The sequence below is a fragment of the Hyaena hyaena genome, unplaced genomic scaffold (genome assembly GCF_003009895.1).
Source record: "Hyaena hyaena isolate Hyena2069 unplaced genomic scaffold, ASM300989v1 scaffold_358, whole genome shotgun sequence".
NCBI lineage: Eukaryota > Metazoa > Chordata > Mammalia > Carnivora > Hyaenidae > Hyaena > Hyaena hyaena.
Window position 1 is genome coordinate 320,947 of NW_024080992.1, and position 72,089 is coordinate 393,035.

Genomic DNA, 72,089 nt, shown 5'->3' on the forward strand with positions numbered 1-72,089 from the left:
ATGCATTTGTAACGAAGGCAAATTTTAGTGATTTTTTGATGGCTTATTCAACAATCCACCATTTAGAGATGTCCACTAGAATTGAATCGCAAGGGGCGGTGTTGTATGGGAAGCCGGATCCATGAATCTGAAACTCCAGGGAGAAGTCAAGTCTGGAGTCAGAAGTTTGGAACCATCTCCATACAAATGGCATTTAAATCATGGCTGCAGACGTGATTTCCTGGCCAGAGAATGCCGATAAAGAAGGAAGTTTCAGCCTGGGATGTGTCAACATTTAGATGCAGAATGGCGGTGAGCATGCCAGCAAAGGGGACCAAGAAGGAGCGTGCAAGGCATTGAAACAAAAGCCAGGAAACTGAGAAAAGGGTGTTTTAAGGAGAGCCATTAGTTCTGTTGAATGATGCTAAGAGGCTGGGAAAGTGAGACAAAGAGGTTGTCGGATTCGTTCTTCGATGTATTTGGTCATGTTGCTAAGAGCAATTTCAGAAGAGAGGAGAGGCTCCTGCCTGAATTGAGTGGCTTCAAGACAAAGTAAAGACCTATCTTGAGTACAGAGTAGCTCTGCTATGAAGGGAGTGGGAACAGGGACCAGTGACTGCGGGGTGTTTGGGTCAATTGAGGATCTGGGAGAAGTTGTTGGTTAGCAGACAAGTTCTGTCTGGCAGCAAGGTAAATGGAGTGAGGTGGCAGGGTGTGGTATTCATTGAGCTCCTACGACATAGTAGGCACCTTACAAATTCCAGTTTAATCCTCCAAAGAGCCCTCGAAGTTGCCATTTTTCACCCTCTTTAAGGACATTAAGGACATGAGGGAGGCTCTATAGCACCTTGATTAGCACTTCAGGTGTGAGTCCAACAGAATCTGAGCTCTGCTGTTTGTTGGCTGTGTGGCCTTAACCAGTTACTGAACTCTTTGTGCCTCAGTTTCCTCATCTGAAAAACGCAGATAAAAGCAGTACTTACCTCAAATGATTGGTGTGAGGAGGAAAACAGAATAATCCATGTAAACCAGGTCCACAAGCTTCACACATAGTAAGCGCTCAGTAAATATGAGTTCTTCTCAGAGATGAGAAAAGAGAGCCTCTGAGGTTAACTCCCTTCATTTACTGAGCACATATATTAAGCTTCTACTTTTTGCCAAGCACCATGTGAGGTCAGGGAGTAGAGCCATGGACGAGATATGAAGTGTCCCTGTCTTCACTGAGCTTAGAGTCAATGAGGATAATCATAATACTAATAAAACCAACAACAGGCAACATGAGCTTACCGCGTGCCAGGCCGCAGAGCCTTCGTAGTTGTGAGTAACAAAAGCAGAATCTTTCTCCAATTTGTAGTTCTATTATGTCATCCTTCCCAGGGGTATCATTTTACCAGGAGAATGAAACCCAACTCCAGTGACATAATCCTGTGGTGTGAGGACATGTTATTGAAAGGAAAACATTAGAGGTGATGACTGACCTTCCTTGCTTTCTCCACCATGTCCCCAAGATGCTACCAGTAAGAGGCTGTGAGCAGTGTTATTCTCTGCACCCTGCCACGTGTCCTCTTCCCTGGTCTCTTCCCAACTTGTTTAACCAACGACACAAATGCAACAGGCCCCACGTCGCCTTTGGAGGGGTCAAAGATAAATGTTATGGGCTGAATTGTGGCCCCTTCAAAATCCCAGGATCTCAGAAAGTGACTGCATTTAGAGGCAGGGCCTTTAAGCAGGTAATTAAGTTAAAATGAAGTCATTAGGATGGCCCGACTCCCATTTGTCTGGTGTCCTTATAAGACGAGGAGATTAGGGGCGCCAGGGTGGCTCAGTCGGTTAAGCATCTCGGGTCATGATCTCACAGTTTGTGACTTGAAGCCCCGTGTCGGGCTCTGTGCTGACAGCTAGGAGCCTGGAGACTGCTTCGGATTCTGTGTCTCCCTCTCTCTCTGCCCCTCCCCCACTTGTACTCCCTCTCTCAAAAATAAATAAACATTAAAAAAATACTTTAATGGCACAAAAACAGACACATAGACCAATGGAACAGAACTGAGAACTCAGAAGTGGACCCAAAAGTATGCAGCCAACTGATCTTTGACAAAGCAGGAAAGAATATCCAATGGAAAAAAGACAGTCTTTTTAACAGATTGTGTTGGGAGAATTGAACAGCAACATGCAGAAGAATGAAACTAGATCATTTTCTCACACCATGCACAAAAATAAACTCAAAATGGATAAAGGACCTGAACGTGAGGCAGGAAACTATCAACACCCTAGAGGAGAAAGCAGGAAACAACCTCCTAGACCTCCACCGCAGCAACTTCTTACTTGACACATCCCCAAAAGCAAGGGAATCAAGAGCAAAAATAAACTGCTGGGACCTCATCAAGATTAAAAGCTTCTGCACAGCCAAGGAAACAACCCAGAAAATTAATAGGCAACCAACGGAATGGGAAAAGATAGTTGCAAATGACATATCAGATAAAGGGTTAATATCCAGAATCTATAAGGAACTCACCAAACTACACGCCCGAAAAACAAACAACCCAGTGAAGAAATGGGCAGAAGACATGAACAGACACTTCTCCAAAGAGGACATCCAGATGGCCAACAGACACATGAAACGATGCTCAGCATCCCTCCTCATCAGGGAAATACAAATCAAAACCACACTGAGATACCACCTCACGCCAGTCAGAGTGGCTAAAATGAGCAAATCAGAGAACTCTAGATGCTGGCGAGGATGTGGAGAAACGGGCACCCTCCTACACTGTTGGTGGGAATGTAAACTGGTACAGCCCCTCTGGAAAACAGTGTGGAGGTTCCTCAGGAAACTAACAATAGAACTCCCCTATGACCCAGCAATAGCACTGCTAGGAATTTACCCAAGGGATACAGAAATGCTGAGGCATAGGAGCACATGTACCCCAATGTTCATAGCAGCACTCTCCACAATAGCTAAAACATGGAAAGAGCCTAAGTGTCCATCAACAGATGAATGGATCAAGAAGATGTGGTTTATCTATACCATGGAATACTACATGGCAATGAGAAACAATGAAATCTGGCCATGTGTAGCAACATGGATGGACCTTGAGGGTGTTATGCTGAGCGAAATAAGTCAGGCAGAGAAGGACAAATATCATATGTTTGCACGTATAGGAGGATTAGGAGGAACTTGACGGAGGAACAAGGGGGAGAAGAAGGGCGGAAATGGTGGGGGAAAGGGAGAGAGGCAAACCATGAGAGACTCTTGAATGCTGACAAAAACTGAGGACTGATGGATGTGGGGGGGAGGGGGGGGATGGGCATGGAGGAGGGCACTTTGGGGATGAGCACTGAGTGTTATGTGGAAACTAATTTGACAATAAACTATTTGAAAAAAAAAAGTAAAAAATATACTTTAAAAAAATAAGAAGAGATTAGGACACAGACAGGTACAGAGAGAAGACCACGTGAAGACACAGCGAGAAGGTGGCCGTCTGCAAGCCAAGGAGAGAGGCCTCGGGAAAAACGAGCCCTACTAGCAGCTTGCTCTCAGGCTTCTGGCCTCCAGAACTGTGAGAAAATGAATTTCTGTTGTCTGAGCCGCCCGGTCTGTGGTATTTGTTACAGCAGCCCGAGCACACTAATACGGTAAGTAAAACACATCGCTGGGAGAGAGAGCAGGCAGGTCGGTGGGGGAACAGTGTGGGCCGGTGGGAGACAAAGTTAAAGACCAAGGAACTGAGTACTTAGGGGAGAAACCGAAGGGACTGAGTAAGAATGCAGGCTAGAGAAGTGCGGAGAGGAAGGAAGGAAGTGATGGCATAATAAAAGGGGTTTCTAGGACTAAAAGATATCCCATTTCAATGGATGTTAATTCCTCACTAGATATTTCTCTTGTACTGTTTCACACAGGTATTTAAAAACCGAGACTTGTAGGCAAATGAAGCACAGGCAGGATTTCAATTTGTTGCGGTGCTTAGACAGGTCATGCTGAGAATACGCGGCAGGTGCCCATGGTACAGGTGTGCGGGGGGGGGGCGGGCACTGTTTCCCCAGACATCAGCACTCATATGGTCAAGACAGTCTTCGTGGAAGGCCATGTTTATCCCTGGGCTTATCACCTTCTCTCTGTACTTTCCCATCCTCGGTGGTACCGTGTCATCATGCTTTCTATGCAGGTTTGATTTTGGTGAGTTTCACGTTTTTAGAAATAATCAAAAATCTATTAAGCATTGTTTGGATGCCGAGGTCGTTGACCAAACTTTACATTGTAGTTTTGGTGAAAACCAAAAGACAATAGAAAAATGAGACCAAGTTGCTGTAGAATACTCACCAACGACTTGAGGACAAACACTGGAGAAGTTCTGACACTGTCCTGAGCAGGACAATGTCAACAGGAGTATGTTCTCCCAGGGTGACTATAGGGAAAGACAACAATCCTTTAAATAAATTAACTGGTGCCTTTGTTTAAAATCTCGGCTCCTGGGGCGCCTGGGTGGCTTAGTCAGTTAAGCGTCCGACTTTCGCTTGGGTCATGATCTCGTGGTTTGTGGGTTCGGGCCCCGCGTTGGGCTCTGTGCTGACTGCCAGCTCAGAGCCTGGAGCCTGTTTCAGAGTCTGTGTCTCCCTCTCTCTCTGACCCTCCCCTGCTCACGCTCTCTCTCTCTCTCTCTCCTAGAAATAAATAAAAATATTAAAAAAATAAAATAAAATCTCGGCTCCTTTCTTCAAAGGGGCACCTGACATGTCGCACTGACAGCATCACTGGAGAACCCCATGCCCACAGCTTACAAACACAATGTGCAAATGCACTGCCAGTAACCCACAAGTGAGAAGATGTACCAGATGGCAACAATGAATGAAAACATGATCTCAATTTAACAAATATTCTTCACAGAAAAATGCATCTGACCCAGAAAAAAAAAAATCTTTAAAATTCCACCTCTAATATTGGGTTAGAGAAGAAATAAAATGTTCTTTCTTATATTCAACTCACTTTCATTCAAGATACTGTTTTTACTAATGCTCAAAGTATAGGGGAGAGGATAATAAATGCTGGTAAGGGATAAGTCTTAGGTAAATTTACAAAAAAAAAAAAAAAAGTATCTCTCCTCTCAAAAGAAGCTCCTTCTTATCACAGTATGATGAGAGGCCTGGTCAAAAAGTCAGAAATTTTGACAAATCCAGAATTTTGGTCTCACCCAGTCACTAAGACACCGTATATTCCTAGGTGGGTCCCTTCTTGACCGTTTTCAACTCTCAAAACATGTAATATTTCCTTACCTATCTCTTTAAAAAATTTTTATTTTATAGTAATCCCTACAAGCCAATATGGGGCTTGAACTTAAACCCCGAGATCAGGTGAAAAGTCACATGCCCTCCCAACTTAGCTAGCCAGGTGCCTCTCCCTACCTTTCTTTTATGTGGGCTGTGAAATTCCCTTTTCTAAGGTGTAGGAAGAAATGAGCACCACCAGTCCCTAATCACATGAAAGTTTATCATTCTCTTTCTACAGAAAGAAATACCTTGGGGCGCCTGGGTGGCTCAGTCAGTTGAGCGTCCACCTTTGGCTCAGGTCATGATCTTGCAGTTTGTGAGTTCAAGCCCCATGTTGGGCTCTGTGCTGGCAGCTCAGAGCCTGAGCCAGCTTCGGAGTCTGTGTCTCCCTCTCTCTCTGCCCCTCCCTGCTCGCACTCGATCTCTCTAAAACCTAAGTAAACATTAAAAAAATTAAAAAAAAAGAAATGTCTTAAAAGTTGTATACCTTAGTTAACTTTCATACATTAAATTGTGAGAAATGATAACAAATTTGGTTCACTTTTATAAAATAAACTCCCTTCCTAGCCCTTTCGTCTGTTTGCTCTTTTCAAAATTTGAACAGTATAATCAGTTTATATTTTCGGTATTCATCTAAAATGAATACTTCATAACTATGAATCATGCTATTAACTATACGTATTGGGATGTTATCTAGTTACTACCATTTGCATGCTACACAGCAAATAAGCTGAACGACTAACAGAAATTTTGGAAAGTGCACTGCATGTTTCTGCCTGCAGAGTCTACACACTACAACCTGATCTTTACAAATATGTAACTTGATCTTGAACATATGTAGGAGAGACTGTCTACTTTCTAACCATTCCCACCCTAGTCAGCCTACAAACTCAAGGAGAAACTCATAAATAAGCCCATGCAATAGGAAGAAGATTACGAATTTGTTTCGTTTCAGACAGAATGATATTTCTAAAACATTTTTAAAGATAGAAGTCTTTTTTTCACATTAACTGGACTAAATTTTTTTCTGTTAAAATGAGGGGAAATGATGGTAAGTTTTCCTTTAAATATGCAAAAGCAAAAACATCATGGAACAAAAATTATAACTTCTGTTTATATAGTATTTGAGACAATAAATGATGGGAATCCTTGTGAATCAAAGCAATCAAAAACTATATTATGTTGCAAAGTAGTTTTGGTCAGTGTTTTGAATACACGGAGTCTAAGAAGGGTTGGCTAGACGGTTGCCATCCACTACATGAGACCCTGTCACAGCAACCGTCTGATGGACCTGGCAGGGCCAAAGTTGTTAAGAAATATGCTTGTAGGGGCGCCTGGGTGGCTCAGTCACCCAACTCTTGGTTTCAGCTCAGGTCATGATCTCATGCTTCGCAAGATCAAGCCTCGCGTCAGCACAGAGCCTATGTGGAATTTTCTCTCTCCCTCTCTCTCTGCCCTTCCCTGTTTGCATGTGCATGTGCTCTCTCAAAATAAATAAGTAAACTTTAAAATTTTTTTAATGTTTTATTTATTTCTAGGAGAGAGAGAGAGAGAGAGAGACAGCGTGAGCAGGGGAGGGTCAGAGAGAGAGGGAGACACAGACTCTGAAACAGGCTCCAGGCTCTGAGCTGGCAGTCAGCACAGAGCCCGACGCGGGGCTCGAACCCACGAACCGCGAGATCATGACCTAAGCGAAAGTCGGACGCTTAACCGACTAAGCCACCCAGGCGCCCCAGTAAACTTAAAAAAAAAAAGAAATATGCTTGTAGAAGGTTATCAACAGAAACTGTCTCCTTAAATGATGTCCTGCTTTAACCATACCAGTTTCTCCCAGAGGCATAAAAGTCTTATTGTCTTCTTTCACAGTAATTTATTCTAAACCAAGAAGCCATTTGAGAATAGAAAAAATACCCCAAGAATGTTTATTGTTCTACTCAGACGGAGAATCCGCAGTGAGGAAAACAAAGAGAGTTAACTCATTTTTAATACTTCTGGGGTAGACTTCCCTGGCCAGTCTGACTTCCCAGTATCTCCCCAGGTAAATGCTGGTGGGTCCACAGCAGTAGTTCTCAAAGTGCGATTTCTTGGACGAGGAACAGGACCAGGAACATCTGCATCATCACTAGGGAACTTACTAGAAACGTACCTTGCCACAGCGCCCACCAGCCGTACTAAATCAGAAATGCTGGTGAGGCGCCCAAGGACATGTATTTTGACAAGTCCTCTGGACGCTTCTGATGCTCCCTGAAGTCCGAGACCCACTTGTCTCTAGCACGTGGCCAGCCTGGTGTTCACTCCAATCATTTTTCCTTCCTGCTAATGCCTTAAATCCCAGTCCTCCTCAAATCCGGCCTAGTTATTTCATCAAACTTTGACAACTTCCTTACTTGAAATTGCATCTCACATTTACATACAACATTTAAGTAATCACTGTATCTGAAGTGATTTGAGCCTGTGATCTCTTAGACTGTCCTCTACACTTTTTCTTACCTATGTCTGTTTTATCGTTTTGACCAAACTGAACGCCTCTTGAAGGCAGGAACTATGTCTTATTTTACTTATTTTATTTATTATCCTTTCCATAGCATCTGTCCGTGCTCATGGTCTTTTCTTCTTCCCACCAACTTCCATGTGTCCAAATTCTACCTATTTTTCAAGGTTCAGCTCAAATGACACTTCAGGTGACCAGTCTTCTTCTCTGCATGTTAAGTTTTTCCTTCCTTGGAAAACCATAACGTTGTATCTTTTTTTGTTTGCTGCTTCATATTACAGTCTATTCGTGTGTGTCTTATCTCTCTCATTATTGCAGATGGAGATAATTATTCTAAGTCACTCTTTTTTGTAAACCACTTTTTTTTAAACCACTCTTAAAAAAAAAAGAAAGAAAGAAAATAATCTAGCATGCCTCAGGGTAGGCACGTATAATTAGTTTATTTTCCCCCAATATTTATGACTCTGATTTTGGGTAATCCGACTATTTACATGGGAAGTAATTCTCACATTTCAGAGAGATACAGATACTGTATTTCTCCTAGGCACACTGTGGGTCTGGAAGGGGGTCTGTGCGCTGGAGACAATTGTTACAATTTGTGTGGTCTAATAAGCGGTCTCAGAAGATTAGACATGAAGTAATGGGAAGCTGCAGGAAATCGAGTCATAAGGAAATCAGGGCGACTTGAAGCCACTTCGGTAAGGAAGAAAAGCGCCTCACCCCAGGGTAAGGACCAGTAGCAGAAAGCTTAATTGTTACCATGTCGTGGTGTGAACCCACTGTGTCTCCGCCTGAGCTAATGGGAACCTGATGCAGCCAGCTTCCTGAAACCTGCCAGTCTTGACTTCAAACACAGGCAGCCCAGCCTGCAGGATCAGGCAGGCTGGAGTCACAGGTTTATTTCCTCTCCAACAAAAGAGTGTCTCCCCGCCCCCACCCCCACTCCCCCATCAGCCACAATGGGCTATAGCCGCCACCCTGGCTGGGCTTTGGGACCACCCCTCCTGTTTCCCCCATTTCACACTTAATTCTAACCGCTCCCCCTCCCTCCATGAGCCTTCCAGACTCCTCTGAGTGGCCTCTGACTCTGCAGACCCAGGAGAGAGGGAAAGTTCACAGGTCATTTGCCAACAATCCCACTTGGCCAACTGGGAGTGCGTACCAGGGCTGCATATGCTCGCGCAGTGAGATCAGGTATTGAGAACTGATCCTTGATGGGGATGGGCAGTGCCAGCGAAGAGAATCGGTGCGTTAGCTGAAAACTTCGAGGTCTGGCTCGCAGGTTCCTGCCTGTGTTTTTCACTTGTTTTGCCACAGGTCTCTTAACTGCCGAAGTAGCAGGCACAGAATCCTTCGGTTTATGTGACTGGAAAAGTGTTTACAGTCCCCGGTGTTTGGGGTCAGCCCAAGCCCCAAGGCGGGCAGCATTATACCAGGGGCCATTCTGGAACTTAAAGCTTCCTGGGCTCTTTTCTCTGACTCCAATTCCCACAGGCAGCCTTGGTGTTTTTCCTTTGCCGAGATTTCTACAGTTCCCTTTTTCACATCCCTTATCGACATGTAAACTCCACACGAGGGTGAAAAGGTAGGTGTTTAAGATAGATGGCAACAGCTGGGATTAACTGCCTCTTAAAAGGCTGTCTTAATGAAATGCATCTCTTTATATTTGGGGCATTTGTAAGCAGAATGGGAATGAAACCTGAGAAGATTATGTGATAACCAGGCTATATCCTGTCAAGAGGGAGAGTGTTTCTCCAATAACACAAAGATGAGCTTCTAGATAGCCTCCCAGATAGCCTCCTTCCGCCCAGCGTCTCCCATCGTAAATCTACATTCTTACTCCGGTTTTTTTTTTTTTTTTTTTTTTTTGGTAGATTTTCGAAGATAGAGCTCATTTCCCTGGAGAGACAGGCCTAAGGAAAGATCTGGAATTCCTCCAGTTAAAAAAGAGCCACCATTCTGCTTAATCAACATTTGCTCCATCGGAATCAATACCCTGCAGAGGGTGGTTTTCATTGTTCTCCAGTCTGTTTGCAGGTGGCAGCGCAAAGATTCTGTACGTGATAAAGATTTGCTGAAAAGGAAAAGAAAATATTCCTCAGATAGCAAACACGCCTCCCAAACTCTCCTTTTACCAATGAGCTTCCGTGTGCGAGATGCTCTGTCTGGCTTTGCACATTCAGGAAACTTCAGTAACCTGACAACACCTCTCTTCCCAGAGTTAGCGATTGTTTCTCACTGAAAGGGCTCAGCCCTTTCTCATGCGTCTAAAAAGTTATGGGTTCTTGCTAAACCTTACTTTTTGTATCTCTGATCATAGTTCCCTACTCTGTTACTTGTAAATGAAAAATAGTGTGTATGAAACTACTAGCCCATGCTGGACACTCTGTAATAAGCCCCTCTACTCTACTTAATTTATCCACAGAATTGAGAGGAGGCAGATAGGTTTTCAAATCAGAACTGGGTTCAAATTCTGCCTACTTTACTTTTCATCAGGTGTCCCTTGACGAATCCCTTAATCTGGAATCTTCCCTGAATTTCGGTCTCCTCATCTGTAAAAAGAGGATAACAGTATCTCTCCTCATTTCAGAAAGAACTGATGAGGACAAAAGGAACAAATCTAAATCTTGTAATCTGTACATTTATAAACTGTAAAGCACATAAATCTTATGAATGATAATCATCAATATCTTCACAACTGAATAAAATACCTTGACTACTACTGACGCCACAAATATACTTATGAAATCAAAGAAAAATATCGAGAAATTTTGAAAGGAATTATCTTGTTATCTTGTTCTCATTTTGACTGATTTTATTGAAATGTTTACTCCTTTTGAGGCAGGCTTTTCCAGAGAAGTTGCGCCAACTGAAATCACCAGAACTCGTGCCCTTGAGCTACGAGGAAGGAATCCAGAAAATAAAGGTCTCTTGAAGTTCAAAATGTATGAACACTCGAATAACTTATGAAACTCCAGTTGATAGAAGAGTACTTGTGTTCATGGCTCTCATCATTCTCTGTTTGGGCTCCGTGGGCTTCACGAAAGAGATCATGGCGCTCCGGTGTCCAGAGTAGGTGGAACAGCTGGACACCCTCCCGGCCTCCTGGTGTCCCAGCTTATCAGTGTTGACGGACAGAACACATAAGGCCCTGCCTGCCTTGCTGACCAAACAGAAAACACACTTCTCTTTTTCTACCGGGCTCTTTGCTTCTTGCAAAGGAAAGAGCAACTTCATTTATGACACTGAGATAGGAAGCAATCAATGCCTTACTGTCACTGGGCAATTTCCATCCCTGGAGCTCCCTAATGTGATGCTATGACTTAACCCATTTCTTCGGAGCTGCAAAGTCAGACCCAGCCAACTTTTGATCATCTTCAAAAGAAACGGTGTCGACTTTATAAAAATTATAGGCACACAGGACCCTCCCTTTGATTCAACAGGAAGAGGAGTAGAAGTTTGAACAATCTGTGGATTGAAGGATACACATATTAGAGAAAACAAATACATTTGATATAAATGGCACACACACACACACACCCCACTCCATGATTCGTAATTATAAAAGAAAACAGCATGTGCAGGGGTGTCTGGGTGGCTTGATCTTAAGCCTCCGGCTTCAGCTCAGGTCATGATCTCACGGTTCATGAGTTTGAGCCTGGCGTTGGGCTCTGTGCTGACAGCTCAGAGCCTGGAGCCTGCTTTGGATTCTGTTTCTCTCTCTCTCTCTCTCTCTCTCTCTGTGCCCTCCCCACCCCCCCGCTCATGCTCTCTCTCTCAAAAATAAACATTAAAAAATATTTAAAACAAAAAACCCCAGCATGTGCAGCCTCACTGCCTTTGGTCTAAGGAAGGAGAGTCTGGTATAAGAAAACTATCTCCACACGTACGGTAACTTCCACCTTACACTAGAGCAAAAGGCAGGAAAGAGTCTACTTTGTCCCTTGTCAAGGTTAATCTGAGGCCGTCAGAGCTGCAGCCTGGCCTAACCATTAGGAGCACAGGCTCTGGAGTCAAACTGTCTGGGTTGAATATTGGCCTCTACTCTCCATGCTCTTTGGCAAGATACTTGATCTCCCTGTAAATCTGTAAAATAGGAGCCATATTAATACCCACCCCCTCGGGCTATTGTAATGATTAAGTCAAAACATATAAAGCAGTTAGAACAGTGCCTGGAAAAGAGCAGGTGCTCAATAAATGCTGGCAATTGTGGTTCATGTCTGACCTCATCTCCCATCAGGGCTCCGCACACAGCTTGGGGGCCGGGCAGGATTACGGTCACTCTTGACCTCTGCCACAATTTCCCTGGCCTGCTCCCTCTCCACAGTCCCTCCATCCTTGTACAAGTGGGGTTCCTTCCATCAACCTGGAGAACCTTAGTGTGTCTTTTGTTCCCGGCAAACTTTTCATATGTCCTTCAGGACTCAGCTCCAGCCCACTTGCTCTGGGAAAACCTCCTTAACCTCCACCTGCCAGTGGTTGGGGCCTCTCTGCTCTGCTCAGCTAACAGCTGTGCATAATTCTAACTCTCTAACACACACTGGACTTGAAGTGCATACTTGGGTGTTCCATCCCACCCGATGGGGGCTGCTATGAAGCCATAGGAGAGACTCCATCAATCTTTGTTAAATGAACAAATAAATTAGTGAATAAACTGATGGAGAGAAGAAGGAAGGAAGGAAGGAAGGAAGGAAGGAAGGAAGGAAGGAAGGAACGAACGAACGAAGGAGGGAACGAAGGAAGGAACGAAGGAGGGAGGGAGGGAGGGAGGGAGGGAAAGGACCCTAGAACAACCGAACTGGGACACTTAATTGTAACTTGTAGAGCAGGCAGTGAGATAAGAGCTCTGAGCCTAATGAGCATTGCCTCCTCGGTGTCTACACTGCTCTGCTTATTGGCCTGAAGACATTAAGGACAGCCAGAGATTGAGCTAAAAGCAGGGAGCGGCTACCTTTTTATTTGACTTTACCCTCCATGAACTCTGACCACACGTCAGAGACCTGTAAGCAGTCTTAAGATAGCATCTGCACCAACCATCCGTTTTTAAGCACGTGAATCCCTGCACGTCTCGGGAGGGATGGTCAGCCAGAGCTCTTTTCAAGTCTGGAAAGTGCACAGCTCCCTTTGGTAGCACTGCCTTCGGGACACTTCTCAACAGAAATGACATTTCTAATGCTGCAATTCAAGCCCATGATTGCTGTCCTCAAAATTAGTTCACTTTTCATTCTCTGGTTCACAAACAGCATGCCATTTTGATTAACTATTTGTACTCCTAACCAAAAAAAGAAAAGAAAAGAAAGAAATAGCTTTCCAGTACCAAAGACCCCAGGCACATCAGCCCTTTCGAGACACTCACACGCCAAGAAGGGAGAGGGAAAATATTGTTGAATATCATATGGACTAGAGTGCCGTAATGAACCAAAAATCACTGAGGACTTGCTCGCTGAGATCTCTGAAAAGGGCAGGCATTGTGTTCATTGGCACAGAAATTTCAACTAGCAAGAGCTTTTAATTTCCCCAATCTGAATAGAAACAATTAAATGTTAGAGAAACAAAGTATAGTTTTTCAAGTTTCAAAACAGAGATCTCCAGATCCTCTTAATTTCTCTCTAAACTTTCTTAGTCTCCCTCGTGTGAACTCACTTTGGGCATATAATGAGCTATGTCCATATCTTGATGTCTGGTGCCCAAGGTGATCTGCTTCCATTTTAAGGAGTAAGACTTTCTGATCACTGTCCTTAAATAGGTTCATTCTGGTACTTGCTTATTCATTCAACAATTATTTATTGGTCTAGGGCAGACATTTTCCCAAGAAAAGATGATAAAATACTGAGCACAATCTGCCCTCTGCCCTGGGAAAGTTCTGACTCCTTTGTGATTTCCTGGTGGGAGACAATTTGCGTGTATGTACCTAACTTAAAAAAAAAATTGTTCTGAAGTTTTTCCAGAGGAATTGAACATTTTTTTTTAAGTAGGCTTCATACCCACTTCTGAATCCAATGCAAAGTTTTAACTCATGACCTGAGATCAAGGCCTGAGCTGAGAGCAGGAGTCAGATTTTCAACTGACTGAGTCACCCAGGAACTCCAAGAATTGAAATTTTTTTTTAATTTAATTTTTGACAATATGAGACCCTTACATCTTGTGGCATTGTATCTAGAATACAGTAGGTACTTGGTAACATCCTTCCCCCCCCCCCCCACCATTGAAAATCAAGTCACACTTAAGATGAATGTGGGGTCTTGACATTTCTGGCAAAGCATCAAATCTTACTGCACTGAGAAGCTGTCTAGTGGAGAATATAAAACCATGGTCTTTGGAGATGGCCACATCTGGCTTTCAAAGCTGGTTTCTCTGCCACTCGGTAAAGCAGTAGTAATGCTTTAAGCATTCTAAGCCTTAAGTTCTCATCTGAAAAATGGGAGAAATAGCACATATTTCCTTGAGATGTAAGTTTACTTGAGATAATGTATGTAAAGCTCTTCTTCATAAGAGTCTGGCATTAATAGGAGCTATCATTTAATGTAAATAATCAACATCCCCAGTATATCTGCTTGGGGGGAACAGCTTATTTATAAAAACCTGGGATTTTCCATGCCTATAATTCGCAACAAAAATCAAATCCAGAGTGGAGGACCATGGAATTCTGGCAACTTGGTCATTTTTCAAGATGTATTATGACAACCCCCCCCCCCCCCAGGAGCCCTCCCCTTCCCTATAGAAAGGAGTCCGCAGCACCGCAGGCCAGTACACTCTTCCCAAGTACTGGATCTAAATCTTGCTCTATTTTATCTGACTTCCTTATCCAAGAGGTTTATCAAGTCTGTACTAGACTGTATGTTCTTTAAGGTTCTCCCGTACGCGTTCTCTCTTAGGTAATATTTCCTCCTAGAGCACTGCCTTGGGAGTATAACTTCTGGAAGCGGGGTATCAACTGGCTGGACCCGCCCCAGGAAGAGCCATACTCCACTCCCAGGTAGCCAGGTGAAGTGCCACTGTGTGGGACACCCCACCTGCTTCTTCGTGTCTTCTCTCCAACACTATTCCATTCAGTTGCACGAATCAAACACCCAGCTTGCACTACAGCACAGTAGACAGAAGACAGTGCACTTGACTTTGCAGGCCTATGGGGTTGAGGGAAGCCAAGCACCTCCCCCAACCCCATCCCACCCATAAAATCACCTTTGGAAAATCTTTAAAACACTACTTCTTAAATCCTGGGGAGTCGTGGCCTCTTGAAAATCTGTTGAATATATAAGAGCTCCCTTCCTGGGGCTGTGGAAAACACATAACATTTTTACATATACATTTTTAATATAATTTCAGAGGATTCACAAAGTCCCCACAGTCCTTCCGTGTGCCCTTCTGGGTGTCCCACCTAATCTAGGAGAATCCAAAATAGCACCTGAGTTCTCAGGGTTCTAATTGTCTCTTTTTTGTGAATCCTGAGAAAGCCACCAAAGCGGTGAGCCCCTAAGCATTCAGACATTGAGTGGGAATCCTGCTCAGCAGACTGGCTCTGTTCTGGGTGTCTCTCTCTCTCTTTTACAGGGGGTGATAATTCATCCTACTGGGGACATCCTGGCTGGTTTCCTCAGACCCAGACATTGTGCAAACTCCAGAAGCTTCTGGGTCCAAGAAAAGGCGCATTATGCAGAAAGCACACGGCATCGGAATAAACACAGATCTTTAGTGAACAGTGGTTTGAGGTCATTTTCTCATCAGCCGCAGTAGGCTCAAAATTGATGTGCAAACCAGAAGATTAGGGAGCGCTGGGCAGCCTCGGGGGTTGTTTTCTGTCTGGTTCAAGGGAAGCGGCTGTAGGAATTTTTGCCTCCAGCCTCTTGTTGAGTGACAGGAAAAGAAAAAAGGATCATTTGAAGGCTCCTCGATTCAAATGGAGCCTACAGAATGCCAGGCCCTTGCTGCCCTGGAGAAAGCCACTCTGGTGCCAGCTTAGGAGCAAATGTGTTCCCACTGTCTCCTGGAAAGGCTTTCCCCACCCCTGCTGGGGTGGGGGGGTGGATTTCAAAGCAGCTGACTTCTTGCCCTTTTTAACAGGACTGCAAGTGTTCCCGTTTTAATTCTCAAACTCTCCTCCAATTTTCCACTCTTCCAATGCCCCCCTCCCCACCCCCAAGAAGAGCTGCTATTCTGGGTCACTGAAATGGCGTCAGGTTATTAGGCAGAGAAAGGAGATTAGAGCAACAGTCCCTCACAGCAAATGCAGTATTGAAAGCTCACGTTGCATGTTTATGAAATGCTATAAAACATCAAACCCTAAAGGTAACAGTGAAAGCCACTGGAATCCCTTCTGGAGTTTGCGTCTGCAGCTGTGAATCTAAAAGCCCCAAGCCTTTCCCATACTGTTACTCACAACCATGCTTTTCCTCCTTTAAAGACACACACAGACTCACTCCCAACCAGGGTGTGTTGTAACTGCTGACCGCCTCATCTCTCCCTGACCCCATGGAGCCTTTCAGTCTAAAACCCCAGAGTCTGCGCGGAGCCTGGCCCGCGCGCCGGGGAGAGGTATCCAGTAATTAAGTTGGCTGTTAGCCCCCGTGAGCTGACTTCGGTATGTCATCGCAGCTGCCTGCCTCCGTCTCCCCAGCCGCCCTCCCACATCTTCCGACGGGACCGGCTGTGTGTGTGAAGGAGGTGCTGTTTCCCACAGCTCTGATCTAATTCAGCTGAAATTCAATCTCCGTGTGACCGACCTCAGCCGGCGCTCTCCCACCCGCCGCTAGGCTCCCCTCTCCAGGCTGGGTGTGCTGCCCATTTACACCGTAGTCCCGCCACCTCCCCGCCACCGGCCCCTGGGTATAAACTTACGGTGTCAGTGGGCCAGCCTTGGGGACTTGCCTGCTGCCGGGACTCACCCCTCATCCCCTGTGCTCTGAGGGGAGACACCCTATACCTGCCACTCAGTGGCTTGAACGGGGGTTGTGAGTTCTCGCTGGAGAAAAGGCAGCTGAGCCAGATGAGGCTGAGAACCCAAAACAGATGTGAAAGACATCAGGCTGAGTGTTCCGTGGGTCTTCAATGCCCAGAAAGATTTAGGAGCCCTTTTAACCCTCTTTTAACATAGGCTGAACTGGGCTTCTTTTATAGCAAGGAAACAAGCTTGGCAGTCATCCAGAAAATCACCGAGAGCCGCAGGGCCGAGCCCTGGGGTCTGCAGACCCTTGGCTTCCTTTCTTTCTCCTCTCTCCCTTAAGCTTGATCCCTTAGCCTCTGCATCTCATGGGGACATTCCACCACAACTTCTTTATAACCTCCCATCCCCAGGCAGCCCAAAGCTATCAGTGGCTTTGACCCTAAATGGTGCTCAGTTTTCGTGTGTGTCTTTATACTGAACAAGGAAATTGTAAATATCTTTTAGAAAGGTGGAGAAGGGCCAGCACTGACCAGTGAAGCAGTGGCCCTGGCTTTTTTTTTTTTTTCTTCTCCCTTAATTGTCACGTAATCACATCATACTGCATCAGGCGCACTTTCTTTTGATGGAGAAAGCTTTGAACTTTGCTTTGCACTTCCTGCAAAGAGGATTTTTACCTCGGGGCAGGGAGGCACAGGAAGGCAGAAGTTTGCGGGGCACCTTTTACAAGCCTTATGAAGCTAAAGGGAAGGGGCTCAGAAAGGCATTGTAATTAGGAATGATGTGTCAAGGCAAGCGAGCACCTCCTGAACCTGACTCTGCTCGTCTCTCCATGGGCTGCCTCAGGAACATGGGAAATTCAGCGCGGCTTCAGCACTGGGCACCCAAGCCATTTATTTTCCAACGCAAAGAAGCCCAGTGACCTTTTTCAATCTTTCGTTCATTTTACTGCACACAGTGGGAAAGTGACGGGCAAAGTCACGCCTTTATTTTACTATTACTATTTTTTAAAGAGCAATACAATTTACAAGAAAAGATTTCTTTTGGGTGATAGCATACCAGCTCACTTATCTTGATCTATAGATAAGAGCAGGCAGGTGGGGCTGGAAAGTGTTTCCCTCACCTCCTCCAGACTCCCAAGGGCAGGGTCATGCTATCCTGGACCATCAAAACTTAATGTCCAACACGGGAAGAGAAACACTCTATTTGAATGCATTCTTTCAGAGTGAGTTTAGAGGTTCCTGTGTCTATTTCTCCCTGAGCCCTTTTTTTGGGAAAGTAGATAGAGATGACCAAAGTAAAGGAAATCTCGAGCACTAAAAACAATTTTTTTTTAAAACTTATTCTGCTCACAGGCTATATCCTGAAGGACAAAGATGGGATCAAGAAACATGGGATTTGGGAGAGGAAGTTCACCCCTGCCTGTGGAAGGGGAAGATTCCTACAGCCCAGCTCAGAATAATAGTCTCCCTGAGTCCTGAGAAAACTGCCCAAAATGTTAACACATCAATCTTAAGGAAACAAGCCTGGCTTTTACCGACTTAATTTCATATAATTATTTCAGAGTTTGAGTCTTTACAAGAAAGAGGGAGTGGAGCAAAAAGATCGGAAAATTGAAGGGGATGAGCAGAAGAGGAATGAGATTTTTTTTTGTTTTGAAGATTCCTGTTTCACCTCCCCCACCCCACCCCCACCCCATGCCCAGGGCTCGGCCTATGCTTTCATCTCTGGTAGCAAACGCACAGAACGCCCAACAGCATGTGGAGTAGCTTGGAAGGTACTGATTTCATGTCAGGTCTGTTTTTAAGGGGCACCTTGATAAAGCTTTCTCTTGTGTCTCAGGTCCAAGAAACCAAACGTGCAGTGAAATGAGGATAGAAGACCTTTCCGCCCCTCCTGATTCCTGGCCACCAAGTTACAGTGTAGTTTGTCCAAGTCATTAAGCCATAGCATCCCAACTGGACCTCTAGAATGGAGCTTATCATATAGGCACACCTCCAAGATACTGCAGGCTCGGTTCCAGACCACTTCAATATAGCAGGTAACATAATGAAGTGCGTCAAATGAATTTTTTGGTTTCCCAGTGCATGTAAAAGCTACGTTTACACTATACCACAGTCTATTAAGTGTGCAAGAGCACTCTATCTAATGTATGTATCTTAAAAATACTTATGACTATGAAAATGCTAACATCATCTGAGCTTTCAGTGAGTCATAATTACTGATCACAGAGCTCCATAACAAGTATAATAATAATGATGAAAGAGTTTGAAATATTGCAAGAATTACCAAAATGTGACACAGAGACATGAAGTGAACAAATGCTGTTGGGAAAATGGCACCGATAGGCTTGTCTGATGTAGGGCGGCCGCAAACCTTCAGTTTGCAAAAAACAAACAAACAACAACAAAAAAACCCCACAATATCTGTGAAACACAATAAAGTGGAGCATAATCAAATGAGGTATGCCTGCACCTCCCCTGCCTATGTCAGGGGGTTATATTTAGGAAAATACTTTGAAAGGCTAAAAATCCTACTATGAAAAGGAAAGTATTATTCTTACAATGATAAAGTTTAACTGTGATTAGTACTCCACAAGTATTTCACTAAGTTTAACTATTACTAGTATTCATGTAAGAGTCAGACCCATAGAATTTGGTAGGTAAACAAAAAACTCAGCCATCATCTAGCTGATTTAAAATGCAAACCTGGGGCACCTGGTTAAGCATCTGACTTCGGCTCAGGTCATGATCTCATGGTTTGTGGGTTCGAGCCCCCGCGTTGGGCTCTGTGCTGACAGCTCAGAGCCTGGAGCCTGTTTCAGATTCTGTGTCTCCCTCTCTCTCTGACCCTCCCCTGCTCACGCTGTCTCTCTCTTTCAGAAATAAATAAAAAATTAAAAAAATAAAATAAATAAAATGCAAATCACAAAGTCCCATCTTCCAGACACTTTGATTCAGCAGGTGTAATGTGCCCAGGAATCTGCATCTTAAATAAGCACCTTGCCAGAGAGGAAGGCAGATCAGCAACCCAACTTGGAGAAGCACTTCATTTTGCAAAATGGGGACATTTCTCATCCCCCTACTCTCTGACCATGCCCACGCTCCCACTTGACCTGGGTGTGAGAAGACAGCACGTGACTCTCACATCCCTTCATTAATAGTTCAGAACCTAGGCCATGAAGGACCGGAAGAAACAAAGCAGAATGGGGGATTATGTAGATGGGTTTGGTTTCCCTTTAATGACGAGAAAAATGCATGTCTGTTCTGAGCAGATGATAAATTGATCCAGAAAACGTTGCACAAGTGTTCTTTGCTAAGCTGCAGGGTCAAAGTCAACAATATAAAAGAAAATATACCTCTGTTTAGTTGAAAAGCACTTATGTTCAAGGCATTGCACAATGGGGCTGGTATGGGTTACTCTGTCAAATGGCCCAGTTCATTTACTCAGCTTCCCACAGTGCTTTGACAAAAGAGGAGACTGAGAGAGAGGGATTTCGCTCATGTGGTTGTAGTTTGTTTTTGCACCTGTGGTTTTTTGGGTTTTTGTTTTTTTAATGACAATAGTTTGAGAATATCATGATAACATTTTTAAAGGTAATGAAGTAGTTTGCATGTGGAGTTGGGATAATGAAATGAAAGACCTCTCAGAAAAAGAATCCCTTCTTAGTAACCGTTGCCTGCTCTAAAATGAAGTAAAAACAAAGAATGTAACCTAGAAAGAAGTTTCTAGAGATGTCTCCTAGAAATCTAACAGTAACTCTTCACCAAGGTCAAATTCATTTGTCCTGCAACTTTCCATTTCAAAAATCAGCCAAAAAAAATTAATAAAGATGGCCTCTGGGAGACGAACAAAAAAGAAATCACAGTCTACTCAATTTACTCAGAAAATTCTCAGGTCCATCTTCACCGTCCTTTATCCACACAGGAGCACATTGCACATACGTGTGTGCATATTGGTTTTATACACTCATAGTAAACACTGAGAATTAGAAAATTAGGGTAGAAGAATTTTCGAAGATAGGTTTATTGATAACCGGAAGTGGTAGATAGGGACCTGATAAAAAGCAGGAAGACAGTCTCTTTCAAAGTTTACAAAGTAACTTCAGAATCACAGAAATCTAGCCCACTTTGTCCCCTCAAAAGACCCTCAGGGCTCCAGTGTGCTGTGCAGAGTAGAAACCTTTGTTCATGGTAATGATCCAAACACCACAAGAAAGAGTTAAATTATGCTCTATTTTCTCTGTGTCAGAAGATACTAAACAATGTATTTTGGAAAGATTTCCATGAAGATGGTTAAAATGAAAGAAGTTTCCATACTGAAAGAGGGAAATCCTTACCCCTTTCACTAATTCAAAAATACTTTTCCAGAATTTCTGGATAAGCAAGATTTGTCTAAGGGGGGAAGATTAGGGATGGAGCGGGGAGAAGGAGGAACAGCTGTTTTGAGTTAAACAAGAAGCATGTTAATAATGACAGCTCGGGAGTCAGGAAGATACTCGGGTTTAGCCTGCTGGTCAAAAAAGTAATGTACTAGCTGCTTGAATGAAAACAATTATTCAAGGTCTGTGCTAATGGACATGAGGAGGGAGATCCAGAGGACAGCACTGACGGATGAGGTCTTTGTGGCGTGAAACCCTCCTCTGCAAGCCTTCGGTCCGCAGCGGGAATCGGAAGCAGGCGACAGAGCTGCTGTACATGGGGCGCTGAAGAGGGGGCCCCCGTCTAACTCGCCAACATTTGGGCCTCACAGAGCATTTTCTGAGAAAGCTGATAATCCGCACTGCAGACTGGCCATGGCAGGAACAAGGGGGAGAAAAGAAGATGCTTTCAGCTAGACTATTAATGATAAACACAAAATGCCATGATTACTGTGGAAGTTACAGGCACCAGAGACATTAGGAAAAAAACCGGCCAGTAGGTCATTTTATCTTTACAACGGTTCCGAGAAGGGGATCAGCAGGTCATGGCAGAAACTACCAGTTAATTATCTCTGCGTGTCTCTAAGTCAGCAGGATGCCTCTAGTCTAACAGTTCCAGCTTCTGTGCCAGGAGACCCTGGACCTTACTGGTGCCGACTGGGAAAGGCCAGGAACTTGGAGGAGGATTCATGGCACTAAACTTCCTGAGGAGAGGAGAGAAACTGGCATCAGGCCCCCACACCCCGCATCCTGTGTGCTTCTCACCGCTGCACCTGCATGCCACAGACCCTGAAAACGGACCCCCCGAAACTCCTGCGGACTAGGAAACTCTGTCTCAATTGAAATGAGAGTGAGACTGAACTGTCCCTATTTTAGAAGTGGAGAAGTGTATGACGACCACAGTCTGAATCAAAAACTTCTTTCACCAGAACGTTAACACTATTCCAGCCCTCTCTCCTAAGCCACTTGACAAGAAGTAGCCATGTTTAGGGCTTTGAAACACATAAATCCTTCAAAACATTTTTCTACTCCTGTATCACATTCTCTGATTTATGCTGTAGATTTTGGGAAATACAAATGCACAATTATTAAGTTTTTTTAAAACAAGCTGGGAGGGGGGCACCTGGGTGGCTCAGTCAGTTAAGTCTCGGACTTCGGCTTAGGTCACGATCTCACAGTTCGCGAGTTCGAGCCCCATATTGGGCTCTGTGTTGACAGCCTGGAGCCTGGAGCCCACTTCCAGTTCTGTGTCTCGCCCTCTCTCTGCCTCTCCCCTGCTTACGCACTCTCTCTCTTTCAAGAATAAATAAACATTAAAAAATTTTTTAATTATAAAAAGAATAAACATTAAAAAAAAAAAACCAAGCTGGAAGATTATGGCTGTCAACCACCTCCTATATATAAATAACTCCTAAACTCCTAAATCCAGATCTCTCCTCAGCCCAATTCCCTATTGGACAGCTCCACTTGGATAACCCATAACTTCCCAACTCTTTGTACATGAATTTGCTTTCCTTCCAATGAAGGTCTGTTGACACCTTTTCCTCCTGGTAAGTTCTTGAAACGAGGTAAGACTAGTAGGTTGGATAATTGTAAACAAACCTGTCCCACCAAACCGTGGCAACAAATGGGTATTGGCTGATTCTCAAGGATGCTTCTAGGATTTAGAACTCAGGTAGTGGTGCACACCTACTCAGCGAGGTATGTGCCATGGTCTCACATCAGCAGTTCTCCTGAGTCATGAGTACACCTGACCCTTGAACACCATAGGTGTGAACTGCGTGGGTCCACTTATACGTGTATTTTTTTTCCAATAAATACAGTACAGTGCTGTGAATATGTTTTCTCTTCCTTATGATTTTTTAAGATTTTCATTTCTCTAGCTTACTTTCTTGTAAGAATACAGTATATAATGCACATGACCAGAAAACGTGTGTCAGTTGACTGTTTATGATATCAGTAAGGCTTTTGGTCAACAGTAGGCTGTTAGCAGATAAGTTTTGGGGGAGTCAAAGTTATACATAGATTTTCAGCTGCACAGGGTTGGCAGCCTTTACCTATCTGTTGTGCAAGTGTCACCTGTACTTGAGATAAAGGATGACAAGAGAGCAGGAGTACAGAATAGGCACTAACACTAGTTTTTATTACTATTATGGTCATTTGGGTCTATAGCCCCAAGGGTTTTCCTTGACAGAAATATGACATAAGGAAACGTCTAAAAATGCTCCTGCCCACATAGTCCTTCCTGATAGACTCCTAGAAAGTGGAATACGAAGAAAACATTGAAAATCTTTTAGTTCAGCCCCTTTATGTACAGATGAGGCCATGGAAATTCAAAGAGGTGCTATGCCCTTTGTCACAGAAATCCAGTGGCAGGTCTGCCCTAGAACCAAGAACATTTGTGCTGTTCCACACTCTTTTCTGCTTTCACAACCACACAGTGATGAAGAAAAATGGATATCCTTCCCAGAGATAGTTACACTTCAACAGGGTTCAAAGAATCCAAGTTAACCCAACCCTAAGGGTAGAATATCAGGGACCCATGACAAAGCAGAGTATGGGTTTAGAGGCTAGCCATACATGAGGGTCCATATTCTAGAATGCATCTTTTTCAATATCATGGAGATATAACATTTATACATAGCTTCATTGTCTCTTAAACTCTCATAGCTGGAGAGAAAAACACCTAAAGGGACTACATTGTACAACTGCACAGCCTACATGTCATAATGAAATTCATCATGTAATCTGGGCCTTCCTCTTACATGCACAATAATCTATATTATTTCCCTCCAAAGAAAATTGAGGCTAATGAGAAACTCATTTCATTTTCCAGTTGTTCTTAGTATTTTGTTGTCAATGTAGTGATTTCTTAGCTAAAGTTTGAGCAGGAGGAGGGACTAGTGGTGTGGGTAAAGTCATGGACGTGAGCTTGGACCCAGGAGATGTCTGTGTTTACTCACCTTGGTGATTGTCAAGCTATTTCCCACAGGAAGCCTAATTAGATTGCTAGAGAGTCAGAATGCCTAGTATACATGCTGCTTCTTGAACATGATCTCACTCTCTTCTCATATCCCCATCCTTCTTTAAAAATTGGGAATAGCTTTCCCATATCTATTGACCTCTATTCATCCCTGTTTTCCTCACTTTCTTCCCATTTATCTTAGCAAGGCAAATGGAAAAGAAACTATGTTTAAAATACATATTTAACCTAGCAGCTCATAGGGATGCAATGAACACACTGAGGTTAATCCTTTTCTCTGTGCCTACGAATCAAGAAGCCCTAGAGAATCTGGCATGGTATTAAATGTCCTATTTTCATGTACATTGCAGATGGTAAAGATGGAAATATTACTTAAATGCTAACAAGGGTGAAGATTATGATTCTAGATAGGATTCTTGACATTATTCGCAGAGTTTTCCACAACTTCTATTAAAGAGCCCACAGGATCTTTTTCACAAAGGATCCATCCACCAGCATGAAATTCAAGTTCTGCTTCATGTCTTTAAAATCTTGACTGTTTTCTGTCTACTCCATTACGCACTCAGTTTTTAAAATATAAAATCCTCCCACAACTTCTCATAAAATTGAAACTTTAAGAAGATGCACCATATTTATTCTGTAATTCTCAACAGCCCCTGTAATACTACTGCATACTCCAATAAGGGAAATCAAACTTAACCATTAAGAGAACCATTCAAAGACTCATGCTCTTTAAAGGCTTGGTTTCCAATTTTATTCTAAACCTTCTTCCCCCATCAACTCTAAAATCTGAGACATGTTTCTGTTGAATATGTATCCTCGAACTTTTGGAGTGCTAGCCAGTCCATGTGCCATTTTTTCTATGCTGTTTTCATCCATAGTCCTGTTAAAGGGATAGACCACCCTGCCTTGTTAATTTCATGTGCTAGTAACTGCTCTGGCCGTACATGATTAGACCGGACACAAGCAGATCCAATCAGACACTCTGCTGAGAATTTAGAATCGAGCCCCAACAATTACCTGGTGTTGGTTCTTGGAGCTGAGAGGTCATAGGGAGTCAGGGCTGAGGCAGTCTTCTTATGCCAGAAATATTCTGAAGTAGAGCAAGCTAACCAAGAAAGAAAAAGAGAAGAATTAAGGAAAATTCTTCTAACAGAGAAGTAAAGCAGCAATAAACAAGTTAAAAAATATTTTTTTCTGATCAAAGTAGAGTTAAATTAGAAATCAATAATAAAAAGCTGTATAAAAGCTACCAAATATTTAGGTATTAAGCAGTATGCTTCTAGATAACTCACAGGTCAAAGGAAAAAATCATAAGAGAACTTTTCAAATATTTTGAAATGGAGGAAAGTGGTAATACAACATATCAAAAGGGCAGAATGCAGCTAAAGCAATGCCAAGAAGAAAAGTTATAGCATTAAATGCTTTCATTAGAAAAATAGAAGAGTTTCAAATCAATGACCACTCAGGAATCAATGACCAATTTCCATTTAAGAAATTTGAAAAAGAGCAAATGTATCCAAATCATGCAGAGGATGGAAATCATAAAGGTAACAGCAGAAATGGATGAAATGTAAAACACAAAAACAATAGAGAAAATTAATCAAATCAAAAGCACATTCTTTGAAATGACCAATAAAACTGAAAACAAAGAAAGAAGGGTGATAATACAAATTACCAAAGTCAGGAATGAAAGTGTGAGTAGAGCCTATAAACATTAAAAGGATATCAGAATATTCTGAATAATGTCACACCCATAGATTTCACCAAAGTCCTTGAAGGACACAAAGTACCGTGCTCCCCAAAAAACAAATAGTTAACCTGAAAGCTCTGTACCTATTACATAAAATTGGATTCATGTTTCCAAATTTCCTCAAAAATAAAAGTCCAGACCCAGATGGCTTCCCCAGTGCATTCCACTAAACATCTAAGAAAGAAATAATGCCCACAGTGTACAAATTCTTTCAGAAAACAAATGAGAAAGCAACATTTCACACCTCATTTTATGAGTTCAGAATTACCCCAACACCAAAACTAGACCAATATCACACACCAAAAAGGTACAGGCTAATAGTCTTATGAATATTAACACAAAACTTAACAAAATATTAGCAAACTGAATCCAGCAACATATAAAAAGGATAATACATCATGACCAAGTGGGATTTTTTTTGGGAATCTCAAGCTATTTTGTGATTTGCAAATCAGTTAGCACAATTCTCTATATTAACAAACTAAGAGAGATAAACAATATAATTATCTCATAGGTACAGAAAAAGCACTTGAAAAAATTCAATATACATTCATAATAAAAAAAAGAAAATCACAAAAAAAACTAGGAATAAAAAGGAATTTATTCAGCCTGATACAGGTGTCTACAAAAAATCTAGAGCTAACATCATGGTTTTTTCTTTTTTAGTTTTTTTAACGTTTGTTCATCTTGAGAGACAGAGAGACAGAGCACAAGTGGAGGAGGGGCAGAGAGAGAGAGAGGGAGACACAGAATCCGAAGCAGGCTCCAGGCTCTGAGCTGCCAGCACAAAGCCAGACACGGGACTCAAACCCACAAAGAGCAAGATCATGACCTGAGCTGAAGTTGGATGCCCTACTGACTAAGCCACTCAGGTACCCCCTAGAATCATGTTTTACAGTGAAAGACTGAATGCTTTTCTCCTGAGATTCAGAACAATGCAAAGATACCTGCTTTTACCGTTCCCTTTCAATATTGTACTATAGGTTCTAGCAAGGGCAACAAAGTAAGAAATAAAACTAAAAGCATAGATTATAAAGGGAGAATTAAAACTGTCTTTATTTTTATGTGACATGATGTGTCTTTATAGAATCCTGAGGAGTCTATAAAAAGAGTTACTAATAAAATTAATTTTAAAAGAATAAGTGAGTATGACAAAATAACAAAATACAAAATCAGTATTAAATCAATTGTGGAGTGCCTGGGTGGCTCAGTTGGTTGAGGAACTGACTCTTGATTTCGTCTGTGGTTACACTCCCAGGATGATGGGATTGAGCCCTGCATTGGGCTCTATGCTGAGCATAGAGACTACTTAAGATTCTCCCTCTCTCTCTCTCTTTCTTTTTGCCCCTCTTCCCCACTTATTCTCTCTCTCTAATAAAAAATACATATATGTAAAAAAAAGAAAAGAAAAATTCTGCAAAAATACTATAAAAAAGGTCATTTGCATTTTTATTTACTAGCCAAAAACAACAACAACAAAACAAAACCCACAATTGGCATCTTTTCCACTGGGGAAAGATTGATAAGCTGGACTTCATTAAAATTAAAAACTTTGCTATGAGAAAAACACTCTCAAGAGAATAAGAAAACAAACCACAAAGTAGGAAAATATTTATAGAACACATAGATGGTAAAAGACTGTTAATCAAAAAGTAAAATTCAATGATAAGAAAATGAACCAACATGGGTGTCTCCTTCTCTCTCTGCCCCTCTCCCACTCTCACTCTCTCTCAAAAATAAATAAAAATTCAAAAATATTTTAAGGAAAATGAACAACCAGATTTTTAAGTAGCAAAAACCTGGACACCTCACCAAAGAAGGTATGCAGATGACAAATGAGCATATAAAAAGATATTCAACATCCTGTGTCATTAGGGAATTGCAAAATAAGACAATGAGATATACTGCATATCTATTAAAATGGCCAAAATCCAAAATACTGGCAATACTAAATGTTGATGAGAAAGAGGAGCAACTGGAACTCCCATTCACTGCTGGTGGAATGTGGAATGGTACCGGCACTTTGGAAGACAACTGGGCTGTTTCTTACAGAACTAAATATACTCTAATAAGATTCAGCAATTATTCACATTGGTATTATCCAAGTAAGTTGAAAACTTATCTCTACACACAAAAATCTGCACACGGATATCCATAGCAGCCTTATTGGTAATTGTAAATACATGGAAGTACCTAGAGGCTCCTCAGTAGATGAATGGATAAATAAATTGTATAGTCAGACAACAGAACATTATTCAGCACAAAAAGGAAATGAGTCATCAAGCCATGAAAAAATATGGGGGAAATTCAACTGCATGTTTCTGAGCAAAGAAAAGGTTACATGGCTGTTATGATTCCAACTATATGACATTTTGGAAAAGGCAAAGCTATGGAGGTAGTAAGAAGATCTGTGGTTGCCAGGGGTTAGGGAGGAAGGTAGGAATAAATAAGCGAAGGTTAAAGGATTTTTATTTTCTGTATGATACAATAATGGTGGATACATATCATTGCACACTTATCCAAACCTATAGAATATACAGCACCACGAGTGACCCATAATGTAAACTACAGACTGTGGGGGTGATAATCATGGATCGATACAGATTTATTGTTGTAAAAAACATACCTCTCTTGTACCAGATTGTGAGAGTGAGGAGAGCTGTGCATACGTAGAGGTAAGGGATGTACGGGAACTCTCCATACCTTCCCCTCAACTTTATTATGAACCTAAAACTTTCCTAATATATAAAGTCCATTGAAAAAAAAATTTTAACTTTCATTTATTTTTGAGGGGGGGGGGTGTAGGGACAGAGAGAGCAGGAGATAGAGAATCCAAGGAAGACTCCAGGCTCTGAGCTGTCTGCACAGAGCCTGACACAGGGCTCAAACTTACAAGCCATGAGATCAATCATGACCTGAGCTGAAGTCAGGCACTTAATCATCTGAGCCACCCCTATAAAGTCCATTTTAAAAATTAGAAAGTGAAATGTTTAAAGTTCCCAGGTATAATCGTGTAAAGAAACATGAAATATTTAGGGATAAATCTAATAAAATAAGTACAATATTTGTTTTCTGAAAACTATAAAATATTTCTAAGAGAATGCTAAATCAAGAGATATATCCTGCTCATCAACTGAATAATCAATATGGATAAGCTACCAATTTTTCCTTAGTTGATTTGCAGTTTTAGAACAATTATTCTACTTAGAATCTAGCAAGTTTTTGGTAGAAGCTGACAAATAGATTATAAAATCTATATAGAAATGGAAAGATCTTAGAATGGTCAAAACAAATTTTTAAAAGAACAACAAAGTTAGGAATTTATACTAGTTGGTTTGAAACCTTACTCTAAATCTACAGTAATCAGGATGGTATGGTGGTAGTGTAAGGAAAGACATATATATCACTGGAATAAGAAAGAAAGTCCAGAAATAGATCCACATGCATATGGTCAATTGATTTTTGACAAAGGTGCACAAGTAATTCAATGGAGATAAAGACAGTCTCTGCAGTAAATGCTTCTAGAACAATTACATATCCATAAGGGGAGAAAAAGTACCTCAACTCATAACTCCTGTCAAATATAAAGATTAACTTGAAATGGATCAGAAAACTAAATGTAATACCTAAAACTATAAAATGTCTAGAAAAAAGTACACATGAAAACCTTCAGAGTCTTGGGATAGGCAAGATTTCTGAGGATACATATAGGACTAAAAGGTACGGCACTGGGACTATAGTCAATGGTACTGTAATAGTGTTTGTATGGTGACTGATGGTAGCTACACTTGCAGTGAGCATAGCATAGTCTAAAGAGTTGTCCGATCACTGTGTTGCACACCTGAAACTAATGTAGCATTGTGTGTCAACTATACCTCAATTGAAAAAGAAGATTCACAGGGCACCTGAGTGACTCAGTTGTTTAAGTGTCTGATTTCGGCTCAGGTCACGATCTCACGGTTCGTGGGTTCGAGCCCCGCGTCGGGCTCTTGTGCTGACAGCTCAGAGCCTGGAGCCTGCTTTGGATTCTGTGTCTCCCTTTCTCTCTGCTTCTCCCCTGCTCATGCTCTGTCTCTCTCCTCTTCAAAAATAAACATTCAAAAAATGTTTTTAAAGTTTTCTGAGGATACAAAAACCACTAACAGTAAAAATTCATACAATTGTCTTCATTAAAGTTCAAAACGTTTTCTCTTCAAAATGCACCATCAGCGGGAAGCCTGAGTGGCCCAGTCAGTAAAGTGTGCCATTACTGATTTTGGCTCAGGTCATGCTCTCACAATTCATGAGATGACATCAGCACAGAGCCTCCTTGGGATTCTGTCTCTCTCTTCTCTCTCTCTGACCCCCCACCACCTTGCATGCGTGCGCGTGCGCGCACACACACACACACACACACACACACACACACTCTCTCTCTCTCTCATTCTCTCTCAAAATAAACATTTTTTTGAAATGCATCATCAAGAAAACTAACTGACAAGCTAAAGATCAGAAGGAAATATTTGTAATGCATGAATCCAGCAAAGAATCTCTATTCAGAATACACAAATACAACTCAGTAATAAAAAGGCAAAACACCCTAGGCAAAAAATGGGCAAAAGATTTGAACAGACATTTCACGAAAGAAAATAAACAAATGTACAGTGCCATAAGTACATTCCAATAAGTACATGAAAAGATGTTCAACATTCTTAGTTACCAGAGAAATACAAATTAAAACCACAATAAGGTAGCACTATATACCTGTTAGAATAGCTAAAATTTAAAAGCTCGATACAACCAAGGATATGGTACAGTTAGAACACTCAGGCACTGTGATAATATAACTACTTTGAAAAACAGGTTGCCAATTTTTTATGTAGCTAAACATAGATGTACCATACAATGTGGCCATTATGCTCTGAGGTATTTATCCATCCCCACCAACCAAGGATCACACAAAAGTTTTACCCAAATGTTCACAGCAGCTTTATTAATAACAACTAAAACTAGAGACAAACCAAACACTGACCTTCAGATGAACAGATAAACAAGTTGTGCTATATTCATACAATAGAATATTACTCATCAATAGAAAGAATTGCCTACGGATACATATAAGAACATTGTTGTGTCAAAGGCATAATGCTAAGTGAACAAAATCAGACACAAAGATTACATATGTTATATCATATATATGAAATTCTAGAAAGGGCAGGACTACCTCATTGTTATAGAAAACAGTTCAGTGGTTGCCTGATGTGGGGATTGAGGGGTAGGGGGAATAGGGAACCTTTTAGAATGATGGAGTGCTGTATGTATTGATTTATGGTAGTGGTTAAACAAGTGTATACAACACACATCAAGCTATGAACTTAGGAGCACCTGGTTGGCTCAGTCGGTTAAGTGCCTGACTCTTGATTTTGATCTCACAGTCATGAGATCAAACCCCACATCAGGCTCTGTACTTGGCCTGGAGACTGCTTAGGATTCTCTCTCTGCTCCTTGCCTGCTTGCACATGTGTACCCAGATGCTCTCTCTCAAAGAAAAAAAAAAAAAAGCTATCCACTTAGAATGAGTGCATTTTATTAGATATAAGTCAGTAAAGTTTTTGGTATGGCTAAAATATAAAATGTTTATGGACAAAATGACCACCAAAAGGGCTATCTAAGGTGGTAGGGGGTGGATTATGATGGCTTTTCATCCCATGCCATGCAAATTGTATATTTTTAAAAATATGTTTTCAAATGTATATACCAAAAAATGGCTCAGACTATGAAAGACAATGTATAGTAAGATTCCCTTTCTGACCATGACCCTGACCCAGAATAGGAAGAACATTCTACTTCATGACCCTCTATACAAATCCACACATATATAACAGGGCTTATCCCTTTCTACATGCAATGAATATGCATAGAAACATTCATAGGAGGCGTGCCTGGATGGCTCAGTCAGGTAACCTTGAACTCTTGATTTCGGCTCAGGTCATGATTGCGCAATTCATGGGTTCAAGCCCTGGTTTGGGCTCTGCACTGACAGTGGTAGCCTACTTGGGATTCTCTCTCTCCCTCTCTCTCTGCCCCTCCCCTGCTTGCACCCTCTCTCTCAAAATAAATAAACTAAAAAAACAAAGAACATTCATAGGAGTAGGAATATTTCCTATTCTATCTTTTTGAAATGCTAGTTTCAACCCTTTATATTAATGTCATGACCCACTGATGGGTTATGACCTCTGGCTTAAAAAAAACATTATATTAACAACCTATCTAAAATGGTTAAAGATTATGGGTGAGCAACTTAGCTTTAATTTCTAGATAAGGTCAAGTTTCAAAACAAGAGTTTAGAAGGAAGCAATTGGGAAAAAACAAGAGTTAAAAAGATTAGGGACATAAATAAATAAGGACAGCCCCAGTTTGTCCATTCCAGCTGTGTGGAGCACTAACTGCCTTTGACATGCAGATCTGCTTCACATACCACTAGCTGTGTGATCTTAAACAACTAATTTGACCTCTCTGAGCTTCAGTTTCCTTGTCTTTAATAGAGCATGGTAATAATACTTATCTCATAGGGTTGTATAAGAGTTAAGTGAGATAGCATATAAAGAGCAAGCACAAAGTAGTTTTCCTTTCTAATTTTTCATATGACATAGATCCTATAGCAGCCCATGGAATCTTCTTTACGAACAAGGAAAGGAAAGTACTCAGAGTGGGCAAAGAATGCTCGCAACATGTTTGAAATGTCCATAAGGCACAAGTTGTTTACTCTGCATTTGAGACAAGGGTAGAGTTAGATTAGGCGAGGTTAACTCAGAGTTGGATGTCTTGAAGATATCAAATTGTATCTTTTTCTCTATCCTTTGTTCCAAATGGAGTTATTTGTTCATAAACATTTATAATTAGTAATTTTATAATGTTAATTGCCAATTTCTGTCGGCTGTAGACAAGTGTACTAAACAGCCTGCCTGGGTTTCCTTCATTTCTTCACCTGCACCATTTAGGCCTCAACGCCCTGTCCCCTTGCTTCCTTCTGCCCCATCGTTGGACACAATTCTCTTCATTAAAAGTGCCAATGATGAGGCCAACTGTTCTAAAACTGTGGTTTGCAAAACCTAGAAGGAAGTGGGGAAGGGGATCCACGGCCAGATCCTTTCAGCAAGTGCGAAAACAGAAAAACAATTTGTTCAAGTAATTCAAGACCATAATTAAATAATTATTAAAAACAATAATAAACCCCAACAACAGCTGTGAGAGTGGACATCCCTGCTGTGTTCCTGACCTTACAGGGAAAGCTCTCAGTTTATCCTTATTGAGGATATTAGCTGTGAGGCTTTCATACATGGCCTTTATGATGTTGAGTTTTGTTTCCACTATCCCTACTTTCTTGAGGGTTTTTATGAAGAAAGGGTGCTGTATTTTGTCAAATGCTTTCCCTGCATCTATTGAGAGTATCATATGGTTCATATCCTTTCTTTTATTAATGTGGTGTATCACATTGATTAATTTGCAAATTTTGAAGCAGCCCTGCTGCCCAGGAAGAACTCCCACATGATCATGGTGAATAATTCTTTTAATGTACTATTGAATTTTATTTACTAGTACTTATTAAGAATTTTTGTATCCAGTTTCATCAGGGATATTGACCTGTAATTCTCCTTTTTAATGGGGTCTTGTCTGATTTTGGAATCAAGGTGACGCTGGCTTCATAGAATGAGTTTAGAAACTTTCCTTCCATTTCTATTTTTTGGAACGGTTTGAGAAGAATAGGTCTTGCTCTTCTTTAAATGTCTGGCAGAATTCCCCTGGGAGGTTGGGAGATTTTTGATAACTAAATTGCTTTGCTGATAACGAGTCTGTTCAAATTTTCTATTTCTTCCTGTTTCAGTTTTGGTAGTTTGTATGTTTCTAGGAATTTTCCCATTTCTTCCATATTGCCCAGTTTGTTGGCATGTAATGTTTCATAGTATTCTTTTATAATTGTTTGTATTTCTTTTTTTTTCTTTTACAAATAGTTCACTGTCAAATTAGTTTCCACATAACACTCAGTGCTCATCCCCACAAGTGCCCTCCTCCATGCCCATCCCCCCTCTCCCCCCCACATCCATCAGTCCTCAGTTTTTGTCAGCATTCAAGAGTCTCTCATGGTTTGCCTCTCTCCCTTTCCCCCACCATTTCCCCCCTTCTTCTCCCCCTTGTTCCTCTGTCAAGTTTAATTGTTTGTATTTCTGTGGTATTGGTTGTGATCTCTCCTCTTTCACTCCTTACCTATTTGAGTTCTTTCTCTTTTCTTTTTGCTAAGTCTGGCTAGGAGTTTATCAATTTTGTTAATTCTTTCAGAGAACTAGCTCTTAGTTCATTGATCCATTCTACTGGTTTCATTGTTGCTATTGTTGTTTCTATATCATTTATTTCTGCTTTAATCTTTATTATTTCCCTTCTTCTTCTGGCTTTAGGCTTTATTTGCTGTTCCTTTTCTACCTCCTTTAAATGTAAGTTTAGATTGTGTATTTGGGAACTTTCTTGTTTCTTGAGATAGGAATTGCAAGATACTTGCCTCTTAGGACTGCCTTTGCTGTGTCCCTAAAAGTTTGGACTGCCACGTTTTTGTTTCATTTGCTTCCATGTATTTTTTTTTAACTTCTTTAATATTCTGATTAACCTATTCACTCTTTAGTAGGATGTTCTTTAACCTCCATGTACTTGAGGGCATTCCAAATATTTTCTTGTGGTTGACTTCAAGTTTCATAGCGTTGTGATCTGAAAATGTGCAAGGTATGATCTCGATCTTTTTTAACTGTTGAGGGCTGATTTGTGACCCAGTATCTGATCTATTCTAGAGAATGTTCCATGTGCACTCAAGAAAAATGCGTATCCTGCTGTTTTAGGGTGAAGTGTTCTGAATATATCTGATAAGTCCATCTGGTTCAGTGTGTCATTCAAAGCCATTGTTTCCTTATTGATTTTCAGCTTAGATGATCTGTCCATTGCTGTAAGTAGGGTATTAAAGTCCCCTTCTACTATTGTGTAATTATTAATGAGTTTCTTCATGTTTGTAATTAATTGATTTATATATTTGGGTCTTTCAAGTTGGGGGCATAAATACTTAAAATTGTTAGATCTTCTTAATGGATAGACCCTTTAATTATGATACAATACCCTTCTTCATCTTTTATTACAATCTGTGTTTTAAAATATAATTTATCTGACATAAGTATGTCTACTCTAGCTTTCTTTTGACACCCATTAGCATGATAGATGGTTCTCTATCCCCTCACTTTCAATCTATAGGTGTCTTTCTAAAATGAGTCTCTTGTAGGCAGCATATAGATGGATCTTAATTTGTTTGTTTGTTTGTTTGTTTGTTTGAATCCATTCTGATCCCTATGTCTTTTGATTGGAGCATTCAGTCCATTTATATTCAGAGTGATTGTTGTAAGATATCAGTTTAATGCCATTGTGTTACCTGTGAAATTGGTGTTTCTGGTGATGTTCTCTGGTCCTTTGTAGTCTTTGTTGCTTTGGTCTTCTTCTTTTCTGTTTTCTCCACTCAGAGACTCCCCCCTTAAAAATTCCTTGCAGGGCTGGTTTAATGGTCATGAACTCTTTTTTGCTTGTCTGAGAAACTCTTTATCTCTCCTTTTATTCTGAAGGACAGCTTTGTTAGGTAAGTAATTCTTAGCTGCATATTTTTCCCATTCAGCACATTGACTATTTCCCGCCACTCCCTTCTGGCCTGCCAAGTTTCAGTGGACAGGTTTCTTGCTACCCTTATGTGTCTACCCTTGTGGGCTAAGGACCTTTTCTCCCTAGCTGCTTTCAGAATTCTGTCTTTATCTTTGTAATTCAAGACTATAGAAAAGAAAAATTTCAGAAACAACTTTTATTTATTTTTAAAATTTTTATTTATATTTTTTAAAATTTCATTTTAGTGTTTGTTTGTTTGTTTGTTTATTTATTTATTTATTTATTGAGAGAGAGAGAGAGACAGAGCACGAGCAGGGGAGGTACAGAGAGAGAGGGAGACACAGAATGTGAAGCAGGCTCCAGACTCCAAGCTGTCAGCACAGAGCCCAACACGGGGCTCAAAACCACAAGCTGTGAGATCATGACCTGAGTCGAAGTTGGCTACTTAACTGACTGAGCCACCCAGGCACCCCCGGAAATAACTTTTAAAAATTATCACTAAAAAAAATAAATAAATAAATAAATAAATAAATAAATAAATAAAAATTATCACTAAAATCTTCAGAAAAACAAATAAGTCACAGGGATATAAAGCACAGCATAGGGAATATAGGCAATAAGATTATAACATAACTTTGTGTGGTAATGGATGGTAATTAGCCTTATCATGGTAACCATTTCATAATGTATATAAATGTCAAATCAGTATGTTGTACAGCTGAAACTAATATTATTTTGTATGTCAACTATACTTCAACAAAACAAATCTTCTCAAAATGAGAAAGTAATGTACCACATTTGTGAAACAGGAAGGGAATGATTTTTTAAAAAGCTATAAAAAATGTGGTTTAAAAAGTGTTTTAATCCAAAATGAAAAACTCTGTAGAAAGTTTAAGAGATAAACTGTGCAAATCTCCCAGAGAGTAGTGCAAAAATATTAAGAGATTGAAAATGGGGGAGGGGGACTAGAAAATTAGAAGATCAACCCATGTTGTATTTTGTGAAAAATTAAAGCTCTAGGATAGGAAAATACCAAAAAGAGAGAATAGAAAACAAGCAAAGAAATCGTTCAAAATAATCTGTCTCTAGGTAGAAAGGATCTGCTAAATGTCCGGCACAATGAATTAAAAGAAATCCACATACAGGCACATCGTACTTAAATTTGGCCTAGGGACAAAGATTCTACAACTGGGAAAGGGAGTGAGAGAGAGGAGAGAGAGAACTGTTCATGACTTCAGACTTCCTTTTCTTTTCTTTTCTTTTCTTTTTTTTTTTTAACATTTATTCATTCTTGAGAGACAGAGTGCGAGGCAGGGAGGAACAGAGACAGAGGGAGACACAGAATCTGTAGCAGGCTCCAGCCTCCGAGCTCTCAGCACAGAGCCTGACGCGGACTTAAACCACAAGCCCCGAGATGATGACCTGAGCCGAAGTCTGCCGCTTAACCGACTGAACTACCCAGGCGCCCCAACTTCAGACTTCTTAACAGCAACTATGTGAGCAACTCCAAATAATGATGGCCTCTAAATTATTTCCCACCGGGGCGCCCGGGTGGCTTAGTCGGTTGAGCGTCCGACTTTCGCTTGGGTCATGATCTCACGGTTCGTGGGTTCGAGCCCCGCGTCGGGCTCTGTGCAGACTGCCAGCTCAGAGCCTGGAGCCTGTTTCAGAGTCTGTATCTCCCTCTCTCTCTGACCCTCCCCTGCTCACCCTGTGTGTGTGTCTCTCTCTCTGCTAGAAATAAATAAAACATTTAAAAATAAATAAATAAATTATTTCCCACCTTGTCAAATAACAACCAAAGGTGAAAATAAAATAAAGATTAAAAAAAAAATAGACCTGCTATACGGGGCACCTGGGTGGCTCAGTCCATTAAGCATCTGACTTCGACTAAGGTCATGATCTCTCGGCTTGTGAACTCAAGCCCCACGTTGGGCTCTGTGCTCACAGCTCAGAGCCTGGAGCCTGCTTCAGATTCTGTGTCTCCCTCTCTCTCTGCCCCTCCCCTGCTCACACTCTATTTCTTTCTCTCTCAAAAATAAATAAATATTTAAAAAAATAAACCTGCTATGGACTGAATGTGCCTTCCATCCAAATTTGTATCCCGAAGCCCTAACTCCCAATGTAGCTACATTTGGAGAGGGCATCTCTAAGGAAGTAATTATGGCAAAATGAGGTCATAGCAGTGGGGGTCCTTTTCTGATAGGATTAGCGTCTTTACAAGAACAGACACCAGAGCTCCTTTGCTCTCTCTCTCTATGCACACACACAGAGGAAAGGCATCTGAGGACACAGCAAGAAGGCAGCTCTCTACAAGCCAGGAGGAGAGCTCTCACCAGGGACAAAATTGACTGGCACTTTGATATGAGACTTTTAGCCTCCAAAACTATGAAAAATAAAGTTCTATTGTTTAAGCCCTCCAGGCCGTGGTATTTGTTATGGCAGCCTAAGCTGACTAATACAACACGCGTCCTTTCTTTGGAAGCTACTAGAAAAGGTGGTGTATAATGCCAGAGAGCAAACATTAGGAAGAGAAGAAACAGCAGATAGGAAATAAGAGCGCCGGTGTACAGAGACAATGAAGATTCTCAAAGAAAGGAGATCTGTGATAATTACTGTCTGCGCACCAGTCCCAGAGGGCACTGTCCAGATCAGGCTCCAGGAGAAGCTGTTTTAAGAAGCTAAACTCAATAGGGTTGCCTTGGTGGCTCAATTAACTGTTCGACTTCAGCTCAGGTCATGAGCTCATGGGTCCTGGGTTCAAGCCCCGTGTCATGCTCTGTGCTGACAGCTCAGCCTGGAGGCTGCTTCAGAGTCTGTGTCTCCCTCTCTCTGCCCTTCCCTGCTCACGCTCTGTCTGTCTCTCTCAAAAATAAACATTAAAAAAATTAAAATAAAAAAAAAAGAAGCTAAACTCAATAGAATATCTACCGTGAATGAACATTTTGGGGAGGCAATTAGACAAATGATGGAGATTCTGGGGTTGAATTCCTAAATCCATTCCTCCCCACCCAAATTAAAAACTAAGGGATAGAGGAAAACAAAACGCTCATACCCAGGAAAAGAGGAAATTCTACAGAAAAGTAATCTGAGTTCATCTTAAATGGTTCCACTATGAACACAGCATACAGGCTCATTGTATTGCAGTATAACCATTTCAAGAAGTGGGCATGGGGCAATAGGAAGCGTTTCTGGGTGGGATGGGGTAGAGAGGAGCAAAGAGAATGAAAAGTGTCATCTTCTGTAATAGGAGGTTCACATATAGTACCCCACACTGAAGGGAGCACCCAAGTGTCGCTCTGTCACCGTGTCACTTGGAGGCATGGAGGCCAGCACAGAAAACAGGTGGAAGAGGACATTGATTGCCTTTGGCGATGGGGTAGGAGGAGTGAGGTTGGACGACTGATGTTTCTCTTAATAAACCTTACAGACCCAGGTGACTTTTCAACTATGCATGTGTATAACTTCGATAAAAATACAAGCTAATGTTTGTGCTTTCAAAACCGAACATCCCAGTCTTCAACCCCTACAGTACAAGTTAATTTCTTAATGCCAGACATAAACCCAGGGGCACTAACCCCAGCACTTCCCCCCCAGGCGTAGCATGGCTTGTCATAATCTTTGTTTTGTTCCAGGGTGGTTTCTAGGATAAATTGGCACATTTCAAAATGAGGGTGAGAACAAAGACAAAGTATAGCTAAATGCCCCCCCATTATATCTGAAAATGTCCAAATTGACTTAACATAGAAATTACAGAATAATAGGTAGGAATAAAGCCAAAGGTATCAGTATTATAATAAATTAAAATAAGTTACTAATTTCACAGAGTAAAGGCAGAGATTCTCAGCTTGAGTTAAAACCAAATCAAAACAATCCAACAACTAGAAAAATACCACACCCACACCCACCCACCCACCCACACACACACACACACAATTCTTGGTGACCTTTACACTAAAGTTTCCTCTGCCTGGGGTACTGTTATTCTACCTCTCTCTGCATCACCTCAGGACCCCCCTCTGGAGAACCTTTCTCTCCTCCTTCTCAAGCTCAGCTTACTGGTAGCCTCCTCTGTGAAGTCTTTTTGGAGCCTGCTGGCTGAGTTGGTTTTCCTCCCCTGTGTTCCCATAACCCTGTGTGTTTATGCCCATGTCCACAGTGATTGCTTTGACAACGGTCCCCTCCGATTGTCTGCCCAGAAGCCCCCTAGAGGGGGTTTCCCTGGGTACCTCTCACACAAAGCTTGACACACCAGATACCCTACCCTTTGGCCTCGGGTGAATAGGACCCGACAGTGAATAGGACCACAGAAGCATCAGACCAAGGAGATTCAATCTACCGGTGGTCTATAAGTGGGTACAGATTGATAAGCTGATAGAGATAAGGTGATTTTACTAGATTGGGCATTTGGTATGCGGGGAAGAAGCCGGAAGACAAAAGAGAGAGGACAGTATTTACATCTCCTGAGATGGTCAGTGCAGGTCACTGGTAAACAGCCTTGAGTAAGGCGGAGCCATGGGGTGGAGTAAAGACACAAGAGAGCAGTGAGACTGTGGAGCAGAAGCAGGAGAAGCAGAGAGGAACTGGGTCACCCCAACAGGTGTTGCTGAGTGATGAATGGTTATGAAAGCTTCTCGGTATCCGGCCCCTCTTCCCCACGTTTCCTTGGCTTTCCAACTTCCCAGAGGCCCGCAGTTAAGCTGTTCCTGCTCCCATGGGATTCCTGGTTGTCCTGATAGGAGATACTGGTGGGGCTGCCAAAGAAAGCCTAACAGACACAACCTCTCCTATTACCTACCATTGTCACTGTCGCTCATACCTCTCCCCCTCCAGCCAGGAAGCTCACTGCTTGTGCTGTTTGCTGGTATGATTCTCTATGCTTGGTACGAGGCCCATTGCCTGGGCCACAGCAGAGCCTGATACTTTTTGAGTGAAGTAAAAGGACGCATGATTAACCAAGCGTCTCACAAGTGTGTGCAGGTCCATGTTGCAGAGCTCACGTAGGAACTTCTCAAAGAGTAGGAAGTGACTTTTGTTAACTCCTCGGGACAGTGTCTGGTAGAGAACCAAGTGCAAACGGCTGAAGGAAAAACACTTGCTGGTGTTGATGAGCCTCGAAAATACCAGCTAAAAAAGCGGAAGGATTAGGAAGCTGATCTCTGTGCTGAGATCTAAACCCCCCTGCTCAGTTGTGTACCTCTGCACATAATTAAGGTTAAAGACGTGTTGCGTGGGCTGTTATAGAAATCAAAAGTACATGCAATTCTTCTGAAGCCTTGCTGATTACTCTTAGCGCATTGTGTTTTAATTTTGATCTCTGGAAAATATCAGGAACAAGGAAAGAACTTCCCACCCCCACCCCACCAACCCCCGGCTCCTTAGGAAAAACAGTGTTGAAATAAAACAAACCTCTTGGATCGACCCTCTTTTGAAAGTCAAAAACTCGCCTCACCCTCCCAACAGGCTTGAAGTCTGCACAGTTTGTCCGCCAAGAGAGTGGGATTTGGCAGGGCTCCTTGTAAACTCCAACCGCAGGAGGCCTCTGATTGAATTGAAATTGTTTCCTCCAGTCCGAGTTTGTTGGTGGTACACCCCCCTCAGGATGTGAATTCGTCATGTTTGCTGTGGGGCGAGGCTGGGGCGGTGGAAAGCACACACGAGAGTGAATGTGTCTGGGTGCGTATGTGTGTATGTGCGCACACACATACACACTCAGTTCTTACCCCCCACTGTCCTTAGTAAAGGCATTGACACCACCTAAAATAATTCTGGAAAATTATATACATTCTCATTCATCGTCGGTATCTTTCAAAGTGATTCGAATCTGATCAACAAAAATAAGGCGTTGGGAAATGGTGAAATACAAGGGCAAAATTGACAGCAAATTTCCACAAGTCATTAACCCAGCCTCCCTTGCCAGCACACACATACTTTCTAGCCTTCGGGGAGCTAACGGTATTCAAAGGGATGAAGACCATGTCCTCTGGCTTCATGAGGGTGGGGGATGGGGAAGGAAAGCAGGTGTGGGCATGAGAAAAGTCTACCTTGTTATTTGCTGGGCCAATACCTCTGTATGTCTTGTAGTTTTTCAAAGGTAACCCTACCACCTAGCACTTTTTTGCTCAACTAGGGTTAAAACACACACACATATAAATTTATCATCTTAACTATTTGTAAGTATACGGTTCAGTGGTGGTAAGTGCATTCACATTGTGGTGCAACAGATCTCCAGAATATTTGATCATAGGATACTGAAGATCTATACCCCTAAATACTAATTCCTTCCCCCTGCCTCAACTAGCCCTTGGTAACTGCCTTTCTTCTCTCTGTTTCTATGATTTTCACTATTTTAGATCTTCATGTGATTGGAATCATATAGTATGTGCTCTTTCATGACCGATTTATTTCCTTAACATAATGTCCTCCAGGCTCAACCATCTTGTAGCGTATGACAGGATGTCCCTCTTTTCTTAGGGCAATATTAACATTCCATTGATTGTATACACTACATAGTCTTTATCCAGTCATATGTCAATGGGCATTTGGGTTGTTTCTATCTCTTGGCTATGGTGAAGAATGCTGTGATGAACACAGGTGTGTAAATATCTCTTTGAGATCCTGCTTTGAGTTCTTCTGCATACACACGCAGAGACAGGATCACTGGATTTTATGGCAGTTCTATTTTTCACTTTTTGAGAAACCTCCACACTATTTCCATAGGATCACTGGATTTTATGGCAGTTCTATTTTTCACTTTTTGAGAAACCTCCACACTATTTCCATAGTGGCTGCATCATCTTATATTCCCACCAAGAGTGCATAAGGATTCCGACTTTTCCACATTCTTGGATGTGGAAAATAACACTTCTTATTTTCTGTTCTTTTGATCGTGGCCATGCTGATGGGTATGAGGTGATACCTTGTTGTTGATTGGGATCCTTTATTTCACATGAAGAAATTGAAGCCCTCATTGGGGCAGGCAGCTGGGATTTTCTTTCTGGTCGCTAAGTCTAGGGTCTGAACTACTGTACTGGAAACCATGCCAGCCTAAGTAAATCCCACCCTGGGCTTCTAACAAGTGCTCCTCAGGGTGTGAGCAGCCCTCCAGGGAGTAACTGAAGCTGTAAAATAAACGTGGTATCTCTTCTAGTTGGTCAGTATCATCAATAGTATCAATGATAAGTAATTTAAGGCATTGTTTTTACATTAAAACAAACACAGATATGTCAGGAAATGTAAGATAAAGTTTGCATGCATTTTGTACAGATAAAACCCAGGACTAGTTGAAACTTTCCCACCTGCAGTGGGATGCTTTAAGCCATGCCCATCACAACCCTGAGAGGTGCAAGCTCTCTCTTCTCTGCCACGAGGAAACTGCAGTGAAAAGGTGTGAAAAGCACTAGGATAGCCCACAGAGTACCAGGAGTATGTTTTCCTTACTTAGTTATGGAATTTTGGGGGTGGCAAGAACATTAGAGAACATCTTAACCCAACTGTCATCATACAAATGAGGAAACAGAGGCCCCGAGAGGTGAAAGGCCACACTCACATTCCCACAGCAGTGATTCTGCATGCTTCAACTATGCAGTATTTGAGCCCGATCACAGCTTAGACAATATAAGGTACTGGGGGAAAACAATCACAGGCGTAGAGGGACCGCAGATGTACTCACACTCAACTCAGTGATGCAGAGAAAATTAGCGTATTTTTTGCTTTGCATTTGATTTAATTTGGCCCTATCAGCCAGGAAGTGAGAAAACAACTAAATCTCGGTTTTAAACTTGTAATCCAAGGCAGAGCACACTGCTTCAGGAGATGCTTAGTCTCTCCCTTTCTATCTCTCCTCCCTCAGTCCTCTCCAGGAGGGCAGCTAGGTGTTCTGAGGGGCCCAATGACCTCGCAGAGGCAGGATGACTGGGCCTTAGGACTGGCCTGCTGTTCTCTGGACCAGCTGCAGAGTGGCTCTTCTGAACTCCGCCGGGGAATCTTTGGCTTGAGTGGGTCCTGAGCCTTCAGCTGGTGTCTGTTGCTAACATCCTGCAGCTGATCAACTTGTAGTCTATTCTTTGTCAGCCTGGGCAGAGCATGGGCCCCCTCCCCGCCGACTTGGCCTCCCCTTGGCTTTGACTGGTGATTGACCCCACTGAGTTCCTGCCCCATCCTCCATATGGTCTTCTAGCCCTGCAGTCTCTGGCCCCACACAGACTTTCCCGCAAGGCCACCTCACTCTGTCATAGCAGGCTCTGTGTAGATTCACTTACTCTTCACATCCATGGCAGCACGTGCCGCCCAAGGGCAGCTCCAGAGCGCACTGTAGACTCTACACGCACTGCCCTATCACTTCTGTCTCTGAGGAACCCTAATACAGAAGTCTTAATACTAAATTCTTACTTGATATGTGAAAGCAGAAATGTTCTAGCTCAAGTAAACAGAAGTCTAACCTGAATCATAAAAACAGAGTCAGAGCCCCTTAATCAATCCCCAGACTTGAGCTGACATATAGACCCAAAGCCCCTTGAATGAAGGAGAGGCCAGGTCACCTTAAGAAAGGACCCCCAATGCACTGCCAAAAATGTATACTGTTAATGCTTCTCCCAGCCTTCCCCAAAGACACCTATGGCCTTTTACTAGGGTTACTGTGCATTAAGGGAAAGGAAATCATCAGAACTTCCAGGAGCTACTGAACACTAGCTCTGAAATGACCCTACTTCCAAGAGACCTAAAACGTTGCTGTGGTCTATTGGTCAGAATCAAAGCTTATAGAGGGCAGATGATCAATGGAGTCTGTCTCACAGTGGGCTCTGTGGGTCTCGAAAGCCATCCTGTGGTTATTTCTTGAGTTCTGGTGTATACAATTGGAATAGACATACTAGGCAGCTAGTAGAATATCCTCACATCGGCCCCCTGACCTGAGGAGTGGGATTGTGGGAAATGCCAAGTGGAAGCCATTAGAGCTGCCTTTACCAAAGAAAATAGTAAACCAAAAGCAATACCACATTTCTGGAAGGATTGCAGAGATTAATGCCACCATCAAGGGCTTGAAAGATAGAGGGGTCGTGATTCCCACCACATCCCCATTCAACTCACCCCCTGACCTATGCAGAAGACAGATGAGTCATGGACAGTAACAAGTGATTATCACAAGCTTAACCAGGTGATGACTGCAACTGCAGCTGGCAAAATAGATGTGGTTTCACTACCTGAGCAGATTAGCGCAATGACGAATTTTCTAGTATGCAGCTATTGATCTGACAAATGCCTTTTTCTCCCTACCAAGTTCATGAGGCCCACCAGAGCAGTTTGCTTTCAGCTGGCAAGCCCAGCAGTACTCCTTCACCATCCTACCTCAGGGGTATATCACCTCTCCGGCCCTGTGCCTTAATTTAGTTCACAGGGATCTTGATTGCCTTTCCTTTCTATAGGATATCACACTGGTTCATTACACTGATGAAATTATGTTGATTGGACCTAGTGAGCAAGAAGTAGCAGCTACTGTAGACTTATTAGAAAGACGTTTGCACGACAAAGGGTGGGAGTTGAATTAGACAAAGTTCAGGGTCCTTCTATCTCAATGAAATTACTAGGGGTCCAGTGGTATGGGGCATGTCAAGATAGCCCTTCTAAGATGAAGGATAAGTTGTTGTATCTAGCCCATCTTACAATCAAAAAGAGATGCAACACCTAGAAGGCCTCTTTGGATTTTAGTGACAACATATTCCTCATTTGTTTGTGTTACTCCAGCCCACCGGCTAGTCCAAAATGGTCCTAGTTTTGAGTGGGGCCCAGAACAAGGAAGGCTTTGCAGAAGATCCACACTGCTGTGCCAGCTGCTCTGCCATGTGGGCCGTGGGATCCAGCAAAGTGGCAGCGGCAGACAGAGACGCTGTTTTGTGCCTTTGACAGGCCCCCATCAGTGAAGTTCAGTGCAGGCCCTTAGGATTTTGCTGCAAAGCCCCACTATCATTCATAGATAACTACTATCCTTTTGAGAAACAGATCTTGGCCTGCCACCTGGCCTATGTAGAGACTGAACACTTAGCCACAAGCTGCAAAGTTACCAGGCAACCTGAGCTGCCCATCATGAACTGGGCATTATTGGACCCACTAAGCCATGCAGTTAGGCATGCGCAGCTGCACTCCATCATCACACAGAAGCGGTATATACATATTGGGTGTGAGCAGGCCCTGAAAGCACAAGTAAGTTACATGAAGAAGTGGCTCAAATACCCATGTCCCCACTCCTACTGCACTGCCTTCTCTCTCCCAACCTATACCTGTGGTTTCATAGGAAGTTCAGTTCACAGGGAAGTTACAGAAGAAAAGACTCGGGCCCACTGCATAACATGCAGGCACCATCTCAACGTGAATGGCTATAGCACTACAGTCATTTTCTGGGACATCCTTGAAGGACAGTGGTAAAGACAATCCCCCTAGTGGGCAGCACTTCAAGCAGTGTACCTGGTTGTTCACCTTTGCTTAGAAGGAGAGATGGCCAGATGTTACATACTGATTAGTGGGCTGTGTCCAATGCTTTGGCTGGATGGCGGGGGACTTGGAAGGAGCATGAGTGGAACATTTATGACACGGAAATTTGAGGAAGAGGTATGTAGACAGACCTCTCTGGACAAAAAAACATGAAGCCAGCCTGTCATTGCCCAGTGGGCTCATGAACAAAATAGCCGTGATGTCAGGGATGGAAGTTATACATAGATTCAGCTGCATGGACTTCTAGTCACCAAGGTTGGTCTGGCTATAGCTCCTGCTGAATGCTCAACCTGCTAGCAGCAGGACCAACACAGAGTCCTTGATATGACTCCATTCCCTGGAGTGATCAGCCAGCTAGCTGGCGGCAGGTTGATTATATTAGAGCACCTCCATCATGAAAGGGTAGTATTTTGCTCCTGTTGGAATAGACACTCCAGATACGGATTTGTCTTCCCTGCACAATGCTTCTGCCAAAACTACTATCTATAGACTTACAAAATGCTTTATCCACCATCATGGTATTCCACACAGTATTGCTTCTGATCAAGGAACTCATTTCATAGCAAATGAATTGAGGCAATGACCCAAGCTCATGGAATTCATTGTTCTTGCCATGTTTCCCATCATCCTGAGACATCTAACCTGATAGAACAATGGGATGGCCTTTTGAAGACTCAGTTATAGCACCTGCTAGGTTGTAATAACTTTCAGGCCTGGGGCAAGGTTCCCCAAAAGACCATATATGCTCAGAATCAGCATCCAACATATATTGTTTTGTCCCATTTCCAGGGCTCATGGGTCCATCAACCAAGGGATGGAAATGGAAGCAGTACTGCTCACTATTACCCTAGTAACCCACTAGCAAAATGTTTGCTTCCTGTTCCCACAACCTTATGCTCTGCAGGCCTATGGATTTTAGTTCTAAGGGAAGAATGCTTTCCCCGGGGGGACAGAGAAATGATTTCATTAAACTGGAAGTTAAGAATGCTGCCCATCACTTTGCCCTCCACATGCCTTTGAACCCACAGGCACAGAAGGGAGTCACTGTGCAGGCTGGGGTAATTGATCCTGACTACTAAGGGGAAATTGGATCACTGTTCCACTCTGGAGGTAGGGAAGACCATGTCTGGGATACAGGAGATCTCCTTTGTTTTAATGTTATCATGACTTGTGATTAAGATCAATGGAAAACTATAAAAATCCAATCTATGCAGGACTACTAATGATCTAGAACCTTTAGGAATAAAGGCTTGAGTCATTCCACCATGTAAAGAACCATGATCAACTGAGGTGCTTGCTGAAGGCAAAGAGAATACAAAATGGGTAGTAGAAGAAGATAGCTATAAATATCAGCTACAACTTTGTGGCCAGTTATAGAAATGAGGACTGTAATTTGCATGGGTATTTCCTTCTTGTTTTGTTACGAATAATATCTTTGGGTTTTTTTTTTCTCTCTTGTATCCCCTACTGTGTAACATAAAATGTATTAACTTTATTAATCATTGTATTCAAGTATTGTTACCTTTATGTCATAGTATTTAAGTTATGGGATACCAAGGAGAAGAACAAACATTGCTCAAGGACTTTATTTCCTCTTTTGAGGAAGACAGTAGTACATTTTGTGTGCAGGATAGCTGTGTCATGTTAGGCAGAATTATGATATTATTGTCTTTATTTGGAGATTAAGTGTGCTTTAAGAAGATGCATATGGATGCCAAGATTTGCACTTGACTAGACTATGAACGTGCACAGATAGTTGATTAAACATTATTCTAGGTGTTTCTGGTAGGGTGCTTTTGGATGAGATTAACATTTAATCAGTAGATTGGGTAAAGAAAATTGTTCTTCCTAATATAGGTGTCCTCATCTAATCAGGTGAAGGCCTGAACAGAACAAAAAGGCCAATTCTCCCAAATAAGAGATAATTCTTCTTGTCTTACAGCTTTTGGATTGGAACATTATTTTTTTTTTCCTGCTTGAACTTGAACTATAACATTGAGTTTTCTGACCCTCCCTTTGGTAACTTACCCTGCAGATTTGTGGGCTGTTTTTTTTTTTTTAAGTTTTTATTTATCTATTTTTGAGAGTGAGAGGTGGGGAAGGAGCAGTGAGAGAAGGAGAGAGAATCCCAAGCAGGCTCCATGCTGTCAGCACAGAACCCAATGCAGGGCTCAAACTCACCACCTGAGATCATGACCTGAACCGAAATCAAGAGCTAGATGCTTAACTGACTTAGTCAGAAAGGTATGCCAGCAGATTAAGGGTTTTAAAGCCACCATAATTGTGTGAGCTGATTCCTTATGATAGATAGATAGATAGATAGATAGATAGATAGATAGATGATAGATAGTCAGACATAGCCATAGCTAACCAATCATTTTTGTTTCTCTGGATAGCCTGTCTAATACAAGAACCTAGAACAATCCTCCTTTCATTGAGGACTCACTTTAGTCTACCCTACTGGCTTAGTTTCTAAAGGGTTGGAAAGCTATCAATTAGTAGAAATACAAAGAGGGAAGTTAAGATGCATCAATGTAATATTTGTAAAAACATCTCTTGTACATAGATGAGTTCATAGAGCTGAACAGTCAAACTATAAATGACATATGTAATCTCTACTGGAAAATGGTTTCTGCTTCAAAATGCTTCCTACTTATCAGTATTACTCAATAATTCTGGAGACCAGCTCTTTCCTGCATTTAGCTTCTCTCTGTGTAGGAACATGTCATCGAAATCAAAGTTTGGAGTATCTGGCATGTCAAAGTTTTTTTTTTTTTTTAATGCATGAATGGAAGTTAACTTCTCTTTCTTCCTCATTGAAAGAAGAGCCCTGAAGGTAAGTAATAGCTCTTGATCCCAGAAAGGGATAGGGGGATGTAAATTTCCCCCAATATCACACTACCATTTGAAATCTAGAGGACAAGTTGTCCGATGGATAGCTTGATAAACCCTGGGGCCACCTCAAACAGCACCCCGCCCCCCCCCCCCAACCGGAGGTGGCTGCACTCTGATGAATGTCTGGGAACCAACACTGAGCTCCATGGGTTTGGGGGCTATGGCTAATATCTGAGACTTACTTGGCCCCACGCTAGAGGAGTCATGTTCCTTCAAGAAGATGAAGAGGCTTCAGTAATGAGCTTTTCTTCAGCAAACATATTAAGCTGAAGAACAGAGGCTCTTCCCTATTTCCTCCCTGGATTGTACAAGCCCCAGAAACCTTGTATGACCTCAGAGGAGAGGAACTGAGAACTCTGAAACAATAGCTGAAACTGGAGGTGCGTCCAACTAGACTGTTAAGAGCTAAACTTCATTGAATTTATTTATAAAAATTAACGTGACATTTTTTGAGCCTCATGGAACAATTGTTACCCATTACGTTTTTAAAACATTTTATTTATTTATTTTGAGAGAGAGAGTGAGAGAGAGACAATGTGCATGGGGGAGAGACAGAGAGAAAGGGAGAGAGAGAATCCCAATCAGGCCCTCCACTGTCAGCACAGAGCCTGACAGCAGCTCAATCCCACAAACTGTGACATGATCTGAGCCAAAATCAAGAGCCAGACACTCAACCGACTGAGTCACCCAGGCGTCCCTCCCCCATTACAGTTATATGAGAAGTCTTACAAAGTCATAGAAAGAAATCATAACTAATTATACAATTGATAGTTAATTTTATTGTTTTTTTATCACTGCATCTGTGATGAATCTCTCTGAATGAGGCTTAAATTCTATGGCGAATGGCAATGCTAGGAGTACAAAGACCATTAAGAAACTCAATCTTTGTGCTGACTTGGTCTACACATTGCAACATGAGCAGGTGAGTTCTACCTTTCAATGGCATTTTTTGTCTTCACTCTCTATTCATCCCTCCTTCCATTTTCTAAAATTTACCAAACATTTATTGATGGCCTTCTATGTGCTAGATTTTGAAAATAAAAATAATATAGGAAATCCCTGGTCTTGAGGATCTTACATACCAGAGGCATAGAACAACTTAGAATGTGATAAATGCTCTTGCAGATTTGTGAGGACATCATGACAGCACAGAGGAGCACCCCTTAGCCCAGTCTTTTATGTCCATTTTCAAAGTAAAGAGAATAACATTTTCCAGCCAATAAAATCATGAGACAAACTTGGTCAATGTTCTAAAAGCAGAAATTAGGTTAGTGAATCTCATCACAGAACTACTATATCCAAATTAATACAAGACTACTCCACGCCAGAAATAAGGCTGAATAATTTGGTAGTGGCTCTTAAAAATAGAGTATCGACATCATTGTTTGAAAGTTTATTTATTTTTGAGAGAGAGAGAATGCACGAGTGTGCATGAGAATGGGAGAGGCACAGAGGGAGAGGGAGAGAGAGAGAGAGAAAGAGAGAGAGAGAGAGAGAGAGAGAGAGAGAACCTCAAGTAGGCTCCATGCTGTCGGCACAGAGCTGGACACAGGGCTCAATCCAGGAAATGGTTAGATCATGATCTGAGCCAAAATCAAGAGTCAGATGCTTCATGGACTGAGCCACTCGAGAGCCCCTTGACATTATAAATTTCAGTTACCAGGGATTCAAGATTCCACAGAGGTTGACCAGGACATTGCACAGCAGGGCTTTGGTCATAAAATATTCATTGTGGAATTTAGAATCTTTTAACATTGTCACAGGTGTGATTTAAAAGAAGTCATGTGTGGTGGCTCAGTTGGTTAAGTGTCCAACTTCAGCTCAGGTCATGATCTCACAGTTTGTGAGTTCAAGCCTCTGTGTCAGGCTCTGTGCTGACAGCTCGGAGCCTGGAGCCTGCTTCGGATTCTGTGTCTCCCTCTCTCTTTGTCCCTCCCCAGCTTGCACCCTCTCTCTCAAAAATAATTAAAAACATTGAAAAAATTATAAAAAAATAAAAGAAGTCATACGCGAGCCCTCCCTCCCCAGGTCCAAGTAGAGAGCAGGAGGTAAGCATCCTGGGTCCTGTCCCCACTTCCCGGGCCCCTGTCCCTGGCCTTCCTCTAGGGCAAAAAGCAGGGAACCACTTGGCCTAATGGAGAGAACGGTGAGTCCTCCCGTGAACACATTTCTTTAATTCCAGGAAATATGGCCAGGTGGATCTCAGACTTGTATTTCTCATCCCTGTGCGGCCTTTCCACAAGACCTTTTAGGCCTAGAATCTGAAACTTGTCACACCAAGGAGCCTGTTTAACTGTGACACCCATGTCTTAGTTTTAAACTGAGGGATAGTCATCGAAGAGTATTTTAATTACCCAGCTAAACTCCCTCTAAAACCCACATTAAGCTTTACGTATCTCACACACTCACACACTCACACACTCACACACCCACACACCCACCCCCACACACACTCTCTGAATTCAGCCTGAATGTTAGTTTCCTAAAAGAAAAAGAAAACCAACAAAGGGAAAATTAAGTAAGAGGTTATAAAGAAGATATTTTCATGTATAAATATTTTTAAATATCTTTAAGCTTTATTTTTTTATCTTGAGAGAGAGAGAGAGAGAAAGTAGGAGGGGCAGAGAGACAGGGAGAGAGAGAATCCCGAGCAGGCTCCTCACTGTCAGCCCAGAGCCCAACGCGGGGCTCGAATTCCGGACCCATGAGAACATGACCTGAGCTGAAACCGAGAGTCATCTGCTTAACCGACTGAGCCACTCAGGTGCCCTTTGATGTGAAATATTTTAGTTTTGTCTCGTGTGGCACTAGTTTCTCCGTCTACCCCTCCAGTGTACCTGTCTTGTTTTAATGCCTTTTTATGCAAAGTTGATGCATTTTATGCAAAAAATGCATCTTTCAAACACCAAAATTTCTCTGAAATGTTTATATTACTGGCAAATGGATTTTGGGCACATTACCTAATATGAATTCTTTGCTTTCGAAAAATCAATAATACTGTTAAAGCAATGCTAGGTTATTTGTTTGACTTCACCTGCATAATCAGAGGCAGAAGAAAAAAGATAAGGCACAGTTTGCCAGCATTCAAATGGTTATTCTTGCTCAAAATGTCAGCAAGAGGCCTAAACCATAGTAGGTAATGGAGAACAAAACATCTTTATGCAGATTTTATTACTATTGCTGAGCAGAAAACCTCAGGGGTGGAGGTGAGGAATGGATTTTCCAAACGTGTCCTATGTTGACTAAAGCCTGAAATGTCGCGGAACTTCCGAAGGCACAATAAAACCCAGGTCCCATCTTGAAGTATATGCGGTGACCCCCAAGTGAACCAACATCATACAAAGCACAACCCTAGTAATAAAAATTTCAAATTAAAAAAAACTGTACACACAACATGTATGTCCCATGTTGCTGTTAGGCTATAATAATGCCACTCCACCTTCGTTTTCCTTCTTCCTCCTGAATCGAGACCCACAAACAAATTGGATTTGGAGCCTGTCTGTCTGTGCTTTCACTCGGACAACAAGACGCTGGGATAAACCAGGAGCTGGTGCGGGCACAAAACGGGGAGAGAGGATGAGTAGATGTAGCAAGGGCCCCTCTGCCAAGCCCCGTCAATAATGTATGGGCTGTCAGCGGTGGATCCCCGAGCGCGGCCCGCCCTCGCCTTCTGCAGGCTCCTTTCCCAGTGGACACTCAGGCCAGCTGTCTAGGCAGCAGGAAGAGCCCTCCTTTCCCAAGCCTAGGCCTGTGGGAAAATCTTCATTGGCCAGTAATTGATTCCACCCTGCCAGCTCCATTACTCCAGGCTCCAGTCAAACTGGCAGCAAGCTGGGGAAGGGAGCCCGCTGGAGGAGTGAGGGGGTGGGAGCAAAGGCCATCAGGCCCCCCTGCAATTAACACTAATCTGAAAATTGGCCTCTGACAGCAAAGCCCAGCACCTGACAGCTAATTACTTATGTCAGACTGATGTGCACTTCATATGGAAGGGTTATTTATCAGAGACCAGGGTTTTCTCCTCCTCTCTCCAATCTTTTTTTTTTTTTTTTTTTTTGTTCTGTTTGTCTTAGTTGAAAACAGTGGGGGATTGTTCCCGGTTGCTTAGCTCCCAGAAACCGTGAAAGTCTCATACCTTGAAAGCTTCCTAAATATCCTAAGACCCAATGCACGTATTGTGTGCTGCTCACCTGTGCTGGAGACCGGAGAAAGACATGGGTCTCCCACAGGGGGGGCTTATTGCCTTATATAAATGGGGCCCGAGTGACAGAGACATGGGATATCCAAATAATCAATGCATGATGCAATATAGATGCAAGAAGGGATTCAAGGAGGACGAACCAACTTCATTCATCTTATTTTAAAAAGCCAGTCCACAGTGGGGAAGGCCAGGACCTGGGCTTAAAAGTCTGCTGCCTTAAATTATTTTAAAATATCTTCTCAAATATTCATAGCTCTCTATAGTAAGTAACCCACACAGGTGTATTATCTTCAGGTTGGTGGTCTGATTTGCCTTGCCAGTAATAAAAGTGGTTATTAATGGGGGAGAGGGGTTTATATGGGACTTTCCCTTTCTACTTTCAGTGAACAAACATGTTTTGAGCACCTTTTTTTTTTTTGTAATGCTAGGCACTGTGCTGGGTCCTGGACATCTTCCTCCAGGAAGCTTAAGGGTTGGAGAGTGACACAGAGAAGTAAGGGAATTACAATGTAGCATGCCACATCTTAGGTATGGTGAAATACAAGGTCTCACTTCAAAGAGGACCTAATCTACATTTGTATGCTACAGAAAGCGACCTCTAGACTGAGATTGAATATATAGGATTCAGGCAGGCACAGGAAGGAGTGCATAGCAGTGGAGGATAGAAAAGATAAAGGAAGGGGCGCCTGGGTGGCTCAGTCGGTTAAGCATCAGACTTCAGCTCAGGTCATGACCTCACGGTCTGTGAGTTAGAGCCCCAAGTCAGACTCTGTGCTGACAGCTAGCTCAGAGCCTGGAGCCTGCTTTGGATTCTGTGTCTCGCTCTCTCTCTGTCCCTCCCCCATTCACACTCTGGCTCTCTGTCTGTCTCTCTCTCTCAAAAAATGAATAAATGTTAAAAAATTCTTTAAAAAAATAAAAAATAAAATAAAGAAATAAAAAAAAGAAAAGATAAAGGAAATACATGTACCTAAAACATGGTGTGTTAGAGAATTTAGCAGTGTTGAAGCCTAGATGGAGTAGGCATGACCCGGATGAGGCCGATACTTAAAGCTCATGGTTAATTCATCACACGGTTTTCCAAGTAAAAAGCAGAAGGCTTCTAGTTTAATGGATGCTTCACTGTTCATCCTTGGTTTCTCTGTCCTCCAGTGTGACCTCACTATAGGTATTTAGGTACTGGAACAAAGCCCTGTCCGGGAAAATGCCAGGGAAAGCAATATGGTTATTGGGCATTAGAGCAGCCATCAGACCTGGGACAGTAGGCGTATCTGGGTGTCGCAGTCAGTTAAGCGTTTGACTCTTGATCTTGGCTCAGGTCATGATCTCACAGTTTGTGAGTTCAAGCTCCACATCGGGCTCTGTACTGATGTGTGGAGCTTGTTTGGTATTCTGTCCCTCCTTCTCTCTGCCCCTCCCCCTCTTGTGCTCTCTCTCTCTCTCTCTCTCTCTCTTTCAAAATAAATAAACTTAAAAGTTTTACAAAAAAGAAGACATGGGACGGTAGATAAGGACGACTTTTTGCCCGCCAACTACCTATCCTTCCGAAGGGACTCCCTCTCCCCCATCACAGATGAGTCTGGGTTTTCCTAACCATTAATTTATTTATCCAACAAATGTTGAGTGTGTCCTCGGTGCCGGGTGACGGGAGGCACCAAGGATACTGTAGTGAACAAGGCAGGCATGGCCCCTGTCTTTGACGAGCTAGTATATTCTAAGAAGACAGATGTGAAACAGACAGGTGTTCTATAAATAATCAGTTAATGTCAGTGCAGCAAGTGCTAAAAAATTAAGAAGTACATTATCAAAAATCATCTGTATGCAACTGCTTTGAAAACTATATATAATAACTGAAATGAAAGATATTGTCATTAAGCTATCTGTAAAGTGAAGTCATGGAAAAAAGAGGAAAGAAGGGCATGTGGGTTGCGTTCTCACTTTATGTCTGGTACTGGGCCAGTGCTTTACATGTACTGTGTCACTCGTTTCTCACAACAAACTTACGAGGGTTTCAGTATTTCCCCTATTTTGCCAGCGAAGTTACTGAGATGCTAAAGAGGTAAAAATAACGTACTAAATAAAGGAGGGAATGGTAAGGCCTGGGCTGCGTGTAACAGCCTCCCTCCAGTTCTCCCCTCCAACAATGCAACCCCAACAGCACCTCCGAAGATGTCACTCTTCAGGACCAAGGTTTCCACCCAGCATAGCACCAGTGCAAACCTGACGTGGAACATTCTGGAGCTCTTGTGGACTCTCTCTTCACTTAGTAAAAGTCCTTGGCTTGTATCGTTTTTGGAAGAATATTTCTACTTCCCCAAGCAGGAGACCCTTTCCGTAAGACTGGTAGACACCGCAACACAAATGTAATTTCTATCCCAATCTTCCTACGGTACTTATGACCAAGCTGTTTAAGAACTGTGATATTGAATATAGCAAAACTCATCACACCTATGGCTTCAAAAGGCAGAGAAATTGCTATCAAAGCAGAAAGGCAGGGCTACTCATTGTTTCTGAAAATAGGAAATCAGAGGAAGAGATGGAAAAGAAAAAAAGATCTTGCACACAGATGAATCATCACACAACTATTAGCCATCCCACACACAGTTGATTTCAGATGAGTCCCCAACGGCAGGATTATTACTGTGCAGTCATTACGCCTGGTTATTATTTGGGGAGCATTGCAGTTTCCACAGTCACGACCAAGTCTCTGGACACAGGCACAAAATAATGTTGCTTTAAATAAGTGATGAACAGAGAAGCACCCATCCGGCTCAGACACACAAACCTGATGAAAGCAAGCAACTTCACACTTTGCATTATGCTCAGCGGTCCCTGGTTCTCAAGTTTTCTCAGGACACGAAGCCCACGGCTCCAACCCAAGTGACCCCTGAGCCGGGGCTCTTGTCAAAACGATGTCAGCAGCAGCTTCTGGAAACCGCAGAAGCTGTGATCTCTGTCCTTAACAGATCATTATGTTTGGGCCTCCCAATCACCCGCTTGGAGGACAGAAAGAGAACACTAACCAGAGTGACCACGCTGTGGCCTCTGCTTGGCCCCCTGCTCCTGTTTGGATGCCGCCTCCCCACGCAGGCTTTTTTTAGGCTCTCTGATGGAAACAGTCTGATAGTCTCCTGGCCCCAAGTGAGGTCTCCATTCCACCGCTACTGCTATCTGCTTAGCAGTACGTTGGACCCCCAACGTGTGACACGCTCACATCCACTTGTGGTTCCCAAATGCTCCTTCCGTCGGTGTTGAAAATGCTTAAATCTTATCAAAGTCCTGTTTTACCTTCTTCTGTCTATATTTCACAATATCTTTTTTTTTTTTTAAACATTTATTTACTATTGAGAAACAGAGACAGAGCATGAACAGGGAAGGGCAGAGAGAAGGGGAGACACAGAATCCGAAGCAGGCTCCAGTCTCTGAGCTGTCAGCACAGAGCCCGACATGGGGCTCAAACCCACAAACTGTGAGATCGTGACCTGAGCTAAAGTCGGTCGCTTAACCGACTGAGCCACCCAGGCGCCCCTCTTTTTTTTTTTTTTTTAAGTAAAATAAAACTCCTCTGGTGCCAAGAGTGAACATGATTTTTTTTTAAACTTTGCTTTGTTTCTATGAAATGATCTCATGCTGATTTTCTTACAAATGGTGAGATGGTATGATTTCTGATCAAAGAGTCTATCCTACCTGTTTCGTAAATAAAGGATTGATGTTTTGGTTCTTCTCAGAACTTAAGAAATAGTGCCTAACACTAGCTTCACTTTAAGCATGGTGTTTCTTGCAAGCCAGCCCCCGAATGGCCAAGGGCAAGAATGCCAATATGCCCACCTGGCTCTCTACCATTACCAACCAATTTCCACTTCCTTCTGCTCACCGCTTACCACATATCACAAAACCATATGTACGCCCAGGACCCCCAAATGTTTCTGCATGAGGGGTTCTCTGCACAGCCCTCTGGATTGCTGGAAATCGGCCATCACGCTCAAAGCTTCCGAAGTCCCTGGACGCCATCAGAGTGCCCCTCCAAGCCGAGTGACACCTGCTCTCTGCCTGTCTGGCTGGGTAGAAGCCTGCTGTGAGATCACTGGCACAGTAGAAGACCCCTGGAGAACCGCCTTAACCAAATGGTAGGCAGGTGGGCACCAAGGCCATCGCTCCAGGGGTTGACCTAGAGCACTGTATTCAAAATCATAAACATAAAAAAAGAGTATTTTGGCAACCCAGTATGTAAACTCTCACCAAGTTTAATAGAGAATTTTTATAGACACAGGCTTTACTTCATTCTCATTTGGCTATATTCAGATCTCTTTAGGGCCTATTTGGTACCTCTTGACAACATGCATATTGTTTCACCTGGATCTGTCTTTTTAAAACGGGATTTATTGCACCAAGAAGCTAACTTAGATCAAGAATTTCTTAAGCATGACGATGGTTTTAAAATTAATAATAATAATAATAATAATATTGGTAATAATATGCCTTTGGCTTATATGATGCCTAGTCCAACAAAGAGAAAGGCACATCTTTCATAATCATTATCTGGCACTAACTGATATGCAAATCCCCCCTCGCAACTCCCCCTCTGAGTGCACAGAGTTGTATGCTGCACAGCTGTGAGTCATCAGACATTAATGTGGACTTAATTTGAACTGGTGCTGGAGGTAGCGGGCACAACTCAAATTAGACATGTGGTGGGCGTTTAACCACAATATTACCAATTCCCATTCTGACATCTGACAGCCCTTAATAATTAACTGCATGTAAATGGTCAAACCCTCCCTCCCTGTTGGACCAGTCTCCAGCTATACCAGTTTCTTCATTGTAATTGCAAGTTGGGGCTGTCAATTGCACTTGAGACAAATCATAGGCAAAAGATCAGACAGCTTCAGGAGTCCTGTGCTCTCTGATCTATCTGCCTTTTAATTGGACTGGACGGCCTTCCCAGTAGCTCCCATATGCTGCCTCCTTAGAAAGACATAATATTCTCTCCGGATAAGAGGGAAACTGATTGTGCTTTGAGGCTTAATTGGAAGCTTGGGGGAAGCATGCTTTTGTGGTGGGACGTTCAGGGTTCCCTAGAACACGCTGAGGCAGGCACGTTGCCCCAATCACACGTTACTTCTCCTCTTCTGAATCTGCGTCCTTGTGTGGCTTTTCTCTCTTTTCTCCCTAACATGTCTTATTCAGATTTGAGCCCCAGAGTGACAGGCTGAAATTCCTTTGGGTCCCCCATTGAAAAAAGACTGGAGCTCTCTGAAATTCTAAGGGAAATGTTGCAAGATGGAGGTGATCAAACCCAGAACTATAATGCCCATCATCTCTTTAAAAAGTAATATCAAATTGAAACCTGGAAGCCCATGGGCAAAACCCTCTACTGCTTCTACTCGGCCAAGCGAAGGTCTTAAAATTGCATTTGTCTTTGTTGGATGACACAAAGATGCAACTGATTATTTAGAAGAGTATGACCTTCCACATGAGATTGTGTTAGCAAAGGAAACCTTGACTGACGATGAGTAGAGCACACGGACAGGAACTAATGACACGATTACATTCATAATCAAGTTATACGTGATATGGATTGAAACAGAAATGAATTTTACTCTTGTATTATGGATCAAAAAAGAATTGAGTAAGCAAATGAACGATATAAACTTGATTATACAATTTGTAAGACAAGTAAAAGCATGACGTTTTCAATGCTGGGAGCTTCTTTGATGTGCCCCGTAAGTACAATTGATACACTGATTATGAAGTTTGTTGTCCTTTTAGCCAAATAGATCCCCTAAGAGCTCATCCTAAATAACATTTTATTACTCTAGTTGGAGACTCTTCAAAGCATGAAATTTGCACGTTTTTTTGTTTTGTTTTGTTTTGTTTTGTTTTGTTTTGTTTTAGATTCTTCAGTTGAGACTGGCTTTGCCCAAGTTAGGCTGCAGCAGTCAGGTTTCACCCTCGATCCAGAGGCCCTATCACCCCCGCTGCTGCTGAGTATAGTAAGCAGACTGATCTTATGTGGTAAGTAGTAAGTAAGTAAACAATTAATGTGGCTGTCAGGCTCTGCCTGTGTTCTTAATCCTGTATTCATCCTGCAGGCTGAGGAAGCACACTTGAAGTATCAGCCCAATTACATCCTAATAGAATAAAAAGGAGCTAAGAGGGAATAGGAGTGAGAAACAAAAGAACATTAAAGAGAGAGAGAGAATAAAGAGAGAAAGGTCCTTTAAAAATCATCATGTGTATTTGTATAGAGAATGCATGAAGCAAACAGATGTGAGAGCCCTTGGAACTTAAAATATGGTTGTGTCCTGGTCATTTCTCTGTCACAGAAGAAGAATAAGCCCTTTTCAAAGCCTGGTCTGAAGGAAGGGCTAACATCAAACAGCCTCAGAATAACCAGGAGATTAAAGCCCGAAGCTATTCAACTTCCTGCCTTATAACGAACTAATCTACTTAGAGTTGGACGAAGATGAGGGGCACCATTGTACCAGAAAAACTTTCCAGGTCAGATGCAGCAGCGTGGTATATTGAAAGGAGCCAGAGCCAGGAGTAAGAGGACTTAAGCTGCCCCCCGCCCCCCGCCTGCACCAGTGGCCCCAGGCAGGTTCATACATGTCTGTTCCCCACAGGTGAACACGCTGGCCAACCCCCCGCCCCCCCCCCCCCCCACACACACTGCCAGGCTCAGCACACCCGGGGCTAGCCTCAGACACAGGCAGAAGCACAGGAAACGCTTCCTGGCAGAGGAAGAAATCGGCTCCGTTGCCAGGGCTTCGTCCAGCCAGTTGCCTGACTGTTCTCCTGACCATTTGCACAGCCAATGGCGCCGCTAACTTTTGTGTGTGCCCTGACTCTTCCCTGTTCCCCAGGCCCCATCTTTCACTGCTGTTTCTAAGCGCTCCCACGTCTTGCCAGCTCCTGGGTCTGGCTCTCCCTTATTCCATCCCCAGCCTAGCCTTGGCAGTCCTTGGTCCTGGCCTCCGGTATCTGCTATAATTCAGGGGCCTGGCATGGCAACGGAACTTTCACTAGAGACATAAAAGTATTTTGGAAAACGACTGTGAGCCGATCGTTTGAAAGAGGAGAGTCCATTCCACAAACCAGAGATGCTGATCAACTTCCACAAACAGTAAGGCTGACCCACAGACCTGGCACACTGTTACTTGATGAAACTTAGGAGAAACTTTGCAGGATTTTTTAAAATTATTTTTTAAAGTTTATTTATTTTGAGAGAGAGAGGGAGAGAGCACATGAGATGGGGAGGGGCAGAGAGAGAAGGAGAGGGAGAGTCCCAAGCAGGCTCCGTGCTGACAGTGAGATCATGACCCGAATCGAAATCAAGAGTCAGACGCCCAACCGACTGAGCCACCCAGGTGCCCCCTTTGCAGAAATTTTTAATACTGTCCCTGCCTCCCTGCTCCCACAAAAGGTCGGGTATGTTTGTCAGGCTTACATTCATATATACAGTTGATCAGCCTATAAAATTGAGAATACTGTTAATATTTAAACTAAAAAAATGAAGTATCTGTAAATATTCACCTTGCAGTACCCCCAGCTACTCACCATATCATAAATAGTAAATTATTATAATGTACTCAAATTTGCCCAAAAGGTGCTGTAACAATCTACTAAATGAAAAAAATATTGATGAGTTATAAAAGCAAATATATCATGAAAATCTACGAGATACTATTCTAAAGTAACTTAACTTTGAAATAGAATCATAAGAATTATAATCTGCTTTCTAGATATATTTTACAGGTAAAACATCCCAACCAATCTGTCCTTCATCCATTCCCCTAACTGAATTCCATTCAAGGAGATACTGTTTTTTCTCTAAGAATAGAAGAAAATAATTTGGACAATAATACAGAAATTATAAATCTTTACCAGATAATATTTAGCTCAAAGCTATTCATTAAATACCTGTTGGATTATAAATAGATGAATGAATGAACGAATGAATGAATGAATGAAAATCCAACTGTTGTGATTGCTGCTGAAAAATTCTAAACCAGTATCTAGTCTCTTTTTTTTTCTAATCTGGTAGCTCAGAAGACTTTCCTCACTCTAAGCTGGCATTTAAGTGACCCTCCAAAAATGATTTTCAAAGTGAAAAGAAACATATGATTCAGGTTCCTTTAAAAAGTCAAACTAGTTTGACCAGGTTGGTTTTTCTGTGCACTTGACCCCTGCCCTCCTTGGCTGCTGAAACTGATTAAGAGGTGTGAGCGATCCCACCCTAGCTGGTGTTTGTTCACAGCGATGAACCCCAAGGCAGCCAAACTATTTCTCCAGGCAACCAAACTCAGAAAGAGCCCAAGGAAGCAAACTCTTCATTATAAAACTTTCCATAACTACAGAAGTCTTCTCTTGAAAGCTTCTCTTGAGAGTGTCTTTGGTGCTCTATTTGTATTTTATTTTTATTAAAACTTGAGAGTCAAGTGGCTCCAAGCAGACACAATTAAGATCCCCACCTTCCACCTCACCTCACTAGAGTCATTTATTTATAAACCCCAGAAAGCAAGAGGGAGCTCAGAGTATTTACTCATTTTATTGGGCACGCTAAACAGCAGACTGGTAGTATGCAGTGGTGTAGCAAGGACACCCCAAGAAACTATTCCAATTCTCCATCCATCAGCAAGACTGGTGAAGAAGGCAGACAGTTCTTACTTTTTCACCAATTCTCATTTCTGCTCTGTTTATTCTTTGCTACATAGTCAGCACTTAGGTTTTATGTCTAATAGTTTTTACTCACGAATTCAAAAGGCTCTACCAATGTACAGTTAGAAACGACAGCATAGGCACTTGCCAAATAAGTAAATACATAGTTGAGGTTTTACCTAAAAATAATACACTTTCTAAATTGTCTACAAGGAGGACATTTTGGCTAAAAGTAGATTATAATACCTCATTGTACCCCCAGTGAAGAGTAGTAGCAAAAATTCTTTTTTTTTAAATTTTTTAAATGTTTTATTTATTTCTGAGAGAGAGAGGGAGACAGCATGAACAGGGGAGGGTCAGAGAGAGAGAGAGATACAAAATCTGAAACAGGCTCCAGGCTCCGAGCTAGCTGTCAGCACAGAGCCCGACATGGGGCTCGAACCCACGAACCATGAGATCATACCTGAGCTGAAGTCAGACGCTTACCTGACTGAGCCACCAAGGCGCCCCAAGCAAAAACTCTTAAGATCATCAGAGCGGGCTTGAAATCCAGCTCTAAGACCTACTGGCTATGTGATCTTAGGTAAGTTAGAGCAGTTCACTCCATGCCTTAGTTTCTTTGTCAATAAAATGGAGATAATACTCATGTAAAAGTGGTCATAAGGATTAAATGGAAGAAGAATATACAGAAGGAGCAGACACCAATACATAATAAGCATTTAATAATTATTACGATTACTAATATACTATTCAAGTATACCAACGGCTTTGAGAAGTCTCAAGTGGTAAGCAAATGTAGAACACTTGATGACCACATGCTTGGGTTTGGGGTGTAGACAATGTAATTCTGAATTTAGAAACAAACACACAAAGAATATCATAGGAATAGGTAAAGAGATCAAAGCACCAGAATAGAGAGTTCTGAAATAGATCATATATATAAGGACAATTGATTTCCAGATTAAAGTGCCATGCTAATCCAATGGGGCAAGTCTTTTTAATAAATGTTGTTGGAATAGCTGAATATCCATATGGAAAATATCTAAATCTTTGTTTTGTTCCATAAGCAAAACTTAATTTGATCTGGATCATAGATCTAAACATAAAACCTAGAACCATAAAGCATCTAGAAGAAACCATTGGATATCTGTACAACTCTGAGGTAAGCAAAGATTTCTTAGATTGCATGTTAAAAGGACTGACTATAAAAAAATTATAAATCAGACTACATTGAAATTAAAATTTTCTGCACCATTTGGAAAATTAACAGAGAAGCCACTGAATAGCAAAAGTAACTGTATACATGCATGTGATAAAGACATATCTAGAATATATAATTCCTATAATTATATTAGTTATAGTTCCTATAGTTCCTATAAATTAGCAATCTACTTTAAAAAGGGATAAAAGACTTGACAAGAAACTTTGCAAAATAAAAAATATGTAAAAGTGCTTGCCAACAGTTATCAGGGAAATGCAAATTAAAACCACAGTGAGATACCATTTCAGACCCGCTAAAACGCCAAAACAAAACAGACTGAAAATTCACACTGTTGAGGAGGAGAATACTTGAAACTCTCATGCATTGCTAGTGGGATGCAAAATATTACAACCACTTTGAGGAGCTGTTTGGAAGTTTATGACTTTAAAGTTACATTTGCCTTATGTACTAGCAATTTCCCTTTTAGGTATTTACCCAAGAGAAATGAAAACATATATCCACAAAAAGAGCCTTATTCATCATAGGCATATCAATCAACCCAAACGTCCATTAGCAGGAGAATGGATACATTGTGATATTTTCATACAGTGGAATACTACTCACAAAAGAACAAACTACTGACATACACATAAGTGTGGATGAATCTACAAAACATCGTGTGATGGGAAAGAAGCCAGATGCAAAAGGCTACATGACATTTGATTCCTATATGAAATCTAAAAACAGGCAACACTGCTCTGTGGTGACAGAAGTCAGAAAGCATTGTTCTGTTGGGAACAGGGTCACGGGGAAAGGCTTTTCAGCCAGGGAACTTCTGGAAAAATGGAAATGCTCTAGGTCTTGTTTTGAGTGGTGGCCACACAAGTGTATGCAATTGTCAAACCTCATCAAATTGAGCACTGAAGATCCCTGTATGTTAGTATCTGTTAATTACACCTCAACTAAACATACACACACTGACAAGACCAGGTGACTCAGTGCTCGACCTCACAGAGTTTCTGCCCCTGTGAGGACAAAAGGTATCGCCCCATTTAGATTACTGCAGAAATTAAGTTACATTTATAAAGCATTTGTGAAGTCTAAGTCATTCAAGCAGCGTGTTGCCTGACACACAACAAAATGCTTCCTGTGAAGCCAGCGAACTGTGTGATCTGGACGAAGCTTTAAAGCATACAGAACCTCTTTTGGCCTCCCTTCCCTCTATTTCTTGCGGTTTACCGAGAAGGATTTGGCAGGTGCCTGTGAAGGGGGCCATTCTCCTCTGAGTGAAAGAGCCCTAGGTTATTAAATTCTTCCTCCTCCGGCCTTGTTCACCTCTACTGTTTATTGTTTTGTCTTGTTTATCTGTGGCCGCCAGCCCAAGGCAAGCCCTTGTCCTCTGTGTACCCCCCACAGGGATTAGCCTTCACTCAACACTCAGTAATGTTTTCACTACTGATCCTAGTGTGGTCACAATATGACTAATACAAGCAGCAACCCTCCCCAACACTCACACTCTTCGTCCTGGGGCCAGAAAGCAAAAATCCAAATCAATCTCAGTTTTATTCTTAGGTTAGCTTTCTGTATTTGTATCTTAGGGCAATCCTGCTTTTTAATGTGTGATGTTCTAATTGATAGTGACATTGGCCGAAACTTAAAAACCACTCAACAAAAACCGTTGCTGGCTCCCTGGGTCAGTGGATGAAGGGAAATGTCCTGACACAGTTCAAAAAACACTCTGTGGGGTGCAGAAAGGGAGAAGCCAAGAACACGTCCTTTATTTGGGGCATTGTTTCCATTTCTAAACCATTCTATCGGTGTCCTCTTTTCACTCACAAATAGAATATTGTTCCCTCCCTGTCTGCCAACAGACCCAGAGGGGGACGGACGGGGGGGGGGGGGGGGGGGGGGGGGGGGGAGGTGAGTTTAAGAAATGGATCGGGGAAAGGGTTTATAAAATGGTTTATTTTATGAGTAAAATACACAGAAACGAGGGGGGGGGAAGACCTGTTCAGATACACAGTTTCTCCCCCATGGAGGGCAGAATAAATCGTATGGAGCAGATGAGATCGTTTGCAAGGGAAAAGCTAACACTTAGAGCTCCCCTCTAACCTTTGGTGTGTGCTTGCCATGCAGTAAAAACACTGCACACGTGTGATGAAAGGTAGAACACAACCTAACTGACGATCCTCAGAAGCACCATTTGTGCAGGTGCCAGTTACCATCCACCCCGATTCCTTAAAACCAACAGGGCCTTCCTGCTGGGAGATCAGTTCTCTTCTTGCCTTCCATGTTTCGGTCTTTTAGAGATGGAATCCTTCAGCTTGTTAGCCATCTGACTTCCAAAATGTCCACATTCGATCCATGCCTCAGGATTCCCAATCAGGTATCACCTTGTTCAAGAATTCCTTGGCCGCCCCTTATGTCTCCACCTCTTGAAAGTTCTCTTGCTTTCCTCTATCATTGCATTTGCACTCTACTCTCTCAGAGCACTTAGCACATTCAGCCTTATGGATCACCTTTTCTTCCTGCGACTCCCAGTTGAAGTTTTGACTTCTCAGTGAGGAATTATCATCTCTTCTAGGTAGACTGCGCCACAATTTCATCACACTTCATGGGTGCTTCCATAAAGCAATTATTTTCTTATACTGTAGATGCTTATTAGTTCTTTTGTCTCTGGGCTCCCAGAGATGTCTCTGCCCCATTGCATATCCAGTCCAATCCCCGACATACATAACACACATACACAGCCATTGAATTCATCTTTTGGAGGTCATTATGGACATTCTGTTTTTGTTTTACTTTGCTTTGTTTTTCATTAAGGTAGAGGAGTCAGAAATAATACTGAATGAGTATAATAAACCATAAACAAAATTAGTACAAGAGGAACAGGTGTAAAGAAAGTAGCAATGGTAAGAGGGGGACAACTCTTCTGAGGAATTTGACTATAAAAAATAGAGATGGAAGAATAAAGAGAGGTAGAGGAAGGGTAAAAGTAGCGGCTTGCGGGATTTTTGAGAGCTGAGTATGTGTGTAGGCTATGAAGGGGGACCAATAAAGAGAGAGAAACAGAAGATAAAAGAGAGAAATCACAATGAAGAGATCAAAGTCTTAACCCTGACATGAGGAGCTGGAATTAAGAGCATCGCTGGAGGGTAAATTTTGAAAAAGAATAAAATGCCACTTGTTCTGAGATAATAGGATGAAGGAGAGGATGAAGAAATCAGGAAGAAGAAAGAAGAGAATACTAGTGAAAATACAACCAAGTGGAAATAAGACCTTCACCTTGATACACGTTCTTAATGAGCAGATTCTGTAGGAAGTAGAAAAGTCAAGGGAAGTCCTAGCGGGCTTGAGGAGGGACGGGGGGTTGGCACAGCCAGTGGAGAAGAAAACGATTGCATGGAAGTTAAATTACCTATAGGACCTGTCTGTGCCCCTTCTGAGCTGTGCTCACAGAAACACTTCCCCAGTCCGTATTCACCATGCAATCGCAAAGGAAGAGCAAAACTAGCAAAATAGACAACTTTAAGACCTAGAACCATAGATTCAAGTTGAACCAGTAATTATGAAACAGGCACTATGGAGTTTCACTTATTAAGTTAGATTTTCTAAAGTAGAAGCAGCTCTCTGGGAGAGAAACTTTGAGAAGTTTTACTTCCAAATCAGTACCCCGGAGACCAATCCATTGAGGAAAATGTATCTAGCACTTCTGATATACTAGGTCCTGCGGTGGCCGAGGGTAAGAGGGGTCCAGCAGCCTCGAGAGGTGTAGAGACTACTGCTGGCACATTGGAAGAGGTATTTTCCTGTTCATTCAACAAAATCTGCATGCTGCTGTGTGCCAGACGTCTTGCCCTTGAGGCTGTGGGCAGAGATAGTATGTGCCCTCACTGTGAGTGCATATTGTCTCCTACATGAAACATATTAAGCAAAAACCAATCAATTGTTCAATTATAAACTTCACAAATGCATAAATAAGAAGTGCCAAGAGAGCATTTAACAGACCTAGCGAGGGGGTGGGAGAGATTCTTTCTCAGGAATTAAAGGACATAAAGGAACTCTTTAAGCCAGGTAGATAGTGAGCGAGGCCTCCCAGAGGAGTGCATGCTGAAGGCTCTGAGGCAGTGAAGAATGGGGCACTGGAGAAAATGAGACGGTGCTGGAGTAGCCGGCATCCCTACAGGAAGCGCAAAGACAGCAGAGTGAGGACTCACCTGACGGGGAGCTCTGTGAGTCACATGAAGGGGCTTGGGTTTTATCTTAAGAGCAGTGAAAAGTCACTGATGCTCCCAAACAGATTGGAGTGCACTTTTAAAAGGTAACTCTGCCTGCAGAGTGGAGACTGGATTTGGACGCTGGAAGACCAATTGGGAAGATATTGTAAAAACTGCGCATGAGCAATGAGGGGGGCTTGGACTGGATGCGGCTTTGGACATGGAGAGAAGCAGATGGGCTGGGGAGAGGCTTGGCAGGGAGACTGACGGGATCAGATAATGGGTACGATGGGGAGAGGAGGGAGAAGCAGTCACCAATAGGCGGGTGAATGTACAACATGCCATTAACTAAGACAGAAACCAGGGAGGAAGACCTCCCTCTCTAGCCATGAAGTAGCTAAACACGAATCCGAAAAATCTTATGCCAGCTCCCGCAGTCCAGCCCCGCTAGCACAGTGAGAACACTGCTTCCCCTGGTCCAGACACAGACAGTAGCTTGGTTTGTGGTAAGTAAAAGGTCAAGCAGTTTGGCTCATACGTGGACTCAAGTGCTACACTGACAGGGTGTTAGTCTTCCTTTCCTTCCTTCTTTCCCTGGCTGGTATCTCAGTCTGACAACAGGAACAAACAGAACTCTGTGATTTGATTTTTTTTTTTTTTTTGAGTGCCCAACAGCCATTTTACATAATCCTCAACAATAACCAGGCTTTGAGTGTCTGGGCACGGGCTGTACTCTGTGCTTGGAGACACTTATCTTCCACACTTCGATGAAAAGATAAGCATTTGGTCTATAGATAACGCATTAGGCAGCTCCTGCAGCATTAGGCAATGTGTTTTCCCTTCTACTTTTCTGTTCAGCCATGAAAAGTGCCGGCCCCAGGATTTGCCTGGGCTATCTTAATCCCTCTTCACCTACTGTAGCTGTTTACTCTTGTGATGGGTTTGACACTGAACACAGCATTGAAAGGAAAAGGCAGGGATTCAAGGTTCAAAGGGAGAGCAGCTCAGATTCTAGTCCTGAGGAGGAAGTCTTCCTGCTGCTTAAAGAAGGGGGCAGTGGCCCACTCTTCACCAACACCAACGCCCACAGCGTATCCTCAGCTGTGAACCTGAGACGCAGATAGTGCTGTGCCCTTAGAGTGTGCCCCAAGCTTCCGGTTGACCATAGAATTCCAAGGGGAGAAAGAGTGAGAAGACTCTGCCCATGTTCCGGTCCTAGTTCTGTTATTAATTAGCCAAGTGACCTTGAACAAGTTACTGGGTCATGGTTATCTCATCTTTTCAAACATCTGATGAAATGGAGTGTACTATCTTTCTCAAAGCTTATCTCAAAGTTCTTAAAGCTTTAATTGTCTTGGCAGAGTCAAAATTACATCCAGATCAATGTCTTGCTTTTGAGAGTTTCATTTTATGATCACTCCTTGCTTTCCAACAAAACTGTGGACAGAGGGATTCATAATATTTTCATGCAGAATGAATGAGAGGCAGGGATGTCTGCTTGTAGTTTGTGATTTCTCTCTTGACAAGGATGGAGACTCCCTGACTGTCCTGTTCACCACCACACAGCACCTGTCACATAGTAGGTTCTCAATACATATTTGTTGAACGGAAGAGTGAATGTTTGGGAACATACAGGGAGATAGGAGGCTTTCTTTCTCTCATAAGAAATGCAGGAAAAGTGAACTTTCACCAAGAAGAGAATTCATTATTTTCATGGACATGATAAGGGCCTAAGTAATAACTCCAGTTGCAGAACGGGAAGCAGAGTCTTGGTGTAGACCGAGGCTTCTCATACCGGTGTCCAAAGCAGCAAGATGTTAGAATGATGTGAAACCACAGGATCTCTAGGAACATGGGTTTTACTGGAAAAAGTGATTTAAAAATATTTTAATATTAAAACAAAAATGTATATGTTATGAAGCGGAATGCAACACTATCATGACTTTGAAAAATATGATGGGAGACTTATAGGTTTTGTGGAACAGTGCGGGGGAGACAGCAGCAGACTATCGCCAGAGACCCAATCCGCCCCAGTAAGTTGGCTATTTGACTTTGGAAAAATCATTTTACTTCTGGCCTCAATTTCCCTATTTATGGGAAGGAGACTGGAGATGTTCTCTAGTACTTCTTCTAATCTTGCATGTTCTGATGATGATTCCACAGTGAAGGGATGAAAACTATTCTATAGTGGTAGCTTCTGACATATTTTCTCATTGCTCAGATCTGCTCTCTGCCCTTGGCATGACTTGTGTTAACCTCAGGGGAATAGAGAAAATCTCTAAGACCAGATATTCTGACACTGCATTTTCTGCTGCCCCCTCCTCACTCTCCCTTCCTCTCCTCTCCTATCTATCTATCTATCTATCTATCTATCTATCTATCTATCTAGATGTGTATATAGAATGCTTCTGGGAAAATGCTCCCAATAAAGCAAGCTAACTCCTTTAGCCACTACTTTGTCTTAAACCAATTTTCTCCTATCGCCAGTGTAGGTCTTGGGAAAACCAGTCTGCCGGCCTTGTCTCTCCCTCCACACCATTCTCTTGCACCTTAACTGCTCTGTCTTGCACCCTTATCTCTCTACAAAAGGCGACTTCCTTTTCTCAGAGCAAACAGCGTAATCCCGTGGTTTCTGGAACAATTGCCCTTCTCCTCTCACTTCCCTGTACGGAGCCTGTACAGATTAGACGCTGCGAGAGCATTTGTGGAGTTGAATTTTTGACTGTCCAAAAATTATTTTATACTTAATGTTACTGAAGGTAACCCTATTCTCTTCCTAAAGAGCTTTCTCTGCAGGAGAGATAACCCCTGTGGCCAAATTGAACGTAGGCTAAAGCAAAGATGGCCTCATTGTAACAAAGTTATTCCTTCCCCTCCCCCAACAAAGAAAAACCTTCCTAAGGATGATAAACTTTCACAGATTCAGCTAATAGCTTTTCTGGATCCCAATATCTGTCTCTACCTGTCAAATCCTCACTGTGTTTCAAGGCTCATCTCAAATGTCTGTTCTCACATAAAGCTTTTTCTTGGCCATTGCTGTGGGAAATATTTTCTCTATCCACTCTACCCTAAGAGCTATGTATTGTCGTGACTTTTTTTTCTTTTTAGTATTTATCTCCCTCGTGTAATATTATAGATATTGATAATCCTACCCAAAAATAAGCTTCCAACCAAACCGGAAATTCTGATTTCAAAGGAAGCCTTCTAAAATGTATTTGTTCATGAGTATGTTTTATGCCTGACTCTTGGAATTTTCACATTGAGACATATTTTAAATATTAAAATTACATTCAATAAAGTTTGTAAGCTATTTTTTGATTCCCCCTCCTCCCCACCCCACACCAGAAGGAGAGAGAGGTGGAAAGAAAAGGAGCCCTATTTATTTTTGAGGTATGAATAGTTAAAATGGTAGCTCATTGAAGAGGGAACACTATTATCTGGAAAGAAATCATGGGGAATGTAGTTTTTTGTTTTGTTTTGTTTCTTAAAAAGGGAAATCTGATACGGTGTGTTAAATGCTTCCTAATTTTCTTTTTCACAAACCTAAACTTTGTGTTATTACCTTATTGTACCTCTCAGAATTTCTCAAACCTCTAAACAAAGGAGCAGAAAGTACACAAATACAAAAGACTCCAAATCCTTTTTCTATGGCAGAATACAATACCAGCCTCTAGTCCAATTACATGGCACTATTCCTCTTTGAGTTGTAGAAAGAACACAATCACGTTTCTTAACTTGCATTTATGTTCATCAGGCAAGTTTAACTGCATTTGAAGCAACTTAGCAATAATAAATGAGATGCAGACACCTGACTCAATTTCTGGATTGATCTTTACTCTGAAAAGTTTGAATCTTGCTGAAAAAGGTGGGGGGGGGGAAGAATTCCAAATTTCTGACACTCCACTGATATTCAGAGTCTCAAAACTTATTCCATAAATTTTAGATGCTTAAAGACTTGTATGTGTCCAGACCTTGAAGTGAATAAGCCAGTACAAGCATAGGAGGTCTCATTCTTGCCAGAAGGCAGATGGGGGAGCATGGCTTTGGAAAACACTGGCCTGAGTTTGAAGACTAACTCCAACGCTTTCAGTACACAAGTGAACAAGGGCAAGTTACCTTATCTCTTTATGCTTTAGCTTCTCATCTTAAAAAAAAAAAAAAAGATAATAAATACCTTTCTCATTGGATTATTGTGAATACAACCAAGATAGCACCCATAGCAGGTCTGGTGCTCAACAAATGTGATAGCCCTCCCCACATTAGCAATGCAGAGAAATAGACGCAGCTATAGTTACTGGAGAAAGGAGGTATTTTGACTGTGTTTTGAAATAGACATCACCTACTAAAGGGAAAGCACAAAATAATTTTTCCAGTGATTACCTATTGTGGCTGCATCTATCTTTTCTTAAAGCAAGGAAACCTTTGGCATTATCAGATCTATTAACATAGCTTTGTGATCATTGCTCCAGGCCAAGCTATGAGCTTTCTTTCCCTTTTAAAGTAGATGTCAGGTATGTGTGCGTGCGTGTGTGCGTGCGTGCGTGTGTGTGTATAAATAAATAAATAAATATATATATATATTTATATATATATTCCAAATTCAAATATTAGAAACGATTTTGGAAACATCCATCAGTAATCCTTGCAATTGAACTCAGAATTTCCTCTCAGAATTCATTTCTGAAACTATATTTCCATTCACATAAATGCTTTTCTTCTTTGTATAGCTCAGGATAACCAAGTTCTTTTGATCTTGTTTCCTTATATTTTTGTTCTCCAGAGAAACCCAGGTATGCTTTTTTTTTTTCATATTTGTTGGATCGGGACCAATAATGGTCTGGTGTGCTGCACCTCTCATGTAATTTTCCAAGTAATTCTTGTGGTTAGTTCTTAGTTTGCATTTCCCAGATGCTTTCTGTAGTCTTATGAAACTGCCTCCCAACACTTAATGGCTTACACAGACAACTTGATGGCCCAAATTTAACATGCCTGGAACTCACCGTCTT

General features: G+C 42.1%; 1 pseudogene; it reads left to right on the forward strand.

The window, feature by feature from the left end:
• The first annotated feature begins 43,998 nt into the window (after positions 1 to 43,998).
• On the forward strand, positions 43,999 to 47,303 carry LOC120243852 (annotated as a pseudogene).
• The last annotated feature ends 24,786 nt before the right edge of the window (positions 47,304 to 72,089 follow it).